Source organism: Neopelma chrysocephalum, unplaced genomic scaffold (genome assembly GCF_003984885.1).
Source record: "Neopelma chrysocephalum unplaced genomic scaffold, ASM398488v2 Primary Assembly neopelma1_119, whole genome shotgun sequence".
NCBI classification, from domain to species: domain Eukaryota; kingdom Metazoa; phylum Chordata; class Aves; order Passeriformes; family Pipridae; genus Neopelma; species Neopelma chrysocephalum.
The window spans coordinates 6,152,914-6,225,002 of NW_020897781.1; the positions used below are offsets into that span (position 1 = coordinate 6,152,914).

The 72,089-nt window shown below is 44.0% G+C and overlaps 1 protein-coding gene across 3 annotated transcripts; it reads right to left on the bottom strand.

Annotated features, from left to right (window-relative positions):
* Positions 1 to 14,132: 14,132 nt before the first annotated feature.
* DOK5 (docking protein 5) lies at positions 14,133 to 56,912 on the bottom strand. Of its 3 annotated transcripts, none has more exons than XM_027697443.1 (9): positions 56,786 to 56,912; positions 36,949 to 37,056; positions 26,889 to 27,003; positions 26,669 to 26,788; positions 25,770 to 25,920; positions 24,280 to 24,415; positions 18,460 to 18,522; positions 18,117 to 18,237; positions 14,133 to 14,780 (listed from the first exon to the last, which is right to left on the bottom strand). In XM_027697443.1, exons 1-9 carry the CDS (start codon positions 56,849 to 56,851, stop codon positions 14,713 to 14,715), a joined length of 948 nt encoding a protein of 315 aa, XP_027553244.1. In that variant the 5' UTR covers positions 56,852 to 56,912; the 3' UTR covers positions 14,133 to 14,712. The 3 variants fall into 3 exon arrangements, with proteins under 3 accessions (XP_027553244.1, XP_027553243.1, XP_027553245.1); XM_027697442.1 differs by having other exon boundaries at positions 25,770 to 25,959; XM_027697444.1 differs by lacking the exon at positions 18,460 to 18,522 and having other exon boundaries at positions 25,770 to 25,959.
* Positions 56,913 to 72,089: the final 15,177 nt, after the last annotated feature.

The window sequence follows — 72,089 nt, forward strand, 5'->3', positions numbered from 1 at the left end:
GAGCCCTCGGTCACTGCAGCAAAGCTCAGGAAGAGGAGCAGCCCTGCTGTGCCAGAGATGCCCACGGATGCTCTGGGGGTGCAGGGACCTTCCTCCCCCCAGGGACTTTTTGGGTGAGCAGCACCCAAACAGCAGGACTGGCAATGTATCTCTGTGTCAGTACATTGTCTGTACAAATGGAACAGAGGGGAGAGGAAACTGGTTTCCTGTGCTGAACTATCACAGCCCATTGGAATTGTCAAGGGATAATCCCTTTTTTGGGCTGCAATTTCTCCATTCATCTTTGGGGGAGGATACTGCCCTGCCTTTGATTGTATCATCTCTCTGTATTGTAATCCAAATGGAAAACAGTTAAGAAAGATCTGAACAACCAATACAACCTATTAATTTTTCATATTTGTCCCCCTTCAGGATATGTTCGTGGAACTCTTGAATTCCGTCTATGCATGAAGCAGAGTATTCCCAGGATTTAATGTGCTGGCATGAAATACAGCATATCTGCTGCTCCAGGTTTATTTTCCCCTTAAATACCTCACAGCCTCCTTTCTCCTCACGGACTCAGACACCTGGTATCAACCAGCACCACTGTTCCTGCCCTCCCAAACCGTGAGGGGCTTCAAACCCCCCTGCAGATCCCCCCACACGCCCCAGCGCTGGCCCCGGGTTCTCTGCAGGAGCTGGGAACACCCTGGGGCTGGAAATGGAGCTGGTTTTCTTTCCTAAGACTGTTCTCACATCCCATACAACTGTTTCTGTGCGTGTGACTACACAAGTGATTTCTAGAAGGGATACATTACAAGAAGCAAACCCGGCAAAAAACCAACCTGAGCTTTACATCGGAGCCAAACCATCAAATCTGAGCTGTAGCCAAGCTGTTGGGGGAACCTTTTTTAATAAACAGCAATATTGGAATGTTTAATTCATCACTGTTTCCATTAAATTGGCTATATTATTCATTATTAGCACATTACATTCCTTGAACTAATGGGTTTTAATTCCTACTGTATCCTGGGAGTCTGCTTAGTCTCAAGCTCAAGCAGAAGACTGGCAGGCCCTCGGTTTGACACAGAGAAAGAGAGAGTTTGTCCTTAAATATCACCTCCTTAAGGCAAGGTGCAGCATGCAGCACCATTAACAGCTGTTGAAGATTCTCTGTCCCATTTCCCCACAAGTTTCCATCTTTTCTATGCTAAAAATCTTTTTCTAGTGGCTCAGAGGATAAGTGAATTTAGCATGGTAGCACCTTCCTCTTCCTGGTGCACGTGATAATCTCCAGGATCTCTTACAGGGCAGAGCACAGCAATGAGCTCAGCATGAAAAATCTTCTGTTCAAACCTCAGCCTTCCTACAGACTTCAGATAAATTCAGATGACATTGAGGTACCCAGCTCCTGCTGGATTCAGGAGGAAATATTTCCATATCTGAGCTAAAGTTTAATTAATTCAACTCTACGTTTTTTAAAAAAAAATAGAGTTTACCTCCATCCCGGAGCAGCACAAGTGGAACAGCTCTGCAGAGGATGATGGGGTGGGAGCCCAAAGGGACAACACAGGAGCATCTTCACCAGCACAGTGGGACCCAAAGGTCCAGCAGAGACACAAAGTGAGGGGCAGATCCAGGAGCAACCTGGAAGGGCTTCAGCAAATGGGATCCAGGGCAGACAAGGCTGAGCAAAGAGCTGCCCACAACAGGCAAAACAACCTTGTGCACAGACCAGGGTGTGCCCTAAATATGGGTGGGGAACCCGGTGATCCTGGTCAGGGCAATAAAGGCTTCAGGTGCAGAGGATTAGTGTTGGGCTGTCTGTGGAAGTTTTGACCTTTAACTTGAGAAAAAAAGAAAACAAATTTTGAAAGAAAGCTCCTTTTTTTTTTTTATGATGAAGTGGAGCATTTCAATATCCTCAAATATTTACTCTCTTTATTGTCTTTCAAATAATTTCTTTTTCATACTGGATAGTTCTCTTAAAAATATATCCATTTCCACAAAATATCCTGACAACACTCATTTTACAAGGCTGTAGAAAGCTTTCTTTTTAGCAAAAGAAAACAGCCACTCCATTAATCCAAATAAGTAATTTCTTAGTCCCATCTGTCTGCCACTGCTAAGAGATGCCATAAATACCCAGCATATTTCTTAGGACAGCCAGGACAGTTTTGTTACCTGGCAAGTCTCCAGAAGTCATCCTCCCCAACCCACCTCACTGAGGCCACCAGGGTTTTTTCATTAGGGTTGAACAGGGGCAGGAGGGACTTCCTGGGAGCAACAGTTTCAAAATGTCATGGGAAGCTTAGGCTGGACTTGTTAGAAACAAATCACCAGTTCTCAAGACGCTTCACCAAAGCAGGTGTGTACCAGGAGGACAAGTGACCATCCTTCCCAGACTTATCCCACACAGAAAGGAACAGGATACCCTGAAACCAAGGCTGCAAATTCAGAGGAAAAAAGGGCAAAATCCTCCTCGTGGGAATGACAAAGATCCCTGTAATGAATGGGCTCTGCCTGGGCTCCATCCCTGCCCTCAGGGTCACACGTGGTTCTCGTGCAAGGATGGAAGAGTCAGCACCTTCTCTGAGATGATACAGTAAATTTAACCATCTGCTACCTTTTGTAGCAAGGCCAAGGTTTCACTCAAAGTTCTCCAGGTGCCAGGAAGGAGGGAAGCAGGATATTGCTGCCTGAGCATGGCACCTGCACCATAATGGGGATTTAAATTTGGAAGGACTTGTTCTGCAACCAATATACATCAATATTGGGGGAAACATCATTTGAGAAGTGTTGGTATCACATCCTGACTTAATGTACCATTTACTCCCTGTGGGAAGGCTTCTACTGATGTATATAATGCATATGTACAACACACATCTATATTTGTTGTGCTCCAGCCATTTACCTGTAATCAGGCTCCAGCCCCAGCACTGCCACCAGCAAGGCCAGTTCTTTGCATCCTCCTTCCATTGTACATTTAAACCCTCACATTCATAGTTTTAAACAGTTGTCTCACATTAGTTACAAATCATCTGCTTTTATTTTTCTGTTCCAGCATGTTGGGGATTTTTAATTTTCATTTCCCGTTTACAGTCAAAACCTTAACATCAATTTTAAACACAGCTCCATCCTGCTACCAGGAATAATTGAAGTAGCTGATGATTTCAGGTACTCAGCAATTTACTGACTCGAGAGCACAGTATCTCAGCACACCTTCTGCTTGGATCTCATGGTTTCACTGCAGAGCACAGAGAGTTGGGAGTGTTTGATCCAGTCAGCATATGTGTTATTAAATTATTGGCATTCTGCAGATTTCCATGGGGTAGCCATTGCTTACATTGCTTATCATTCCTTTGGCTAAATTGCTTCATTCCATGTTTGCCCATGTACAAAAACAAAGTGCATCCTATGTTTGCAGCAGAGCCCAGTGGCATTTAATTCAAATACATTACATTTCCTGTACAACCCTTATTCCATTTCTTTTCTCTGAGTCCCCCTCAGCTCCCTCAGTCACTCCTCCCAGGACTTACAAATCTCTTTATTTAAAATAGTGAACAAAAATGCAAACCCCAGATATCTGCAAAGTTCATTCGGGAAAGAAAATACAGTGAATTCCTATGTGCCCTGAGTCAGGTGGGGATGATTAAAGACTCTCATCAGGAATGGCACAAATACTTACAGAGCCAGAGATGGTTTAGATGGTTTATATACAGCCCTGCCTGGGCTGACAGCTCAGAATTTCCTTAGGGTGCCTCCCTGATGGAATGAATCCTATCTGCAATCTATACTGTGAGGGGAGGAAATGGATATTTAAGTTATCAGTGTGTTGCTGTGGACTTTTATACTTCCTACCAGTAAAATAATAGAAGGAGCTCGATGTTCTTGTTGCAGCAGTTTTCAGTGCCTGTGCCAGGGCAATAAAGCCAATTCTCTGTAATTTAGACCCTGCCACCACCACCTGCATTATAGTGTTGGTCTGTCTTTGGAAGTTTTGATCTTTGAGACAAAAAGAAAAAAAAATGGAAAAAAGCCCCTTTTTATGATGGAGTATTTCAATATCACCAAACATTCAATGTCTTTATAATCTTTAAAACAATTTGGTTTTTTTTCTATACATTTTCACACTTGATAGTTCTAGAGTTCTCACAGGACCAGGGAATTGGGAGTGGGCCTGGGCAAGTCTGGGTGTTTATCTGTGATGGAATTGTACAAGGTCACCACTGAGCAAGAAGCCTCTGGCTGAAAATCCCATCACCAGGAGGCTGCACTGAGTTTTTAAATGATTAATCTCTGCAAAATGTAGGAGTGTTGGGGAAGGGGGATAAAATACACCCATTAAATCGCAGCCTTTCAAAATATGATGTCACAAGAAGTCACATCCTATTACAGGAATCGGAAGATAAATGATTGCTGTGGGCTGCTGGAAGAAGCCAGGAGGATATAAAGCTTTCCACCCTGGGTGTAAATTGTAAAAGATGACTTCTTGTGTTGCCTTGCTTCTGCCAGAGAAAAAAATTCTTTGCTAACAAGGAGAAATAACAAGCAGAAGACAAATATCACAAAGATAGAGATAGCAACTAAGGCTTTCCACCAGAGAACATCAGTAATTTCCAAAAGCAACAGTGTTTGGAGTTGGTTCCGTGCCACACAGTCTGTGGGGCTTTGCTTTAATCCAAGTGATTCATCCAAACCTGGGGTAAAAGGTTTAGATCTCAGGCTCTGGTTTCAAACACCACAGAGATAAGAAACTGTTGTTTAAGAAAGGGAGAATTTGGGCTCTGAGATAAAATTAATGAAGACCCCTGTTCACAGCGTTATGTGTTGCTCAAGCAGTACCAGGAAGGGGAGGACAAGGCCAAGGTTTCTCTCCAAAGTTCTCCAGGTGCCAGGAAGGAGGGAAGCAGGATATTGCTGCCTGAGCATGGCACCTGCACCAGCAGCTTGGGAAATGGATGTTTTTTGACCTTGTGACCTTCTGCACACCTCAGTATAAAAGATGTGTCGGGTAGAACCAATTTATTGTGACAGAGCTCTTTTCCTTCTTCCACATCCCACTAAAAGATGCATTGCAGAAATTACACATTTCTGTCATCTCTGTGCTGCTCCTGCTTTCCATGATTTATCCTGCTCAGAGAAGAGTGGCAGCTGTAATTCTGCCCTCCTGGCAGCCACTGACAAGGACAATGGAAGCACTCTGGGCTCTAAAGAAAATGGTTATTTAATTAAGGCAACAGAAAAACATCCTTACTTGCAGCAGCCAGATGGGTTCCAGCATCGTATTTCTCTTCATTCCTTAAATCATCTTCTGGAGAGGTTGTGAGGAAGGTTGAACACAGTTTTATACACCACATAAATAGCAGGGAGCAGCTTCCCAGGGGTCTGTGTCCTGCAGGTGAATTATTGACAGGAGATTCCCAGAACCTACCTTTGCCTACATGGATCTCTTGGGTGTCCAGTAAAATGTAATTCATGTCTCAGTCCTTCCCTCTGCAGGAAACCTCCACTCCTCTGGAAGTTTGTGGAAGTTGATCTCTGAATCCATGGCCACGATGTGAACTCAAGTGCAGATCACAGTCAGTATGTTGGAACAGAGCTGTCCTGGAAAATCTTTTATTTTGATATAAAGAGTGCTGAGATCTGTTTAAACTCTGTATTCCAAGCTGGGAGTCAATCAGATGAGTCCTTAGAAGCTGGTTCCCAGAGCCTTTGCTGCATAACCCAATGTGAGGCTTTGCTGGAGGCATTTATTAATGGCTTTCAAATGAACTTTCAGCAAACAGCACCTTGGGAGCACCCCTTTAGCCTGGACTTCAGAAACATTTTGAAATTAAATATAAGGAAACAGACAGCTAGAAAAATAGACCATATTAATACTAATAAAACGCCTAATAGACAACAGACTGCAAGGCCATTAAAATTCCAGTCATGGCTGGGAGAGCAGAATGCAAACTTTGAAGACAACAAGGGAGAAAAAGCAACTAAGAGCAATTTTGAAGAGAATCTGATGTGATTGTAGGAGCATCAGCTGGTTCTGCCTTGGTTGTTTTTAACTCTACTCTGTTGTGACCCCCTGAACAGCAGAAATAGAATATCATGAAAGACAAGGCATATAAATCAGCAATCAACTCTGCCTTCACTCTGCATCACTACCAGCCAAATGAAATGAAGATCTGGGGTGCTCCCCTGAGCTACTTCTCCACCACTTAAACTGCACTTTAATCTGCTGTATTTATAATGTAAGAACTTCAATAGGTTCTTGGAGATTCAGTGTAACTTGTAAAACAAAGTTATTATGAAAACAGCACTCTCCAAAGGGTTAAGGTCCCAGCTACAGTGACAAAAGTGTCTGATTCCATGGAATTTTGAATCTCTGAGTCAGTATCAACACATCAAATACTTTTTTCCTTCACTCGGTGGGCACCAACACATTGCTTTGTGATCTAAAATTTCTTTTAATATATGCATCTATCACCGTGTTCTGTAGAAAATATACAGAAAAACTGGAAAGACTGATGAAAATTATGGTATTTCAGGTGGGAATACCCATCCTGATGCCTTTGTGTATTGTTTATCTCATTATTCACTTCAGATACCTCCGTGGCCGTTCATTACTGATTGATCACCAACAGACAGCTATAAACAGCATTTCAGCAGGACCCTGCCAGGTACCAATAAGACCCAGTTCAGCTGGTGTCAGTAGACCAAGTGGTGGATTTCAGTGTCAAAAATCATAGTTCTTTAGTAAACCTGATTTCAACCCTTGAAAACATCGACTGAATGAGGACATAACACCTGGATCTATGTAAACTCATCTATGTAAACTAATTTTTTAGGTACCATTTCTAAGGAACAGGCCCACGTTGGCAGGTGTATTGTACTTACTAACAGGTCAGTGGGATAAATAAACAGGAGACTGAAGAGAAAATCTGTTCTCACAGGCTGGTTCAGCCTGTGCACCTGGTTCTGCTGCAAATGAGGACACACTTCAAAAGAGACCACTGAGCAAGCAAAGAAATAAAACAAAAGCAATCAGAGTGTATCAAACCTTCCCAGATAATTAAACTCTAATTAAGCATTCTGTTCTCACTTTGAACCATAGATCACACAGTTTAAGCAATTTTCCACCAGGATTTGACAGTCATGTGTGGCAAAGGAAAAGCAACTTCCAATCGATTTTGTTTCACTCTGTAAGTAAGCAAATTGAATAATACATGTGATAAACAAATGCTAGAAAAAACAGACCCTTCCCAAACAAAGATAAATGGAATTCTTATTTTATATATGCTGCTCCAGGTGGACCCTGGCCTTGGATTGATCCTTTCTGGCTCGCTGCAAAAGGTCAGCAAAGGTCTGCCACACAAACATTTTTCTTGCAAATATTTGCTACCTTTCTGGAGTAGAGAACAGGACAGACTGTGCTAGAGACCCACCACGGCTTCCAGGAGGGAAAATTACTCAAGGCCTCTCAAGGTTTGGTTTGATACTGGAAATGCCTTTGGTGAAACTCCAAATGCCTCAAGAAGAAAGGGAAGAAAACAGTAAGAATGTGCAGTTAGCCTGGGTCAAGACAGGTCACCTCATATATTTATCATAGAGCATCTGTGCCTGGGTACTGCACCAAAGCAGCCTTCCTTCCCAAACCTGGGAATGTCTTGGAGGGACCACCCATGAGTGTGAACCACCCTCTGATGGGTGACTTTGGATAAAACAGAAGTTTTGTCTCGAGAATTTCCACGGACAGCCTGTATTCAAAGAGGAATCAGGTACTCCAGTGGCTTTCCAACCCCACATCAGTGACCTGGTTCTCTCTTGGGAAGGATCAGGCTCTGCTGGGATCCTTTCCACTTGTGGTGGGAGCTGCAGGGTCTGGACAGGAGAGCTGACAAGTGGGGCTGTGAGCAGTGATGGGGGAGCCTGGACAGTCACTGCAGCTCCTCTCACAGGGCAGGGCTGGGTCACATCCTCCTTTTTGGGGGCTGCCACGGCTCCAAGGTGTGGTGGCACCTGGAGAGACCACAGATTTGTTTTTCCAATCCATTTCTTCATTTGGCTTAAGGAAGGACATCATTTTGCTGGAGCTTTCCGTGGACATCCCTCCATCAGAGCCACTCTGGCTCCTCCTTGCTGCCTGTATCCAGGGGCATTCCAATGTCCCAATACATGGAGTTGCTGTAAGTCTACACCCACTACAATTAAAAGGCCCGTGAAAATCTGGCCTGGTCTTCATTTTGAGACAAACACATGAAGAAAAGGGCAGGTTACTCATGAGTAACCCTGGGGACTTCAGAGCAGAGCTCCTGAGCAGCTTCAGCTGTGACAAGTCCCTCCAATACCTTATCTTTCACAGCTGGCAGAGGAGCTATAAATCTAATTTTACCACCTTTTTCCTTCCTACACTGCAGAACAGCATTTATGTGTTTCATTTATGAATGTAGGTACACTTTCATTTTACTGAATGTGCCAAAAACAGAGATCACACCTCATTAATATTGTCTGGCTCTCAGCTGAGTCATTCCACCTTATGGAGAAATAAGTATTTAAGCAACTATTTACTTCGGTTTTATGGACAATATATTCCAAAAGGGTGCACTGCCTTCAGCACCACAGGTTTTCTCTATAATTTATCCTCTCATTATGTAAAATAATCTTGATTCAGTCAAAAAGATACAATAAATTATATTAGCAAGTGAATTTCTCTTAGTCATTTTGTAACAGCTTTTACCCAGTGGTCTCAAAGTACAGACAATATCTGATTAGAAGCTATAGTTTGATAAAGGCATGATTTCATATACTACACAAAGAGTGTGTCCACCTCTGTGGTGGAGATGCCACACTTGGGAAGTTCACAGCAGAATATAAAAGTATAGGACAGAAGGTTAGGGAAAGTCAGCCTGGAAATCTGAGAGACAAAATTCAGGCAGTTGCCAGGGTTTAACTGTGGCTGGGGTGCAATTCCACACACAAAAACCCAAACCAAGAGCATCTTAACGAGCACAGGTAATTAGAGTCTCGTTTTTATGTGTCCTTTAAAAGATAATTTGTCCAGTAGGATTAGAGGTCTTCTCCACACTGTTTTATGTGGTCTTTATCCCATTGTTTCTGACAATGGCAGCACTGTTACTGCACAATTATCCTGGGAACTTCTGCCTGCAAATGTGCCATTCTCATTGTTAGGATGTGGAAAATCAAGTGTCACAGCATCCCAGAACGATTTGGGTTGGAAGGGACCTCAAAGATCATCTTATTCCAACCCCTGCCATGGGCAGGGACACCTTCCACTACCCCAGGCTGCCCCACCCCACCTGGCCTTAGACACTTGCGGGGATGGGGCAGCCACAGCTTCTCTGGGCAAACAGTGCTGTAGGAAACCAAGCCTGGACTGGAAATAGAGCCTGGGCCAAACAATGGGCCCACGTAGGCATTGCCAGTTCCCTCACCTGAGCACATAAACCCCTTCTTTTTGCAGAGATCCCTTTTGGAATAACCCACACGTTTCCCTTGTTCCCAGTGATACAAAAGCGAGGGAAGGCACCACAACGCAGACAAAAACCAGTGTGAGATATTTTGAGGTTATCAGCTCTAACCCCAGTTTCAGAGGGTCGGGAGCACCGAGCAGATACAGGTAAAGGAGCAGCTGCTGTTCCCATCCCCAGGCCAAGCCTGGCATTCCCATTCCCAGGCCAAGGCTGGCATCCCGTGGCAGGGACTGGCATCGCGCCGCTCCAGCGGCTCCGGGAGCCAAACACACTCCCAGCTACTTGTGTTAATCCTTTCTATATTTTCCCACCTTCTGTGGCTAGAAAGCCAGGAATTCATTTCATCATAGAGACTATAACTTTTTTTTTTTTTGATGGCTTGGAGCAAATCAACACCCCACTGCTTTTATCTCTCAGATTTCCTGAGTGTTTAAAAAAGGGATGGCTGGGAAAACACTCCTAAACAAACCCAACCAGGCTGATTGTCTCAGCACCCAATTCCGTGGGTTTGGTTTGTCAGAGGGTAGAACAATCCAAAGGCTAAATACTACAGAGAAAGCCCCTAAATAAACTTTTTCCTGGCAAGTTTATTTGCTGGCGTTTGTAAATCCATGGAGGAAGTGTCGAGCAATGAAGAGAGCCCAGGCCCAGGTTCTAATTAGAGCCTTCTATTTGAAAACAGCCTTTCTTTAAACACTACGGGACTACTGGTAGTGATGGAATATTCCCTAAAAATAAGAAAATGGTTCATTAGCCTTCATGGAAAGAGAAGATCAATCTGCCCTTGTGAAAGTTAATGAATACACAGAAATATCACATCCTGACCCCCTATCCCGATGCCTGAGGCATCAGGATTATTATGTACTCACTGGAATTGCTCAGCAACAGGACTCAGATACAACTCTGATTGAATTAATTCTATCTGTGTGATTACTTAAATTAATGGCATTCTGGCTGCAAGTCACAAACTTCAAGAGATGTTCGTCTGCTTAAATATTAAAGATGCTTTTCTGCTGTAAGGTGTGAGAAGGGAAAGGAAAACTAAACACTAACAATTTTAGGAATAAGCATGAACAGCACTACAAGCATGAAAAATAAAAACTGTTTCGCTCAGACAAATGCTGAAACAACCCACCTAAATCACTGCCCTCCCTCAAGGAGGCAAAAAACTGTGTTGTTAGATCTTGGTCCAGCGAAAGATGGAAGATCTCCTTTATTGAAGAAAAAAAGATTTAAAAAGTTTTGAACTGTGATGAAAATACCTTGAGGTCTTGAGTGACTTTTGGCAAGTCCTTGTACGATTCCATGGGAATATAAAATGGAAACAGAGAGGATGTGCCCCGTGCTATTCCTTGCAGCAGCACCATAATTTACAGAAGTTCCATTCCCCTCGGTGCTATTTTAGATAAAGACATTTACATTCTGTTGCCTGTAATAAAAACAACTACAAAAAAGAAACATAATTTGAAGTCTTCATATTAGATTTTTTTTTTCCTGTAACACACTTGATTGCAAGATTAGCCTTTTAGGATCATTATCCAGAGTTCTGCTGGACCCTCTCCCCACTGTGCTGGTTCATTCCTGCTCAAAAGACAGAATAACTTTTCTTAGCATGGATTTGAAAGCAGCTTAAGCAGCCCCATGCTTTCTATCTGATCCTTTCTTCTCTTTAACCCTAAAATATATCCTTCCATCTCCACTATTATGAGCTGTAGGTTGGCCACTGGTCTTCTGTGGGATGAAAGGGAGCAGGGGTCTGGCATTCCTGTTGGATCATGTGCCTGAGGAACAGCCCAGTGCTACCAAGAGCTGTGTGAATGGGAGAGGTTACCCAGAGCCAAGGGGATGGTTACCCAGAGCTCGTTGGGATGACTCTGCACAACACTTCCGTGCCTTTGAAAAAGTTATCTGGGAAGCTCTGTGGATGTTCAAGGAAGAACAAGGTTGAAGGATATAAAAGGCCGCGCTGGAATTACATGGAGCAAATGAAACCAGGCTGCAAAATTGTTATTGTCCTTTTCACACACAGCACAAGCTCAAAAAACCCTTTGTGAAGGTCTGTTAACGTGGAGGGGCTGCCTGCAGGGCAGACACCGAGGAGAATTAGCTCTCAAGGATTTGTCACACACTGGTCCTTGAATCCCTGGGAACCCTGAACCCCCCAGCCCTACAAATGGGTTTGCAGCAACCTTTCTGAAGTGCATCTCTTCAGACAGAGCACAGCTCAGGTACCTGAGGGATCTCCACTCTGGTTCAGCAACTCTTTTCACTGGTGTATCAGGTACCACAGTCAATCAACTGGCACAAACAGCATCATCATCATCTATCCACAGTCTGCTGTGCAGTCTGAACACTCTGGCTCCAAACTGGGGAAGCCCTTTCCTTTGCCCTAAATCCATTAACTACAGGAGTAGCAAACTCTCTCACTTCCTTCAGCCAGTGACCTCGCTGAATGAGCCAGCAGTGACGCAAAGAGAACATAAACCTGTTAGTACCAAAAATCAAAACAAAGCAACTTCTTGATATTGTGTCATACACAAAGTAATTCAAAGCAAAGTTACTTTTAGGCTGTTTTTCCATCTTTCACTGACAGTTTCACTAGAAAGAATAATATCAGAGCTAGTTGATTTAATGAGCCTTCATTTAAAGGCCAAGGTTGGAGTGGCTTTTTTTGTCCTCTTTGTAATTGAACTGTTCAAGCACAGATAGTCCTGCTATATCAATCAGTGCATGAGTGAAAGGTGAATAAAAGCATTTACTGAACTGTCATATCCATGATAAAACAGCAGATGCTGCCAGCTCCAAAGGGAACACATTAGCAGAAGTAAGCCTGAAAGATAAAGGCCTATTAGTCATAACATGTCTTTCAATCACTTATTTATGTTAGCAGTTCAGCTTGGAAATAAATTGAACATAGTGCTTATTTACAATAAATTAAGCTTAACTTTGCACTATGGTGTTCCTTAAACAATAATGGCATATTGATTTTTTTCCTTCAGAAACACATTTACCTTTACCACACTCAGGGTTTGCTTCCCTGAGAGCCTCCCTCACCTCTAGTTCTGTTACTACAACCCCCCTGGATGTAGAAACCCAACATCTTACCTTTTTTCCAGTGTTTTACTCCACAACTGATAATATGTTTATTAAACTTATAGATCCTAAGCCTAAAACCAGATCTTGCTGGAGTGACTGGTTACTTCAGGACGCTGTAACAAACAGAAAGGCTGAATTGGCTTGGAAACATCTGCTTCTTCCCTATTCCTGGAGAGGAATTCTGTTTAGTAGAGGAAGGTAAAGACATGAGAGAGCACTTCACAGGGCACTTCAGGAGCTGGAGTATCCCACGGTGTCAGCTGTGACCAGGCACAGCTCCGAGCACATCCTGACTCCAGCCCAGACCTTGCCAGCCTAAAGCAGAGCAGAATTATATCAGCTGCCTTGAAAGCCAAACCCTTTTACCTTCCCTTATGACACTTAGTTGTTCAGCAGCAACACAGCCTCGTTGCCTCATGTTCCACTTGGAAACTGCTACAGCCTCTACATCCCTTCCAAAGGGCTGCTCTCTTGTTCCCCTTCCCATCAGCTATTTGGGTAGTCAGTTAAGCCTTGCTTAGAACCACTTGTCCCTACTGAATTTCTTTGAATTTACCCAGTTAATTCTGTATTCTAATCTTGTGATCCCGTGTCTTTCCTTCCCATGTTATAGATCTGCAGTTTTAATAAGCACACTGCCCACTGCTCCATCCCACATTAACCACAGCTGGGAGCAGACACTGGTTACCCTAATCCAGCAGGAACACTGACATCACCTCTGAGCACAGCTCACTGGGGAAGCAGAGTTTGGAAATCTGCTTTTAGTCATCATGTGGGTCACGATCAACACCACGTCCTCCCAGTCTGCTCTAAAACTTCATATTCATATTAAAAGCCAAGATGTTTGTTATTTTCACTCCAAGACCGTTACCTCTGTCCTCTAAGAAAATCAGCCTGTGCCAACTCATTCTCCATAAACATGAACAAATGAGGCTCATTCTCTACAAACCTACTCTGGCCATTGCGTTCTTTTACTTCTCTTCTGGGATATCTGCTGAAAAATGAGCTGCTGACATTATACACACCTGGATAAATGCAATTACCATTAGGTTTTTTGATATCCCGTATTTTAACAATTAAAAATATGCAGAGCCCATACTTCCCCTTAGTCCTTAAGCTTGCTAGGTGAGCAGGGTTAGAGATGATCAGTCTGATCTAACCTGATCAGGCCTTCTTACCCAGAGCTTGTTAACAAGCTGATTTACCTACACCTCACTCATTCACTGGCATTTAGGATCATCACAATTTTCTGTCCACAGCTGTTCTCCAATTCTGACCGTTTGGCACAGCAACAGCAGTCAAATGTGCTATTTCTGAAAGTCTGTTTGCTGTTAAATTGAGATGAAGCTATGAAAGCAGTGTCTAACATGGATGCTGTCACGAAACAGAAAAAATCATCCTTCTGCCACAAAACGTTTGTGGCATTGTGAGATTCCTGTTGAATCTCCTACTCTGCTTCCCCAGAACTCCCAACAAGTGGGCTTTGGATATCAAGGAAGCCACTGTCCTTCCTTCTAGTGCCCTAATGCCTCCACAAGAGGCCAGTGATGACAAAAAGCACTGCGCCACAAATTCAGTGGGACTTTTTTATTTTAAACGTTTACAGAGATGGAAATAAATACAGGAAAGAGAAGATAGAGAGGGTGCTTTTAAAAGAAATCAATCAAGTCTTCATCAGGCTTCAAACAGGAAAAAATTGTATCCAAGAGCTGCTTAAAACTGGCCACCATTCCAAAGGGCAAGGATTAGGTTAACAATAATGTCAATAACTAAAGATAAGCATTGCCACAAACAAGGGTGACACAGCAGTGAACACACAGCTGTAAGAGACAAAATGGAACCACACTACCACAGGAGAGTCTCATATATTTACAACATACCTATCATACAAAATCATTTGGGAGTATTTAGGGAGTGGTTTCTTCTCTGTCCAACTGTAAGATATAAAAGATACACCAGAGGGTTTGTTGGGTTTGTTCCTCTCCCCAATAATAGTTTCCGCTTTTGTCAAAGTTTAGAAAATCCTTGGTATTGCAAGAATCTCTCATCCATCCTGAACTTCTCCACGTTTCCATCCTTATCATCATCATCACTGTCATCCACTGGGGCAGTTGGTCAGGAGACAAGAGTTTGTGAAGTTCTTTACAGTCTTTTATCGATGGTCTGACCTGTAGGTTGGAAAAGTGTCCGTGCGATGAAGCTTCACTGGGCTGGAAACATCTTCACCAAGTCAGATGTGAAAAAACAGAACAACCCTCAGTAAGACACAAGCACCTCAGTCAGTGTTTTACACAGGACTATGTAAACTTCACAGAATTTTAATTAAACCTATCCCTGCTTCATCTGCTGCTCCGTCTCAGAAACATCTGCACTCAGATTTTCTTTACCATTTCCTTCAGAACAGAAATTTGTACAAAGCAAATTAAGTTTTTTAAAGCTCTGAATTTGCATTTTAAATGAAAAATGCACTTTAGCTCCCAATATTAGCAGCAGATCTTTCCTGTACATTAGAAAAGAGGACAAGAACCAATTCAGAAATCACTAGACCAGGTTGCTCAGAGCCACATCCAACCTGGCCTTGGACACTTCCAGGGATGGGGCAGCCACAGCTTCTCTGGGAAACCTGTGCCAGGGCCTCCCCACCCTCACAGGGAAGAATTGCTTCCCAATATCCCATCTAACCCTGCTCTGTCCCTCCAGGTCTCCATCTTTCTTGTAGCTCCTTCAGGCACTCGAAGGCCACAATTAGGTCACCCCAGAGCCTTCTCTTCTGTAGGCTGAACAATCCCAATTCCCTCAGCCTTTCCCCATAGCAGAGGTGCTCCATCCCTCTGATCACCTTGGTGGCCCAGAATTTGAGAACCTGATCTAATTAGATACCACTGAAGAAGGAGCCCTGACTGCTGAGTAACATGAGGCCTTTAGTGTCTCTCCTAATTCCAACATCAGCTGCCTGACTGACTTATTCCACAAAGACTTCAACCCCCTTCTCATGACAACAGTCTCTCCTAAGGATCCTTTTTTCCCAGTTTAGCAAGCAAGCTATTTTTCTAAATATAAACCACGTGGTTTGTGCCCATACAGTCTATTTGTCTTGTGTCAACTCTGAATTACTGTTTTAATAAAGGGCTCCACAGTAAGGCACAGCAAGCCCAGTGCACTGCCTGTGTCACAGGGCTGGAGCAGCCCTGTCCCCCTGTGCCACAGGCTGCCACCAGCAGCTCATCTTCCCATGCCCTAATTTATTGAACAAATCTGAACAGCCACGTAAATGCTGCTTTTTTATTCCTCCCTCCTCTGGTTAACTGAGGCTTTCCACGTGCTGCCTGCCCCCTCTAGTGTTGGAAAAAAGGAACAAGGAAAAATATCACCTTTTAGGGTTTTTTTGTTTGTTTGTTGTTTTGGTTTTTTGGTTTCTTTTTAGTTTTTTTTCCTGAAAGCCAGAGGACCAGACTAGAATATGGCTACATGTGTCAGGGCCGTAATTTTTAATCACAGATGGTGACATTCCATGTCGTGGAGGTGTTAAACTCCACTGATTTATTTAAAAAAATAAAATAAGTATCTATCACCCATTATTCCTTGAGAAATTCCTGGAATATGAGAGGAGGGGAAAAAAGAAACGGAAAAAAGGACACGACTCCAAATGTTTTCCAAACCAGGGGGTTCAAAACTGTGATTTCTGAATGCTTGATGCTGGTAAATGTTGTCTCCATGTTAGTGCCAGAAAGCCCTGCCAGCTCCTGAGGTTTTCTGCTAAGCACAGGTTTACCTGTGGGGATTTTTGCAACAGGAATGGTCCTGGGTGCAGCACACACCAGCCCTGAAGGTCAGGGATGACAGAGAAATATCTCATATCTGATGGCCAAGCTGGGCTTCACTTTCTAATGGCCCAATGGTGAAGGGAAACTGCTTCAGTTCATCAATCCACCACGAGAAGCTGTGGCTGTCCCATCCCTGGAAGTGTCCAAGGCCAGGTTGGACGGGGCTTGGAGCAACCTGGGCTAGTGGAAGGTGTCCCTGCCCATGGCAGGGGGCAGAACGAGATTATCTTTAAGGTCCCTTCCAATCCAGGCCATTTCATGATTCTAAGACTGTTATCATCCAAATGTTTAATCCAGCTCAGCCTCTATTCCATCCATTATGGAAACAAGTTCTGGCAGGTTCTGGCTCCCTCCACTCAATACTTCAGGCTGCTACATTTTATTAAGGGTTTTGCCTGTTTTCTGTTGGCTTTTCCAACACCCTGATCCTGACCCACAACTCACTGATACCAACTGCTGCACCAACACGAACTCAGCCAATCCATGGAGCTGACAGTGGAAGAGTGTGCTTGAAATACAAATGGGGTTTTGGTTGGGGTTTTTAATTCTGAAAACACACAGAACCACACAATGCTGACTTTGGTCTGAGCACCAGCAGCTCCTACTCCAGGTGCCTCTGGGGAAACCAGCACAAAGCATCAGTTACACACATGAGGTGCTGTGGTTTTCACTCTCTCAGGAGACTGAAGGTCAGATTTTAAACACTCTCTGAAACACCTGGAGGGCAGAGAGGCTTCCCTGACAGCCTTCCTGCCTGCAGGAGCAGTGGGGTCCCTCCCACCCCATCCAGGCACTCAGGAACCACTAGATGTCCCTTGGTGACAGCAGAGGGACCACTGGGAGCATCCCTCCCTCTCTGCAGACCCGGGAGGTGCTCAGGCATGAGGGGACTGAACTGTGCTGCCCCTTGGACTGGCAGCAAGGAGGGGATTTGGAGAAGTCACCTGCCCACCCCTGCAGCTGCTCAAAAAACAGTTTTCTAGAATTACTTATCATGGTCATTTCCTTTTACTTTCCCTGTTGGTTGTTTTGCTTGAATGTTAGCAAGTACACAAAATGAACAATGAAGGCTGCATCACTCTTAGCACAAGGTAGCCACCTAAAGGGGAGGGGAGCCACCCGAAGGGGAGGGGAGCCAAATGGATTTAAGTCTGGCAAAAAATCAGGTGCTGTTAAAATCAAGTAGCAGAAAGGACTGGGCACATTTGGGAACTGGCCATCCTGTAGAAATGGTCAGAAAACCTGCCAAATGAAGGATCCCACTCTCACAGGAAGTCAGAAGAGGAGAACCTACTGATGACAACCATATATGTTTGGCACCATATGTGCCAAACTGTCCATCCCAACAAGGTTCTGTGAGTTCTCTGTATATGTAAAACTCTCACATCAGCCTGGCTGTTGGTATTTCTCTGTTTGAGGGGAAAAGGGGAGCACTTGCAGGGGGACAGGGTGGGGGGCACAGTGTGACTTCCCACAGCACTGAGCCTCGTGCCCCAGCTCAGAGCAGCATCACAGAGCCCCTGAGCACAATCCCTTGGGTTTGCACCCCCTGTCTGCCCTGTCCTGTCCTGCCCAGGCTTCAGCAGAGCCTTCCTGCCCTACAGCTGAGGGAACATGCCTTCTCTCCCCCAGCCCGACGGCAGCGGCTCAGCCTGGATGGACCCTGTGGTGGGATGGACAGACAGGGCAGTGCCCCAGCAGTGCCAGGGGCTGTGCCCTGAGCCCCCCTTACCTTGCAGGCCGTAGAGCTGCCCCGTGCTGTGCTGCCGGGTGATGTGGTGCCAGTAGGCGCTGCGGGGCAGGGGCACCATGGCACTGAGGGACACGGCGCGCTCGCTCAGCTTCAGCTGCAGCTGCAAAGGGACACCAAGGACACGGGCTGAGACAGCACAACCTCTGCCTGCAGGAAGTTCTAACAAAACAACCAGCACAGTCTCTCCCTCCCTCCCTCCCTCTGCCCCCTGCACAGCAGCAATGACTCACTGGTTAGTGTCCACAGCAGCAAGGACTAATTGGTTAGTCTCTAACACACCGTGGGTTAGGAGGCCACGCTGCTGTTTCACACCACAGCTCACCTTGGTGCTCCCCTGGTCCTGGGCAAGCCCTGCTTCCCCCGAGGGGAGTCCTAAGCCAAGCAGCTGAAACAGAAACTGGGGATCAGCAGCAGGCAGGGCAGTGCTGGTGTGTTCCCCCTTTGGCAGCACAGCCAGCAGAGGGTCTTCCCAGCTACACAAGCAACTTCCCGAAGCTAAATACAGCCCCAGCACACTGAGAACCTGACAGATACGGCCCATGTGTGAGGACAAGTTGTTCTCATTCGTTTTGAGGCATTTCCTATTCATCTCCCCTCTCCTACAGCCGAGGAACTTGCCAGCTGGATGGCACAGGAGTCCAACAGGAGATGGATAACTGCATCCTTCACCAAGATTCCTCGAATGAACAGCACATCCAAGTGTGCTCAGGAGAGCACGTGGGCTGCAGTGCATTGCTGGGAGCCCCATCCCACACTTCCCCCTCCATACAGGGCCTTCAGCTACATTTTCTTACATAATCACAGCCCCTTGATATTTATACTGGATTTAACACAAAAATACATGAGAACTGACTACTTCAAGGCATTCTTACATGAATTCAATAAGATTTATGTGGCAAGCTGATAAAAATATTTGGATTTTATCATAAGCTTCAGAATAATCCTGAGATAAGCTCAGTTAAAGCCTGGTGCTAATAAAGCCAAGGCTGTGGGTTTGATCCCTGTGTGAGCTATTCACTTAAGAGTTGGACTTGATGATCCTCGTGGGCCCCTTCCAACTCAGAAAATCTGTGAACTCTCTGAGAATACAGGTAAAATTCTCCTCCCAAAGCTCAGGGAAACACCATTCAAACATACCAAGGCTCAACTAGACTTCTCTAATTTATGAAGACAGTTTTTTACAAAAGAGTAAGTTTTACATTTTAGTTTCACAAAACCAGAGGTGACAGAACCTTTTACAAGAAAATCAGTACATTTTGGAGCAAAAGCAAACAGGCAAAGCAAGCACAGAAAAGGGGTGAGGGCTGGGTGTATCCAAAGAGACCCATTTCCAAGTTATTCAGAGGTGCCTTCTACCTTCAACCTCCTCTCTGTGCAGTGGACACCTGTGATGTGAAGGTAAAACTAAACCAAATCAAGCCCAGCTCAAGTCCTGCTCTTAAAACACCCACCTCCACATCAGCTGGATGTGAGTCACTGCACCAGGACCCACCTACACCACGTTTATCACAGTTCCTTTGCAGTGTCACCACACACACACACCTTGGCACCATGGAAACAAACAACCAGGGATCTTGGACAGGGAATACCAATCAGAGATGGCATTTCTCAGCTGTAGGTATCTCTTGTGGAGGTTTCATCTACTGGTGAGTTGGACAGTGAGCTAAGGCAGTTCAAGCAATAGTTCAGCTGTCGGCAGGAGTGCAAAAACCCACAGGCTGGCTTGGGAGACAAAAAACCAGAGACACAGCCAGAGAAAGACTAAATAATGACACAGAAAAGGGCCTGAACTCAATCAGCAGGGGAAGAAGTTAAAAAGTCCAGAGCTGAGATAAGAATTAGTGTGTTCTGTGCTGAATACACAGCGTCTCATCAAACCACCTCGGCCTGCGAGCACGGGCGGCTTTAATGGTGACTGATTCCATTCCCACAATTAACCTACTGCATCTCTGTGGCAACACAACCAGGAGGAATAAGTTGCTAATGCCCTGGCTCTGTGCCACAGGAGCACCCAGAGCTGGGAGCAGGTCCCACAGCCAGCATTGACATGCTGGAGCACGTCTGGGCACGGGCTGGAGCCAGGCGGGACGTGCGGCTCCACACATCATTAACACAGCTAATAAACTGATAACCAGAGGGCACCAAATCTCCACCCTCACCCACTTCTGCTCAGAGGAGGAGGAGGAGGAGAACGAAGCTGAGCAGGGATCAGGATCCCCAGAGAGACTCAAACACAGCACCCTGCACATAAAACAGGCAGCAAGTGATGCTCGGTCACACTCAAACCCACCCAGCGAAGATGGGAGGAGCTGTGAGGGACAACCAAAAGCCACCCCACAGCTCTGGATGCTACAAGAGACCCATGGAGGAAGGGGATGGAGCAGCTCCCAGCCACTGTCAGGAGCAGCTGGGGAGCTGCTGTGCCACCTCTTGACTTCTTGTCACCTGGATGGTGACACCAGCTCTGGGCCAAACGCAGGGTGTTGGGTCTCAGAAGTCCTGGGGCTCGCAGAGGAAAGATTAAGTATTTTCTTTCTTGGATCCCACCTTAACAAATTGGCAGAATTGCATTAAAAATTACAAAAATTAAGGAAAAGTACTGGAAAAAAAACCAAAAAACACAAAATCAGAAAAACCCCCCAAACGAACAAAAAACCCCAAAAGCAAACAAAGAAAAAAAAGCTAATAAAAAGCCCCTGCACACCAGTGTTCTCTCAGGTTAGCCATAAACATGGCTCCAAAAGGAAAGAAAAGAAAAATGATTTAAGATTTGTTAGGTTTGGTTGGTTTCCTCAGGCTGGACAACCTAATTTTCAAAGATTTTGCAAGACTTGAGGCAAACCTACCTCTTGAAACCTCCCCCTTGGAGAAGATTGCACTCGCTGTGATTTTGGGGGGGATTTTCTTCCCAGCAAATCAATCAAAATCAATTTGAACAATAACTGTTTAAGAAACATTTGCAAGTTCATTATAGGAAAACTACAGACTGGTCAAGTAATAGCAACAACTTCAGGCATTAAGGGGCATCAACATATTGCTGCTGTTTTGGCTACTCTCTGTCTTGCACTAATGGTAAATATTCTAGAAGTTAACTCTGAGTTAATTCTGAGTTAATTCTCAATCTCTGTGGAAGTGGCCAGAGCTAACAGAGGCTCCAGCCTGGACAGGGATACATCAGATGGAACAAGTGCAAAGTGCCCACTTCAAGAGGGAAGAAGAGTCAGGGAAGGCTGCAGGAAACTGGCTGATGATGCGTTTCCATGACACACTGAGCTTTAGCTGCCAAGACTGGGAGCTTCACAGTTATTATTTCTTAGTGAGGTATCAGGTTGAAATGTCTTTTTTAAAGCAACCTGAAGAGAGAGCAGTGAAGTCACAGCACTGCTCCCATCAGTCTTCATGGCAACCAAATCCTCATGAAAACATAACACGAAGAGGTATTTTCCTTCCATTGCCTGGCAAGGTAAAAGTGAAAGGAAAGAAACACTTGGATGGGATGGGTTACCAAATGACCAGAATGGCTTCATGCATCACTAAGCAAAGCCAGCTCATTCTTGCCTTTAAAGGAGAAAAGGGAGAGAGCTGTGGATACACCCAGAAGGAAAACAAGCGACCTCCAGTTGTGGAAGTGTCCCAGGTTGGAGAGCACGTGCTCAGATCTGGGCACGAAGCAGCAGCAGCACGTGTGAGGGTGAGGTTCTATCCCAGGAACTGCTTTGCACCCACTTCCCATCTCAGGAGCCAGAGCCAGCTCCAGTCACGCTCTGAACCACGTACTGGATGTGCAGGAGTGACTGCCAGGGAGGTGACAGACACATCAGAGCCCACGTTCTCAGCAGAACTTGGCAGCTTTATTTCACTCTGTCAGCATGGGATATTCAACTCTCTTTTCTCCCTTTTCTTGCACAGGCTGCAGGAACCCTCAGGTAGATTAATAAAGCCTTCCCCTCAGCCTTGGATAATCACTCCAGTGATATGGCAGTGATCAGGATTCCAGGAGCAAACAGAAGACACTGAGTATAGACTTCATTTCTCACCACATCTCCTCTTTTCTTCTTTTACTTACTCTTTCTGTAAATAACAACTCAAGCTTCACTAATACAAAGAATCCACACAGAGTAAGTAAGTCTTGGAGACAGAAACAATACAGAAAGCTGAGGATGAGGTGCAAGCCTCTGAAATAAACTCCTCGTTGAGGTGTTCAAAAGCAGAAGAAAAATACAGGGGAAATCAATCAATTTGAACAAAGAGGTACTTTACAAATATTTTGTAATTGGCAAAATAAGCCACAGGAGTTCTACACTGATATAACAGCCCTCTGCCTAAACTTTTAAATCTGAATTCCAGACTTAGAATCTTGAACCCGAGAGAAGCCACCGAGACTCAGTGAGTTATTTTGGAACCAGGCAACATTCCTATGGCAGGCTTGGGAAACTCATATTCAGGGGCACATGGACTCCTCTGAAACAATTGTATTCTGCTACTAAATTACAAGACTTTCAGCTCATCAGGAATATGTTGTTATTCCCTACTTAGCATTCTAGGATCTATAAAATTAGAAAAAGCTTTGGGAGGTTGTGCAGCTGCTGCCTATTGAAATCTACAGCAGCTCTGCATCTGTGCAGTCTGTTGGCATTTGTAAGATGGGAACTTTACAGTGCAGCATCAGACATCATCTATTAAAGATGCTATTTCATAAATGCAAAGCCAACAAACATGAAATTGCCTGTAAACCTATTCACTGTTGCTTCAGAACTGATCCCTGCTGCTTGAAAATGAAGTTGTGCTCTCAACTTGATCACTTCTGATCCTGGGGGATACAAATGTTAGTTAGTTATGCTGACCTACCCTAGGTTAATTTTAATCTGCTTAATTTAGTCACTGTTGAGCACTTATATCATCTAACAATCTCAGTTTTGGATATTTTTGAACTAGAACTCCTTTCATTAATTAGAACTAAAAGGTTCTTGGTTTTAAACAAAAGCCAAACCCAGCAAAGACTGTGGAAGAACAAAAGGACACCAAGTACTTAAGACAATTTGTTCCCTTCTCCATCCCCTCAACATCCACTCTCATCTTTACTAAAATCTTCACAGTAATAATGGCATTTTCTGTTTCATCCCAGCTGGTTCATCCAGTTAATACTGGGATAATTCATTACTACAACTTATCCCTGAAACTAAGACAGTAGAATTACTGAAAGGATTAGACATGGATAACAGCAGTGCTTATGTTTACAGCAAAAGAAAGAAGAAAGACTTGTTGCAGATTACTACTGCTTGGAATAGAGATGTTGTTTATAGCCAAGTTCTTCCACAGTTGTCCATTCTGTGCATTCTATATATTCCAGAAAACCTCTTATCTTCAGGATACTAATTTTGCTGCCAGAGTCACCCTGTGAGTCCTGGAGTGCAGAGACCAATTGAGAAATGAGATAAACCAAACACTCCTTCTCACTCTACAGGCTTCATAAGCAAACAAAAAATTAAATTAGAAGTTAATAAGACCCTGAAACACATTAGGTGCAAGTGCCACAAAACTGCCTTCCTTAGACATAAAGCTTTTACAGATACCTCACTATCTTTTTTGTTAGTTTTGCACCTTCCACTTCCATATTTCCTACCAGTCACGTGTGTCATAAACCAAGTTTTAGATACAAAAAGCACTTATGGAAAACAGATATCCACTGAGAGATCAGGCAAACACCTAGTCCTCCCCCGTGGTTTAATGTGAACCATATGACTCTTCCCAAATCTTCAGAGTGTAGACACCAATTAGCAAATGGAAAACTGAGCACGAGCCACAACATTTTGCAAATAGACTGATGAGAAATGCTTCCAACCAAACTCATGATGCTGATTCACCAAAGGAAACTAATGAGAATGTGCACTTATCTCTGTATCAATTCACACTTATTGACAGCTTTGCAAACACAAAAATCAAGGACTGTTAAGTTTCCCTCTTGTTTTGATTCTTGGAAAGGAATTGCAGTTATACATATTACCCTAAAGTTTATAATCAAGCAGAATTTAATAAGAGCAATAATCAGAATCTTTAAATCAAAACTTAAAATCCCACTGAAGACACATATTGGTGGTTGGATATTCCAACCTGGAATACCAGGCCTGACAAGCAGCCGTACCATGGAATTTTTCACACTCTGCAGCAAACGCTCGTGTTGTTCTGCTATGGCCAAAGCAGCTGAGTGAACCTTCTGATAGATTGCTTCCCCATCCCTGGTCTGAAAGATGAACAGTCCTTCTCCTGTGTCACACATCCTGCCAAAGCAAGAGCAGAAGGGATCCAGGTGTGAGGTGGAGGTTTACAGGTCACCACGAACAAGCAAAACTTTCCCGTGCTGCTCTACAAGTGTCACTGCACAGGCAGCGAGAAACAACGGTGGTTAAAATAATGAACAAAGTTATTTGAAAGTCTTTGCCCCTGGTTCTTAGCAGCCCTGGTCCAATCTCACTGTTTCAGGCCATATTTGTGTTGTCCCAGCCGGGGACTCAGCTCAGCACTGCTGATCCATCACAAGCTCTGGAGAGTTCACACACCAGACCCAGATTTTTTATATTTAGACTCCATCTAGAATCTGTGCCAGGTAAGATTAATTTGTCTTTCCCCTTCAGACTTTTAACACTGCCAGTAATGAGTTTTGCACAGTTTTATCTTCCACTTGAAACAATAAATACAAATCCTCTGCGTCCCAATTGCATTGTCCTGATGCATTATCAGCTAAATGAAAATGTATTCCTTCCCCTCCCCGAGAGGGCTAAATCCTGCATAATATGGAGGATGGAAATCCAAATGCCTTTTCCCTGCCCAGATAAGTTAATTGTATGATCTGTTTCTCTTTTAGTATTGTAATTCTTTAATGTGCTTATCTAAAATAAAGCATCCATATCCCCTGAGAATTATCTGATAGTTTAGTCCAATAACCCCAGTGCTCCAGCTCCAGCCAAAGTCTTCAGCTCATTACAACAGAGCTGCAGGAGCAATACAGAACATCTCTAAAACAAGAAATTGCATTTCACATTTCTTATAAATCCATTTGTTGAAAAACAAACAAACAAACAAACAAAAATCAGTGGAAAACAGGAGTCCCTTCTCCTTTAGTTTGCTTCTGGGAAACAACGTGGCACTCACTGCCCTTAAGACCAAACTCCACTTCTCCTGGTACAGACCCCATAACTCTGTGCCCTCACCTGGTACAGACCCCATAACTCTCTGCCCAAAGGTCCACATTGTACAAATCCTGGAATGATGTTCACCTCTTCTTCCCAGACCTGTCCATCCAGTTCTCTGGCTCATACACCGCTTTATTTAATTATAACTCTATACAGTAACATCCAACACTGTCCCCCTCCACCCTGCCATCCCCTGGGACACCTCAGCTCTCCCACACCCACCCTCAAGCACATTTATTTGGCAGCTGCTTCCATCCAACTGGGATTAAGATGTTTTTTGTTTGGTTTTATATTTGTTTCAATATTTTTTTTACTTTTTTAGGAGCGGGTCCAGACTGGCCTCTGGCTGAAGGTCAACACCTTTCAGAAGTGGTCCAGAGCACCACCCAGCAGCATCAGGAAATAAAAGCAATATATAAAAATAAAATAAACCCAGACCTACCTCCCTGCTTCAAAGGTGAACCACGAGGGGTCCCGCCCGTAGCGTCGGAGGGCACTTAATGGCCAAGAGACGAGTTTAACTCTGGGATTCTGGATGTCCCAAAGACAGATATTCTCAAATGTTATCTGCAAGGTACATTCCCCATGCACATCTAAATTAGGGGATGGCATCAAATACACATTGAATCTCTCTGGGAGAAAAACAAAAGGTTAGTCTAAAATCCCTGCCCGTTACATGTGCAAGTCATTCAAGGAATTTCCTATTTTCCAGCTCTAATACATGATCTTATTTCCACTTAGAACAACTAATTCAGAAACAAAGACTCAGTTCCTTCCAGTACTCAATGAACTCCAGGTTTGGGGCAGTCAGAATGCTGCACTCAAACATTTGTGCTTTCAGAGCCTGAAGAGAACTACACCAGCACAATCCTGACATTTGCAAACAACTACTAAAATTGTGTGCAATAATAAATACATTGCTTGTGCAGGTAATTAGTTAATTTGCATAGGAAAGTGAAGTAGCCATGGGCTCAAGTTTTGCATGCAATTATTATTATTTATTATTTGCTTTACAATGCTGCCAAAGTGCCTCCATCACTGATATCATACAAGAAAACACACAACAAACAACAGTTCCCATCTCCAAGAGCAACTAACTTGTCTGAGAAAGAAAAGTGCTGCTCCAAAATAATTCTAGTTACCTTACTTATTATCTCTGGCAGCAATTAAAAACAGTAATCAAAAACAACCCCTCAAACAAACAAAACCAACCCCCACAGAACCGGAAGGAGGGCTTGGAAAAGCAATTTGTTCCTATTCGTTTCTAATATCCATATGTACAGTTCAAAACTTTAAAATAATGCCATTAAAAGGTGAAAAGGTCAACATTTATGTACCTACCACTCTGCTCCCTCTCTACTCCAGATGCCAACAAGTCAGGCTCTCCAAGGCTAATGTCATTAATCCGTGTTCCAAGACACTCCATCTGCAGCACCTTGCACCACTCATCTGCCTCAAGTTCTGTATAAATGCCCAAAAATCTGTGTGTAGGTATATAATAATTTATAATTCCACAATTAATGCTCTTATGTTTTCTAATGTGTGTTACCATTTCACCCACCTGACTCACAAGCAAAGGTTTTGGAGGTGTCATCACTGAAATAAATCCCCACAGCGTGTTTCTTTGTGCTTTTTGGCATCCTTAATATATTCTTCACATTGTTGAGCTCCGTGACCTGAAAAAGCACGATTTGGAATTTTAATTAGGAGCTTGAAAAGAGATATATCCATTATTGACTGGGCAAGGAGAGGAGAGAATTATATCATGATGCAAAGGAGAGAGAAAAGGTGAGACAGCACGAACAGGCCTGTGATTGCTCTTAAAAAAAGGCAGCCTTGGCAGGAATCACCTCAGACATTCCCCCTCAAGATCCTGGAATATGAAGCAGCCACATCCTGCAGCCTCTCCTGTCTGTAGGAGCTTCAGTGTGACACCATCCCAGCAGAATTTTAGCCAAGAGGTGGAATCAAAGCTCACTCTAGTCTGAGAAATATTGACATGAAGGGCATGAGAAAGACCAACCTGATGCAGCAGAAGCAAAGAGAGGTGAAGATGAAAATCTAAAGGATTCACCCATTTGGAGGAGCAAGCTCTAGTACAGTTTTCACTGTGGAGGACAAAGCTGTAGAACGGTGAAAGCTGCTCTCTAAATTATTGTTTGATGGAAAGTTGAGGAGTTGTTAGAATGGCCCATTTAAAACAAAAAAAAATATCAGTTTTATTTATTAGAAAATGGTTTAGATGTAAAGATTCGGACTTGTAAACAAAGATTTCTGTTGCCAAATACTGATTGGCAAAACAGCTTTCATACCTCAAATAAATAAACATGGATCTGTTACCTTGTATGCAGCTTTGGTAAATACACACCAGGTGGCTTTATATTTGTAACATGCACTTTTCACCCTCCCAACCCACAAACAATGCTCTTAAATTTGACTGAGGAGGAATTCCTCATTATTTAAAATAATTTTAATGTAAAGGCTAACACTCAACAAGGGAATCAGGAAGTTTCATTTAAATAGTCATTATCAGAAAATATTTCTCTGAATTCTTTTACACAGTAGGGGTTGGGGAGACAGAGAAAGGGGGATAATTTAGCAGAGCTGTGCAACCCAACAACTTCACTCCTTTGGTTTGTTGGTTCTGTGGACTAGTTTCATATCCAGCTGTAACTCTAAACAAAGAAACCACAGCAATTGTCTTATATAAATAAGACACAGGAATTATAAAGAGTTATCAGTGCTGAAGGTTTCAGCAACAAAAAAACCTCCTCTAAGACATCCTGGGGTCAACCAGCATTTCATCCTAAGGCACTTTCTTCTTGGAGTCAATTTATATACCCAGCCCCTTTGAGCAGCAGAGAACTGACAGCCAAAAATCACACTTCCAAGCCAGACCCCTGAAAAAGGTGTTCTTACTGGGAATGGAAGGAACAAAGAGCAGCTCATGGGCAACATTTCTCCAAAACAAAAATAAATGACAGATCCAATGGCAGAAAACGCATTTTATGGGCAGAAGCAGAAGGACATAATGGAAGGAACAGCCCATGGGGAACACACCAAACCTTCTGCAGAGCTGCCAAATTTAGAACTCAGGTTTTTATAGCCCCCAGGTTGAAGATTTTGAGAAGTGTCAAAACTGAGACTTCCTAATTGTGCTTAATTTTGCAAGAGGATTTTTTGCTCTTCCAGGAAATCCTGTGATGGGAGCACATCCCTCAGTGCTAACCAGACACCAACAAACTCCTGGCTAAATATGACAAATCTGTCATAACCTATTCCCACCGTGCTCAGTACATGGCAGGTCAAGCACAAATTGCCAGCTGCCAAGCTCCAATATATTTTTCTCAGATGCCAAGAAAGGATTCAAATGCAAGAGGAAATAAAGAGCCAGACTTTTTCATTCAGGACAGCAACTACCTTGACATTTAGACTGAGCACATTTACATTTCCTGCAAGGGAATGTGCTAATGAAGCTTTGTACCTTCCAAAGTCAGCAGAATGTAGTCTTACATTTTGGAAATGAATCATTTACCTACCTTGGATTTTTGCTAATGGAAAGCTCCATTCTGAACATTAGGCACATCACACTCCTACTGCTGGATATCCCACTGTCTCCAGCATGATGAATCCTGAGGATGCTGACAGGGCTCAGTGTGATCAGGAAAGGTTTGCAGTGGTCAGGGAATAGGGAATTGCCTCTCTGGGCTGGCTCAGGAGCCAGAGGCACTTTCAGCAGTGTCAGAGGTACCAAGTGAACCCCATCAGCCCTGGGCTGGGAGATATCCCACATCCCCAGTGAGGGAGCTGGGATAATGAAGGGACTTAGGACAGAGCTTTAAAAACACATTAAACAAAATAATTCACAAAGAGGCTCCTGGCTCCTGCACAGGGGTGGGAAAGGAAAATAACCCACCCAAACAGCATCACTGTGTGCAGCCTGAGTCAGGCACCTCCAGGCCACATGGGAGCACGTTCATCCCACTGGGAGGGAGAGAAGGACAAGATTAAAGCATTTGCTTTGTCTGCCCTGCACTACAGACACTCCTGATCACTGTTTCTCCTACTGTGATTCCAGCCTTGTACCTTTTCCCTTCACCACTCCCAGCATCCCTAAGATCACAACCCCTAAGGTGACATGTTTTATTCTCCCTAGGGCTGTGAGCTGCAATTCCTGCTCTATCTCCCTACATGAGCCCTGGTACAGAGCATCCACCACCCATTTCCTCTCATTCCTGTACCACTGGAGACATTCTGGACTTTCCAGTCTCTGCCCTCCAACCTCCAGCTCACCCCTGCCCACCCAGAGGCTCCCAGCCTTGCACTGTACATGTCACATCCACCCTGCAGCTCTCCCAGGACCGTGTCAGCTCTGAATCCAGCCATGGGGAATGAGATTTGCTCTTGCCATACCTCAGACACCAGGATCTCCCTCCAGGAGAGCAAAAGCCCTGGCTTACAGCCTGGTCAAAGGAAAGGGCACATGATTTCACCCCTTGGGTGATGTCTGAAATCAACAGCATTATGTCATTAATGCCACCAAGCATCAAATCCTTTGCAATTCATGTTTCAGCTGTGAACTGGGGGAGAAAAAGAAAGGGTATTTATATTTGGAGAAATCTTGCTACACCATTTGGCAGCTCCTGAGTTATTTTGTGCTGCACTGACTGCCTGAGAGCTCTTGTATAATGGCATTTCACAGGGCACAGCCTCAAAGTCTTCACATGCATCTCAAGGCTTCCTGGTGGCTTCTGCTGAGCTGCACAAGATGCCACCAAAGCATCTCCCTTTGGAGGGTGACAGCCAGGCAGCCCCTGTTCTGACCCCTGACCCAGGTCCAAATGTCTGCAGCAAAATGCACACACTCTGGGCTCTTCCCAGAGAGCTCCAGACTAAGGCTTCCTTCAGCACCAGGCACAGATGGACAAAATCTGGCACTCTGGGGATCTCTCTGAGGCCAGTGGCACAAGTGGTACCCTGCACAAGAGTCCTTTGAACCCAGCTTTCATTCCTTCTGTCCTGGGCACAACCTTGTGGCACCTGATTTTTATGTTTGGCAAAACAACACTCAATAAGCACCTGCCCTCTCTTCCTTTGGGGGCTGAAGTTGCCCTCGCCTCTCAGAGGCCCAGAGATGCTCTCCACTTTGGTAATGGCTCCTCTGGCAAGATCCAGCTTTAGCCAAGAAGCAATTCCTGCAGGAAGGCTCCACGTCACACCCTGCACCCCTGAGGGAGATGTCACCCAAAGATCACGATATTTGACCTGCTGTGTCACCCAAAAAGGGCTCCAAAACACCCTTGTTATCCCAGATGACTAAACAGCCTCCCTGTTGCTCACCCTTGAGCAACAGATGGTTCCAATTGTCTGGCACATTCGCACCCAATTCACACCGAGGAAGTGACAGGCTGCAAACACCCCCTCACCAGCTCTTGGAAAGGAGTCAGGAGCAGGCATCAAACACCTGCAAATATCTCAGGCTCGAGTTTTCTTCTTCTTTTTTTTTTTTTTTTGCATTTTTAAATAACTCTCATCCTGCCAGGCTCTCGCAAAAGAAGTGTTTTCATGATTAGTTCAATTCATGTAGGTTTTATTTATCTGAGATTAGCAAATAATGTACATTTATCAACATAATTCTAAAATTCTAAAACACAAATATCAAATCTAAGACTGTTAACAGAGAAATCACAAGAAGAATGTTTTGTAAGGGGTTAAAGATCTCCCTTTGCATACTTGTCCCCTCCTCTTTACTCTCAAGCCTTCCTTACATTAGGATGACAATCCATATAATTGAAATACATTTCATTAGATTAAAAACTAAAACTCTTGCAGAGATGTGTGGTAAGAGAGTTCTGAACCAGGAACAGGGATTCATCATTCTCTTCCCAGCTGACAGAACAAGCAGACAGAGCTTCACCCTGACAGATGCACTCAGACAAAATTCTTCCATCTCTTCCATTCCCTTCAAAAACATGCCAAACACACAGTTTACTAAAAACGATCTTTAGCATTCAAGCTATTGTTTGAGTTAGTGCATAATTCTCAAATATGGGGAGCCTTTCAGAACACAACACAGGGGAGCATATTTATTGCTTACACACCTGTCACACTCACTGGTTCTCAAGTACCCTGAGTTTTAATCTTAATTAGGGACTCTGGTTCTGCCTTGGCTTACTGAAAATTGCCCCCATGATGAGCATACATCTAACATTTCCCAGGACACCCCAGGGGAACATTTAATGCAAAATGCTACTGCTTAGCTCTGCTTAGAAGATTTGCCTGCACATATCTAACTTACTAATATAAATACCATGCTAAAATTTTATATTGAATCACAGAATGGTTTGTGGAAGTGATCTTAAAGATCATCTCATTCCACCCCCTGCCATGGGCAGGGACACCTTCCACTAGCCCAGGTTGCTCCAAGCCCCGTCCAACCTGGCCTTGGACACTTCCAGGGATGGGGCAGCCACAGCTTCTCTGCCCAACCTGTGCCAGGGCCTCCCCACCCTCACAGCCAAGAATTCCTCCCCAATATCCCATCTAACCCTACTCTCTGTCAGTTTGAAGCCATTCCCTCTTGTCCTGTCCTTCCAGGCCCTCGGAAATAGTCTCTCTCCACCTTTCCTGTACCTCCCTCAGGCACTGGAAGGCCACCATTAAGTCACCCCAGAGACTTCTCCTCTCCAGGCTGAACAATCCCAATTCTCTCAGCCCTTCCTCATAGCAGAGCTGCTCCATCCCTCTGATTATCTTGGTGCCTCCTCTCAACTCGCTCCAACAGCCCCATGTCCTTTCCCAGAGCTGGAGGCAGCTCTGCAGGAGGGGTCTCACCTTCGCAAGGCAGAAGGGCTCAATCACCTCCCTTGACCTGCTGGCTATAATATATTCATTAAAACATATACATGTGTGTGTATTTGTGTATATATATATATATATAAATAAAATGTACAGCCATACCTATATCTCCATTTCTTCAGTGGGAAAAACCATCAGCTGCGAGTTCTCCCTTGCTCACACACACAGAACTGCAAACACTGCCCAGAACCCCAACACTGGCTTGGAAATGAAAGAAAACTCCAAGAAATCAATGCCAGGAACAAGCACCAGATTTAGAGATTCAGTTTTTCCACCACCCTCAGAGGCTGCTCCTTCCCTCACAGGCACAAGGTTTGTCCTTCCATATGGAAGGACATGAACCTGCCCCACAGCCTTGCCATGAACCTCATGGCATTAGAGTAAAGACACCAAAATATCCTGACAAGTTACTTTAATTCTTCTAAAGCCTTGAACTTCCAACTTCATTCATAGCTAAGCTGTGGTATTCATTAAAAGAAATGTTTAACAGCCAGTTATTAGCAGAGTGGTCATACTTTAAACACTTCATTTGCTACTGATACAGTTTTGCCTGGAAAACAATTACAAATTAAGAGAATTCAATTTTCCAAATGGATTATTCCATAACTAGACAGAAAGGCTGGTTAAATTACTTCTGCTGTTTCAAGGCAAGATTAATACAACCGGATTAAAACTTAGATCCCCTCAAGGAACTGGTGTATTCCTGTCAGCACTACACAATTAGTTGGGTTTGTATTGGAATATTAAGGATTCTTGTGGCACATTGCAAAGTCAAAAAAGTAAACTGGAGACATCAGAATTTTTTCCTTCCTCCAGTATTGTTAAAGCATGTGGCAATTTGTGGTTGCTTATTTACATTTAACAAGTGAAAATTAGACAGTTACCTGAAAGGCAACTCTCTGCATAGATTTTGTAGCCTGGGTTCTAATTATTTTCCCTCCCTTGTGGGACCCAATGAATTAAGTGGGCAATTTGCTTTGTGTATGCAAATTCCCAGTTCTCCTCATAAGCTACAGATGACTGTTCTCAGACAATCTGTATTTTAGGACACGCCAATCTTTCCACTTTAAAAAAAAAAACAGAACAAAATTAGAAAGTATTTAAAGGTCAATATTACATTAAAAAAAAAAAGGTACTTTTTTTCTGGTTTTGTTTTAACTCCTCCAGTGGTGAGGATGTCCAAGTTCAGGCCCTGCAGACAAGGATACATCCATCATGCATTCAAATGCAAACCAATTGGACTTTCCAAAATACCACTGAGATGCCTCAGAAACACTCCTGGGGATCCAGAATTCAGATGGATAAAGGCGAGACCTTGATGGATCGAGGTGCCAAGGAGCTGCTGGATGATCTCAGCCCAGTGACTGGTACCACCACAGTGCCACCAGCCCCAGTGCTCCAGTCAGCCTCTTTCCACTGATACATCAAAGGAACATTTGCACTTTAATCCATCATAGGAAAAAAAAAATAGTAACAGAACGAAACACTTCAGTGAAGGAGGCAGGTGCTACTGAAAAATTAGCTCCATTCATCATTTTCCTTTTTCTACCCTTTACAGTTTTATGATGGATTAAACCTCTCCCCAGATCGATGGGGTGAGCAGGGGCTCCTCAGTTTTCCAGATTTGATGCTGCTTTCAACAGCATTTTAGAATCACTTCAGAACCCAGGCAGGAAGTTAATGACCATTATTTCTGAAACACTGGTAATCTGTAGGTGAGGTTTTCCTCCTACAGCATCATCTTTCAGAACTGAACCACGTTTGCCCTCAGATTCATTAGCACAAGTTTATGGCACAGTGACACTTGACACGTTAACAGGACTGGCTGGGCTTCTCATTTGTAGGATTAACTTCATTGTCACAGACAGTGACAGCAGCCTCTGTCCAGGAGTGACAGAATGAGAGTTGTCACAGCAAAGCCCCTCCACACCATGGAGCTGTTATCACAACAGCTGCTCTTGCTGGCTAAACGTGTATCAAAAGAGCAGTGACTATCCCAGACCTGTGGATGATGCCTTGATACCATCAAAAGCGGGTGACAAATAGTGATAGTTGAAGGCTCTGCCATATTCAGTTATTTGTTGGAGGTTTTATTAATAATTAACTATGGTTTTTATTAGGATCAGTTCATCCACAGAGGGGTACAGAGCAGCACTGACATGTTCTCTTTTTTCAGCAGCTCATATTTAATACTGTTAGAAGCTGCATCATTCACCACCTTAGAATTTCACACGTTTACAAGGCTTATTTAAAAAAGAAACTCATTTTTATCCACCTGTGCTCTTTACAAGTGAACACATTTTGCCCAGAAAATGCTGTTTAATATTCATTAGCTCCCTTTCAGCGAGGTTTGTTAAAAATAAACGGGGACCTGTCGGTTGGAGAGCTGATGATTTTACAACCAGAAAGCAGCCATCAGAGGGAACAAATGGGGCCACTGCAGAGCCCCAGAGTCACTGCAGAAGGGACACCCCACTGCCCTGGGCAACCTCATCTCAACCTCCCCACAGCACTGAGGCATCATTCCAGTGTGGCCAAGAGGGGTAATAAACGTGGAGAACAAACGCCAATGGCAACATTCCCAGGGCAGAGATCACTGTCCAGCCTCTCAGCAAGCACATCCACAGCATCCAGGCTGCCTGGAGGCTGGGAAGAGAGATCCCTCTGGATTACACAGTAGGATTACAGCTCCCCTGGCAGAAACCTCAGCAATTACCCTGTAATTTGGGTCTATGTATCTGGGCCCTGAAGCAGAGTGAGGTTCAGGGGAAGGGGTGATTGGATTTGGCAGCTCAGCCAGACACCAAAAAAACATCAAAGCTCAAACTGATCATCTGGGGTATATCCAGCTTTAGACTCAGACCCCAGTTGCCTCACATGAGCCCCCAAAGGAGTTTTAGGATATAATCTACCAGTTCTACCAGTGCTGTCAGGAACACTCGCTCCATGCTGTGCTTTTCTCCTCCAAAAGGTAAACATTTCTCTGCCCACTTCCCCTCGAGACATTTGGGTTCAGATCTTCTTCCTGCCTGAAACAACCCCCAGATTTTGGTGAGTCACTGCCACAGGTTGCCCAGAGAAGCTGTGGCTGTCCCATCCCTGGAAGTGTCCAAGGCCAGGTTGGATGGGGCTTGGAGCAACCTGGGCTAGTGGAAGGTGTTCCTGCCCATGGCAGGGGGTGGGACTGCATGATCTGGGTATTCGGGCTTAATTAGATGCTGCTATTTTTTGGTCTGTGTTTGGCACAGCCACTTGTGAGAATCTGTTCTTTTCCTGCCAAGTTATGAGGAAACAAGTACTGAAAAATAAGAACTTAGTCCTTGAAGGAAGCATTTTGTGTAACTATAATTAATTAGTACCTCGCTATTGGCTGATGGCCCTTTAAGGGCATTTGAAGAAGAAAGTGAAGAGGAGGAGGATGAAGTAAGCAGCCACTAAGGCAAAGAGTTGATTCACAGTGACTGACTGTGGAGTTTGACCATCATTTACTCCTGTCAAATAAGCTACTTGAGAAATCCAGAAACTAAATTCATAGAAGAAGCAATAGTCTCAAATTAAATAACTGTTAAATATAGACTAAACTTGACTTATAACTGAAAATCCCTCTAAGTCAATGAGACTTTCCATGGTGCTTTAGTCTGCAGATCTAATGTGCAAATATGTGCTAACCTATAGAATTCCTTGAAAGAAGAGAAGAAAGTTCAGCCTCTTTTAGATTCCTCTTGGATTTCATATCCATTACCCAGTGTGAACTCCAAGTCAGTGTGTGCTGCTAAAATATTGCATTAATACAATGGAAGAAACAGAGATTTGCAGCAATAATTGACAGAGTCATACTCATATAAATGCTGGAAATTCTCTCACACACTGTGCAGCCCTCACACACATCAAGTGGAAAATCACCACTCATTACTTCTGAAAGTTGCTTAATATAAATGTGAATGAACTATTTCTGGGCCTGACTTATTAGAAATAGCCACAGGTTTTATGAACAATCAATTACACATTCCATGGCATGTAGACAGAGGAGTCTGAATTCAGATTCAATATTCCCTCAAGATTTCCTCTTGAATGTATGTCAAAGTGAAGTGCAGATCACCTTCAAGCTGAGTTTGCACATAATTCCTAATCTTCCAATATATTAAACTTTTGCCAGCAATGATTATAAATTAAAGCCTTTCTTATTTTTATCTCCATGCCCAGGAGAGTTACACGTGTAAATTCTCAGGTGAATATGAAATATGAAAGGTGCACAAAATTCTAGATAAGTGACTGGAGGGAAAAACTTCATTCTTTTAACAGCAATTAATTTAATAAAGGTTTTCACACCATTATTACAAGAAAAATGTGCGTGTTGTCCTTCATGTCTGTAGCTGGTACTGTCTTCCAACAGATGCAAAATCCTGTAAAATGGGAACCTTAAAGTGCCCAGCTTTTTGAATTCACATGTTCCTTTGGATGATTGTTACTGCAAACATCAAGAGCAGCAGCCATTGCAAAGTATTTCAGATCTGGGTTTAAAGGCCTGAGGAAAGGACAGCTGCTTTAAAAATACAGGTATTTTCCACTTAGCAAGATGTTTGTACAAAGCAGAAAATAGAATACTTACTCTGCCTCTGAGTGAAAGAACATACAAATGGGTTTAGGACCTTGAGAGTAAAAGAAGTTCCAATTTTCAGCCCAATTAATGCACGTAAACTTGAGGGTTTCCTCTTGATATTACATCAAATAACAAACATTTGAGAAACAACTTTGTGTCTTACCTTGTGGTAGCATCTGAAGTAAGCAGCTCGTTCATCTGAGAACTTCTCCAGCCTCTTTGGCCCTTTGCTTGAAGCTTTTTTGAATACTAACCAGCATCTCTGGTAAATCTGGAAACACAAGAGAGTACATTTGGCACCTGCAATGGCTTGAATATCACCAGTATTCATACAGAAGCTAAACTCATAAATCAGCTGTTGCTCTGGAGCTACAATTAATAACTCAGTAGCTTAGAGCAAACATAAAACTAAGCTAATGGGGAGTTACATCCTATTTCTTTGGAATTATAATGCAACCAGAAATTCTTAGGAAGGTGCGTGGAAGGAAGAGCTGTAATTGTGCTTGCAAATGAATGCAGGGCTTTCTAGGAAACAGTGGCACACTTTTCCATATGGATTTGCTCCTGCTTCCTGTCTTGCATGCCTAAGGGAGATGTGAGGAAAGCCTGAGCAGACAGGTAGGAATGGACCTTCCATCACACAGGCAGGGGAGGTGACACTGTAAGTGTGCATTCTGTGTATAAGGGGAACTGAGGGTACAAAAGGGAGAAGGAACTGAATTACTGGTGATGAAGAAGCAGATCATTTATCTGCAGAACCAAGGATCATTCTGACACCTGGAATTTTGCTTCCAGGGTCTGGCTGAATTTATGTTCAAGCCATTTGGGGCAGACTCTGTGCAGAGTGGTTGAAAAAACACCTTTCCATCTACAGCATTAAGTCACTTCATCTCCCCAACTTCTGTCACCATTTCTTGCAATCTTCCCACCCATTCTTTAACTGTGGTGCACTTTCTACCATCCTCTTACATTCAAACCATGGCTCTCAGCTCTGCTAACATGCTGCCTGTATAGAAGGAAAGAATTATAAGCCTTGCCAACTGTTCACAGCCCACACTTAATCAGTAATTCCAAAGTAACACCTGGTAAGTTAGAAATAAATCAAAACTGCCACCAAAAATCAGTGTGATTTCAAAGAAAAAAATCAGACCAACCATTATCAAGTAGTTCACAGCACAAATCCACTGCAGTGATAAGTGATGAAGACCCATCAACACATCTCACTGCCCCAGCTAAGCCAGCACCTGACAGGTAACTCACAGACAAGGCAGCTCATCCTCTGCACCCCTGATGGGTTCTAATCCACGTATTCAGTGCAATTATGTTCACAAAAAGTAGCCATAACTTCATCTCTGTGCCCAAAAAGCTGACTGGCTGTGCTTCTCTCCCCAGTTTTTAGCTGTTTTTCCCAGCTGTGTCATTCTCCCCCAGCTTTTCCATCCTGCCTCACACGTGGGCACTCACACTCCTGGCCCACTTGGCTGCACCAGCATTTAACATATGGACAGGCTGCTCCCCTGCCAGGCACCAGCTGAACCTATCAAGCTTTTCTTCCAGTTTTCCAGCTTATTTGGCCACTCAGCCTGTTCTGTTTCATGCAAGGGTCTGAATTGAATTGTTCAAAAATTACTAGACACTGACCACAGTGACAGCTTACACCAAAAGCACAATTTAGAAATGCACCTACTTCTCCTTGAAAGAGTCTTTCTGCATTTGCCTTCAGAGGATTTTGTTCCCCACAGCTGAGGGGAAAAAAAAAAAAAGTAAAACAAAGCACCCTCAAAAAAACCCTGGCACATGTAAGTATTTCCAAGGATGCAAAAGTCAAATCAGTCCACAACAGAAACAGCAGTCTTTGAGTTTTGGTTCCAATCCCACACTGCAACAATTCTCTAAGAAAAGAATCCCAGGGTTCAAATATTACGTCAGAGCCTGAGGAAAACATCATCACAACCCAAGTAACTAAACCTGTAAAGGACAAATGGCATTTGTGATGCCAGTGAGCAAACTGGAGGAAAGGCAGGTCAGGGAGGTCCCTCCCCTGAGCTTCCTCTTCCCTCTGTAAGAGCTGGTCAGCTCTCTCCTCTTAGGGAATCTCTGGGCAGAGAGATCCTACCACAACAGCAGTTTAAAGTAGAACAAAGTGTTTTGATTTGAGATAATTAACGATTTTTTTGTCTGAACACACAGTTAGGAATCCCATTAATGTTTGTGATGTGATGTTAACTCCTCTCTGCCGAGCTTCTATAAACAAACTTAAAAGAATATAAACCCCCTCACTGGAAACCCACTTGGCACCCTCAAAAATGAAGCAGTGGAGCCCTCCAGAATGGGTGCTATCAGCACAGTCCCATTTCTGTGCTCCCACAGGTGAACACCCAGCACCATCTCAACAGAGCATAAACTATGTGATGCTTTAAACCTCCAGAAATAAAACAGTGAAAAAGGGGATTGGACTAAGTGGCCTTTAACGGTCCCTTCCAATCCAAACCAATCCATGATTGTGTGAATAACCAATTTGGCAGCATCTACCCAGAAGCCCTGAAAGCCCTCCAGTCAATGCACAGGAGAGATGATGCTGTGCCCAAGACGGGGAGCTCATCATGACCCTGTTGCGAGCTACAAAACAGAGCCAATAATTAGGTCCTTGATGCCTCCACGGTCTAGCACGTGCCTGAGACTTGTCAGTGTTTCCTCAAATTGAAGGCAGCACGTGAACTGTTTATGTTGCTAATGCTGTTTTGACAGCAGCAACAAGAACCAGCCCCAAATGCTCTTAGGTGCCTTTTCCATCATGAATACGGAGCTCACTTATCCCTCAAATCAACACTTTCACTACTACTCCATGAATAGGAATTAGTTGAAAGTACTGCTGTAATTGCCTCCACTGCAAGCACTCGGGCTGACAGTGATTAGATAATTCAAACAGCAACTCAGGATCTGATGTGCTGAGAGAGAACAGTAATAGCTGTCATTTACGTAACACCTAAAACTTACCAAGTTTTCCCCTTGAGATCTTCTGAAAAAGTCTAACTCGGGATTTGAGGATCAAAAATTAGCACCTACTCCTTGTGGTCTCTCCCGAAAATTCCAGATTCTTACAGAGCAGGCGACAAAGTAAAACTCTAGGGAAATAATGTGACTGTTTATGAAGTGCATCACCCCAAATCCAGGGAGGTGATCCAATATCCATGTCCGAGGTCAGGCCAAGACAGTTCTATTTTTGGCTCTAAAGATCATCTGCTATAAATCACTACCACAACTGAAGTCAAAGGAGTGACTTCAAAGGAATGATGCAATCTGAGTATCTGGATTCCTGCCCCTCATTCCCAGGTTCCTTCTAGTGCTGGAAAGGAGCAGCAAAGGAGCTACTGACCTCAGCTGGAACTGGTCAGCATGGAATCATGGAATGGTTTGGGTTGGAAAGAGCCTTAAAGACCATCCAGTTCCACCCCCACCATGGGCAGGGACACCTTCCACTAGCCCAGGTTGATCAGAGCTCTGTCCAGCCTGGCCTTGGACACTTCCAGGGGTGGCATCTGGCTGAGTAAAGTGGAAAAATTTCTTCTGGCTTTCTGGGCTTCATGGTTCAGTTGGGGTTTGAGAATATTCTCATGCAAAGAGGGAAACTGAAACCAGAGTCTTGCTGTCCTACGTGATGACCCAAACCCTGGAGTGTCCTGGAAACTGGGCTGGGGAGGGAGACCTGTCAGTCCTCACCACCTCCCATCTGAGCAAGATCAAGAGCTGGATTTCTGAGCACCTAAAATGTCCTTCTTTATACATGAAGCATAAATTATTCCAGCCAAGAAACAAAACATTTGAATTTAGAGACTAAAATCTAGATTTCAGCCCAAAGCAAGTTTACCCCACCCCTCAGTACTTTTGTTCAGGAGCCAATCTAAAAAAGTATCTGGAAATAGTCAAATATTTAGAAATTGGATGGGGGGAGGCTATTTTTCAGATTTTGAGGCAGGGGGTTTAAAACTGGCTGTTTTTAAAAACTAAGGTATGTGGCTTCCACCACATTAGGGCAAAGCAAACCAATTTTACTTCAGAACCAAACAATCCCTTTTATTTGTTTTTTAAGAGGGATCTAGAGGTCAGAAACAGCAGCACAAAGTCTCATCTGGCAAATTTGTCCTCTGTGAACAAGTGAACCTTCAGGGAAAGCTGCCCTGCTTTATTCCTGTGTTATGTTTTTCTGCACTTTGCCCTAAAACAAAGAATTCCAATGAGCTGCATTCACAGGGACACTGAACTTGCTGTCAAATAAAAACAAACTTTGCTTTTTTAAAAGCAGTCGCTGCAAGTTCTCTCATGCAGCTCGGGATGCCTTCCAGAAACACTGGGCTATTGCCAGGAACCTTTTTGTGACTCTGATGAGTTCTGGAAACAGATAATCCAGTAAAGGCACAGCACAACAGCTTAAGAAATTTCTCAGTCTCTTCTGAACTTGGGGGTTTTTTTGTAGTAAAAGAATACTGCACTTTACCCAAGGCTGGTAGGGAGCTCATACACTGAAGGACTTCAGTTGCACATGCAAAATTATTTGAGTGTTTTGTTGGACTTTCAGGGAGTCTCCAGTGGGCTGGAGCTCCAGGTACAAGGTCCTTCCAACAGGGAGTTGTCCACGCAGGCAACCAGCCAACATATGCCAAAGGTTTGGGTCTTAATTCTTCTATTTTAAAAATGCCTTAATATCTCACTTCTGAGTCAAAAGTTAAAAGAGCCCTGAAATAGAATTTTCAATTCAAAGGAAATCTGTGAGGAGACTGGATCTGGAATTTTGGTTTGCTTCTAGAAAAATGAAAGAGTGCCAACAAAGGCAGATTGCAGCTCATATATTTAATTATATCCCCCCCTCTCAGACACATCTGAAGCAGCAGATCTCCATCAGGGAGCTCTTTCCTCACAAAAAGCTGGAGTACTGCTTTCTAGTAAAGAGGGCTGGGCATCAACAGGTATGATGCTGAATGGGACTGTGTGGCCCTAGGGAAGACCCCACAATCTTTCCACGAGTTCACAAACTAGAGCTACTTAATCTGAATCTATTTCTTCCATAAGATGATGACTTGCCTCTGTTTTTCCAGCCCAGTTTTGCTCCATACCCACTTCATCCCCATTCTGACAGCAGAGTTCAGTTCTATTTCATTCTGAAAAAAACACAATGTAAATCTAAAACTATAACAAGTAGACAGATGACTAGAAAGAATCACATCCCTACCTTGGGCTGAGCTGTGTTCAGCAGGACTTACACAATGCATGGAGACTGGATCACTGGCTTTGTAAAATCAGCAGCAAAGTTGTCCACGTGTTTTCTGTGAAGATATCTCTGCACTTGGTAACAAGACAATTTCCCTTTCCCTGAATACCCATTTAATGTGTGTTATGAGTAAGCAATATTGCATTATTCATTGTGATCAGCTTATAATGACTACATAAATCAAGGTTGGTTTACATCAAGCTATTCTCTTCTCCAAGGCACTAAAGAAAATCATCTAGATTTCTCCTTCCCCCAAGAAACACATTTGTGGAGAGATAAAGCTCACTCCTTCCCCTCATTCAGTCTTCACAAACAATATTTTCCACTAGGAAGTCATCCACAGCTGTTAATAGGGAATGGGGCTGTAATCTTTTCTCTCTGATTACATTCAGAATGTTCACAATGCACAATATTGCTCAGTATTGCAAAGTTTTCTCATCAAGTTATAAAATCCAGCTTTGGGACTGGCCAGAACTTGCTATAAGGTCAGAGCACACACACAAAAAAAATGCCTGGCAGATCTTTATGAATCTATACACCTTTCACTCTTGTTAATGCAAGTCACAACAGATGCCTGCTGCTCTCAAATATGAGGCATTTTAATCAGCCTTTCTTCTTCAAAAACTCTTCCCTCCCACCTGGAATTGCATCAACCAGAAGTGGGATTTTTGTTAAAGCTTAAGGCTTAGAACTCAAAGCCATTCCACCAACCTTGATTCAAAACACCAAACAGCTGGATGGGAGCCTACAGATGCATTCCCACTTGGCACACTGCTTAGAAGGCAACTTTGTTCTAAATCTTCACTTATTTATTTTTTTTTTTGGTCCTCCATGATTACATGAGATTCACTCCACAGACAAGATTTACTGCCAAAATGTCCTCAAGAGAGGAAAGTCTGTGTGCTGTGACCTGAGGCACATTGTCCAAGCCACGCAGGGAGCTGAGGAGCAGCTTCTCAGCACAGCGAGCAGAACAGCTCACCCAGGATTATCTGACAGCTCAGTAATGGAGCCTGGGCTTTATTTCATGTCCATGCTGTGCCCTGTGACAAGGGCCAGTGGCAAGGAAACACAAGCAGCATTGTACAGGTTTTGCTTGTAACTGGTACACTTTAGTCACTGGTTCAGACAAAAGGGGGAAAAACGCTCAACAAAACTGCTGCTGGCACCTCGGGCAGACTTGAGGAGGGAAAAGAAAGACAAGAAGGAATTTGCTGATATATTCCAGCCTGCTGGAGGATTATTCACTAAAAAAAATAATTTTAAAGGGAGCTTATGAGAGCCCTTTACAGTGAATCAGTGCAACTGTCAATACTGCAGGAAGCAATGCACCCCTTCAAATTGGTGATGCACTCGGCAGCTGGAGGGCTGGAGTTCAGAGACATCTTAATTACAGATCCTGGCCAGGTGAGGAATCACTTTACCAGTGAAATACAATCTTTTTTGGAGTGCTTTGGAAGGACTCTGGTTCAGTCCAGACAGGGGAGACAACTGAAAACAGCCCTGTGGACTTCCAGGGGCAGGGAACGGGCTCCAGGAACACAGGACACCTGAGAGGTTGGTACCTGGAACTGGACACTGAGAGCTGCTAAAGAAATATGTCTTTAGGACAACAGGGCTTGGATTTAGACCTGGCTTATCCCCCAAGTATCACAAGTGTTCTGCACAGGAGTATTTCTTTCCCTTCTCTGCTCAGAGCCTTGAATCTGCACTGGCAGGTGCTCCTCACATGCAACTCACTTGTTGATAAACTAATGTGTAAATAAATGACACTGTGCAATAAACTAGACAGGAGATGAAAAGGATAAGCAGTTGTGCTGTTTGATGTGGGCAACACAGAACCCGACTCCATTTTTCAGTTTCTCTAATGTCTGTCTAGAATTTCAGGACCTAAAAGACATTAAAAGTGAGACTTCAACCTCCATCTGCTCTCCCTGCAAAAATGATGAGTTGTGTGCAGTATCATTAGAGAAAGCATTAGCTGAAGTATCCTTCCACTTCCAGGCCCTTTTTGATGGACCTATAGCCTTTAAAGTACAGGACTGCCAGTCTGTTGGGATTTTTTTTTAAATCATACACAGAAAAGATTATAATTCTGGGCTGTGTAAGGCCATTAGAGAAGAGCCATTCCAAAAGAAGAGCCAAGAAGCATTTACAGCAGAAACCTTCTCTTGCCAGTGACAGCTTAAAAAAAAGCCAGGCTGGAGCTAAGTATCCGATTTGGTTCCTTGAACATCTGCTAAGCTTTATATGGGCACAGTTAATTCTAGGCATGAAACTGGATAGGAGAAAATCAGCCTAGGACTGTAACTAGGAAGAAAAAAAATAGTAAAGGCTTCACTGCAGGCGAAAGGCTGACTCTGTGCAGCCAGCTCATGCTGGCAGCAGCTGGATGTGCAGCTGGATGTGTCCTGCTGGGCCAGGCCATCAGCACAAATCCTGGGAATTAACACCATTAATATCCTGTCCGAATTAGGGAACTGCAGAATAACTTACAATGACCACGATGAATTATGGTTTGGGATTCTTCCTTTTTTTGTCACTAACATCTGACTTGGTTACTTTAATTACACGGGCTATAGGGGGAAAATGGCATTGATGCAGCTCATTAACACTTCCAGAGCTCGCTAATTAGCCCATCAGATGGAAGAGGCTGCAGAGCACACACGGTAACCCTGGGTAACAGCAGCTCACAGCTCTGACAAGGACACAGCTCACCTGCTAAAGCCATGGCAGTGGGATGTCTCCTCAGAAGGCACAGATGGGACTTGGAAATGAACTGTACTTGCTCACAAACTCCCAGCTTTCACTGCACTCCAGAGCATACACTCATTTGTGGGAGCTGCATTCCAGACTTGGACTTGTATTTCAGAGTGGGACTTGTAACTTTACACATAAGCAGACCAAAAAAAGGCAGAAAATTCACATGAATTAAGCCTTTATCTCTGCAGAGTAATTCCTTCAGCAGCAAGCTGCCAACATCCAAAGCCAGACACGGGAAAAGGGCTTTAGTTTCTCCATCCTTGAACAGTTCAGCTGTACCTGTTGCCATTTGCCCACCTGCAAAACTGGGTTAATGATGCCTGTTATGTGCTGCTTGGAGAGCCAAGGGTGACAAATGCCCTGCAAGCCCCCGACCGACAGATGGGGAGAACTGCCCAGTTCTGGCCTGCTGTCGTTCTTTGCCACTCACCAATTCATTCACCTGTAAGCTTCAGAAAGCAGCACGGGTTTTTCTGTAACAAACAGAGTATCTGCCATCCCTCCAGACACCTCAAGTCTCAGGTATTGTCTCAGCACAAGGTAAACTCATCTCATTCCTTCCACGCTTTCCTTTCAATCCTGACATCAAAGCCATGCAGTCATAGGTCATTCCCCCAGCTGCTCGGGAGCTTGGATCAGCTTTAAAATCAAAGTGAATCTGCATGAGAGAGCAAATAATGCTCCCGTGTGAGTCACTTCGAGCTGGACTTCACCAAAACACGGCGCTTTGTTAAGAGTGACAGATTTACAGCCCATTAAATCATGGTAACAAGCACTTCAGCGCTGCCTTACAGGATTGCAGCGAATGATTGAAATCATTTGCCTAAACTGCTCACCGGGCTGATCCTGCGGCCAAAGCTGCTCCGGGGACAAGTTCCCGGCAGTCAAAATGTATTTCCTTTTACAAGCACTTCAGTGCTCTGGCTGCCAGCAGGTCAGGGAGGGCATCCTGACCCTCCGCTCAGCCCTGTGAGCCACATCTGGAGTGCTGTGTCCAGTCCTGGGCTCCTCAGGGTGAGAGATGTGGAGCTCCTGGATTCATCACCGAAGATGATGAAGGGACTGGAGCATCTCTGTGACCAGGGAAGGCTGAGGAGCTGGGGCTGTTCAGCTTCCAGAGGAGACACTGAGAGGGGGCCCCATCCACGTGTGTCAGGGGCTGCAAGGAGGGGGCAGAGCATGGACCAGGCTCTGCTCGGGGGGCCCAGCAATGGCACAAGAGGGACGGGCAGGAACTGATGCCCAGGAAGTTCCACCTGGACATGAGGAAGAATTTCTTCCCTGTGCAGTGACCGAGCACTGAACAGAGACCAGAGAGGGTGTGGAGTCTCCTCACTGGGGATGTTCCAGAACCATCTGGACACAATCCTGTGCCCTGTGCTCTGGGATGGCCCTGCTGGAGCAGGAGGTAGGACCAGGTGACCCACTATGGGCCCTTCCAGCCTGACCCATCCTGGGATTCTGTATCCTGAATTCCTGCTGGCAGGTGCACAGAGGGATCTAAGAGCAGATCCCACAGGGCCTGGCATCAGCAGCTGGAGTCCATCCTGGGCATGAACTGATGATCCTGCGGGATCTGCCACAAGTTTTAAAGCTACCAACCAGATGAAACATGTCACCAGTTTGCCCAATATTTTAAAACCAAAATTCAATCAGTTCTCTAGGAAAGGTGCAGCTGAGGGGAGGGGGTTGTTTGTTTATTGTTGGGGGTTTTTTCGTTTTGTTTTGAGTTTGAGAGGGACAGAATAACACTGACTTAAAAAATCCACAGATTAAAACGAGGATTCCAGAGCCAGTATTTCCCTGTAGACCTCAGCTTTCCACTGGCTCTTGCAGTCCTCTTGCATTTGCTCAGGCCAATCTCCACATCAGTTCAAAGGGACAAACCCAACTCGAATTAATTTCTCACGTCCCAGCTGTGCAGCACGAATTAAAGAAAGAGTTCAAGAGTTCACTCACATTTAGGCAGACACCATCCTCAAGAAAGCTACATCAAAAGTGCCTATAAAAGCACTGTCTTCATTTGCACTACTTCATTTAACAGAGAATAGCCACTTATATTTGACCATAAGCACCGTGCCAAGAGTCTGCCACTCAATGGGATGCATTAATTCAGAACAATCAGTTAACATCCATCCTCACCGTGTGGAGACATTAGTGAGAGCATTAAGAGGACATTTTCCTTTGCCAACCACAGGGCATTGATAGTTCCCCAGACAAACATTACTTGGCAAGTAAAGGGGCAGTTTAACCTCCTACATTATCTTTACTGGGGAAAAATACCGCTGATTTTACCCTATTGATCCTCTGAATTGAAACAAGTTACATTACTTTCAGTAAAGGAAAGAAAAGCACTACTCATTCCAACAGCTTGAACTTCCACTGGTATTTCTGACAGCACTTGATGAAGTCAGACGAAAAGATAATAGGAACAGTCCATCATTTTCCATGGTATACCTAAAACTACACAAACATCAAATTAAGATGTCAGTCTCGAATTAAGATGTCAGTCTCAGGAGCAGACCTTGCATCTGTTGCTTGCTTTCAAGTGTTTCCACAAACACTGCAAAATGTTAATTTATAACTGATGCAACTTCAGGGCAATGGCCACATGCACCAGCAGGAGAATTACCTTCACACTGTGAAATGAACTGATGATGAAAAGGCATCCAAATCACCAAAGACTAAATTTCACCTGTTTATAATTGGTTTTTCTTTTTCTTTCACTGCCTTTACAATCATTCCTGACATACCCTTCTCTGTGTGGAGCTGGTGCAGTCACCTCCAGGAACCACAGAGACTTTCATCTACCAAAGGAACAGCAAAGAGGGAAAAGGAGAACTGGGACCCACAACTGGCAGATCAGGGAAGCGTTTGAGATAAAAGCAGGAGAAAAAAGGGTGTTCTGATCAGGTTTGCGTTCAACTTCTTAAAATAAAACATCTTTAGAACAAGATAGCAAATGGATAAGAACCACTTGTTTACTAGTTAATTTAGTTTATGAAAAAAAAGGCAAATTTGGAATGTCATTGTTTTGCTTCACAAACTAAGCCCATCTTCCAAAGAAGAACATGGAAGGTAATTTATCAGAAAACACATGCTGGAAAGCCCCAGAAAAGCTGCTCCTGCTCCTTAAATGGGCCACCATCAAATCAGGAATTTCATATTCCAAATCATGATCTGCATAATCTCTTGTAGAAAAAGAGGAATAGTTCTTAGGTTTTTAGATTTTGGTGGGTTTTTTTGGAACCAAATCAGGACCCTTGCTTCTCCATCCTGCTTCCACAAGGCAAAAATCAGGATACCTTAGGAGAAAAACAAAATGTAATTGCACCATGTGAGCTGCAAAACCTCCTTGTAACTCATCCAGAACATGCTGAGCACCCTGGTCCTGCAACATACCCAAATGACAAGCACTGCTCTCCTTTCTCCAACCCAACCTCTTTGCTTCAATTCCAGAGGTAACCCCATAAATATCTCTGTTGCCTTGGACTCAAATCCCACTAACAGAGGGAATCCAGAGGGGACTTGCCCACAGACCCTGTGGCAGTAACCAGATGGAGCTGCATTAGGCTTGAATAACATTTACTGCTTATTCTTCCCCTTGTCAGCTCAAGGATAAAGCTCAAACTTTCTAAGCAATGTTCTGGATCCTTTCCCTGCTGCCTCTGACAAGTTCCAAGCAGTAAGAAATCTTAATATCTGTGAATATGTTCTAACACCTTATTTAACAGTTTGCTAAAACTATGAATTTCCAGTGGGTTTAATATCTTGCAGGTTCAAGTTGGTGCACGAGAAATCTGTTCAGTTTTTCCCTGTCTCGAGGCTTCCAGATTGAAAGGAGCTGCATAGGTGTTAATAAAACACCAGAGTTTTATTAATAAAGCTGCTTCAAATTGAGATACAGGCAGACAAGTTTTCCTTCTCCTCACCCCCTCCCCCAGCCTTACATCATTCTTCTTTCCAGTTTTCACAGCTCATGCTCCAAAATCCCCATATTAACTTCCTGGCACGCTTATTCAAGCACCAATCTCTCCAACCATATGGTTCTAGTCCTGCAGATTGTCTCTCCCCCACTTTACCTCTCCTCCCACAGGGTTTCACAGCAACAGTGCTATGCAGAACTTGTAAAAGTGTATGTCATTTGGAACGTTCCACACCAATCTTCTCAATGAAGTTTCCACAGAAGTCAGTTTAATTAAAACCAGGAATAGAAAACCATGAAAGCTTCATCTCTTTTCAGCTATTGACAGTCGACAGTTTCTGCTGAAGTGGACAAGTCCTAAACTTGACACAAAAGTTTTTCCAAACTTCTAAGCACGAAGCAGAGGTTTTCCCCATCTAGTCCTAAAACAAATATATGCAATAAGATTAAATTATGTGCTTCCTGAGGAACAGTCCATAGCACAAAACTCTTGGATTTTCCCACTTCAATCTTTTGTGTGGCCACTGTCCAACATGTAACTTCTCACCCCATACTCAAATACATAAAGATTAACATCCTCCTCATTTGGAGTGGAAGTTTAATATTGCCAGTAAAGCATTAATCAAAGCAAGAAGCAGGCAGTCTAGAAACCTAAGAAGCTTTTATTTCCTGAGCTTTTTAATCAATCCAGTAATATTTGAGCACTGCTCACATTACTCCACTTGAACATTTCCTAGGAACATGCCATGGGCTACAAAGCTGTGGCAGCATCAGCTCCCTCCTGTCACAAGCTGAAGACTAAACCCTTACAAATTCCTACCAGGGATTGGCCAGAGTGCCCTATTTCTGTGTTGGAGGACACCTCTAACACCACATTCCTTCCCTCTGATGTGATTAAGACATTTTGGGCCAGTCAGACCCATCGAGCAAAGAAACTGGACACGCACAGATCCAGTTTCTGTCCTCACGAAGGTTCATCCTAAAGAGGGAACAATTCCACTGATGCAGTTCCAGCAGCCACATCTTTCACCAGAGACCCAATCACTATTAATTTTGACTTCCCAAACTTCTCTAGGCTCAGGACATACCTGAATTTGGTTCAGGTGGTTCAGATCAGTGTTAAACTGTGTCCAGAACACAGGCACCCACACAAACTGTATCTACTGTATGTTAAAGTGATCCTTGTACTACTGAGATCAACAACACCAATGCAGTTGCTCCCAGAAGCACAACTGCTGATCTCTCTCCTTCCCTCCACCTGGAGATTGGTTGGAGAGCTGCAAAAAACCAACTGATGCTGCCCCATCAGTGAGGGTGAGGCCACTGAGGACAGGCTGGATCCCTGTCCCACAGGGCCCCAGCACAGGCAGGAAAGGGCCCTGCAGAAGGAGCAGTTGGAAGGAGGAGGGTCTGGGCTGAGCTCAGCTTATCTTCAGCTCTCCAAACAGCCCTGCTGCCAGATGTCTGGGCAGAAGTTTCTCCACCTTTAGCAAAGGTGGTGAAAGCCATCATTTCAAACTCTCTTCTACTTATGTGATGCCAGGAAATCTGGCCCCATCAGAGGATTATGACAGAATCCCCCCCAGGCAGGACTGCAGGGACACACCAAAGGCTGGACAACCTGGTGTGTGCCATGACTGACACCCTGGAGGACAATGGCTGATCTCCATGTCCTCAGGAAACACCCATGGACAAACACCAGCCGTGGCAGAACTGCACTTTTGGGCTTCAGCTGCTCAAACCCCACTAACCCTCACGTGGGGTGCTCATATCCCTTTTCCTGGATCCGGCCCAAATTCCCGAGGAGGACCCTCTCCAACAGACAGATGAGGCTGATCATTCCTTGCATAACAAGGAGGTGCCTCCAGCAGATGGGGTTCCAGCCAACCCCAGCACAGGCTGTGGATTTAATTAGAAGTGTTGTTAAACAGATAGGGCTGCGAGAACAGCTCTGTGCCTCATCCCCCAAGTGCAAAGTGGAAGGTGCCCCATGGGACGGGATTCTGCAAAAAATCTATTACAGCACTTCCTTCTCCAGACAGAGGTACAAGAAGCAGATTGCTAGGTGTAAAAAAAATCCCACTTTACCCCTCTGTCCCTCTTCATTCTCTGACAAACAGATCAAGGAACCTCTGCAGACCTGCATTTTTAGGAACAGACATTTAGCTCTTTGCACAGCTCCATAAAAGTCAATGGATCCTCCCAAATGAGTCGTTTTAATAGCCTGCAATAACTTGATAGTAATGCAAACTTGTGGAGCACATTCCCAGAACTCCACGTGCAGGAAATACTTTCATAAAATCATGGCAGTAATGTAATAAATCAGGCTGCCTGTTAATAATGTCCAATTTTGAGAGTTCTGCACATTAGTCTTAGTGTTCAGATTGTTTCTCTGGGCTGTAAACATCCAGTGTGTCTAGTTAGTGACAGTATATGTTTTAGAGAGATAAATATTTTGTAAGGCTTTTCTAACCAACAACAAATTGCCAGGACTGTTTGTTTTAAGCACTTCTGTCAGGCAGCAGCACTAATCTATGTTTATTGATGCAGCAGCACATGTTGTCCTGTACTTTTCTAATTTTAATAACTCTGCTTTCTGTAAAGGGAAAAACTTTTGCCCTCTTCCAGAATACAGGTCACCTTAATTTTCAAATTATTTCAGCATTTCCTATTCTGCTTTTATAGACCTGTGAGGCTTGGGAAGGCTCCTGCTACATCTGTGAGAGCCAAAGTTGTTTTACAGCCCCAATTCTTGCAATTCCACCATGAAATGAAGAGAAAGACAAGCTGAAGAAACGTGTTAAAAATAGCCAGGGAGTAGAAATAGTTTCAGTGTTAAAGAGAAGGGCAGAAAGCATCAAAACTGTTGCACTGTTTTGTTTTATAATGAAATAAATATACAAACAACTGCACATTCAAATTTTTAACCATAATTCATTCCTTATTTCAACCTGGATTTATATTGGATCATGGCACAGATCTCTTATATGAAAAGTCTTCCAGAATATATCAAAAGCCTTCCAAAATAAAGATATTTTAAGAGTTATTAGCAAGACAGATAAAGATTGCTTCAGCACTGAGAAGTTTGTGACAAGAGGGAAGAGCACAAGAGCACAAACTACTGTAGATGGCTCCACAACTATTTTTAAACCTCAAAAATTTAAAAGATGCTGCCCATCCTGGCAATGGGATTTCTTCTGGCAGATTGTTCAGTAAAGCAGTGCACACACAGAGAGCTCTGAGCCACCCTGTACCACGTCAGCTCAAACACCACAGCACACAGAACAAAGATCCCATTCTGATAAACTGGTTATACTGATGGGTTTAAAAGTGATGCTCTCTGAGAAATGGGGACACAATGGAAATACTTGCACATAAGCTTGGGAGACAAAAGTTTGGGAGAAAAAAATGCTGTCACATTGGTCTCATCTTAAGGAATGCTCAGAAAGGTGCTCTCTCCCACCTGGAAAGCAGCAACATGTAGCCACCACAGCCAAACTCTTATAAAGACACCTATTTTCCAAGCAAGCCAGAGAGAACGTTCCTGGAAGCCAATATTTTCTAGTCAGTTGAGAATTGTGCAGAGCCCAACCAGACTCTACAAGGCTTGGCATAGCTGTGAACATGCACAGCTCCTTAACAGAGACATCTCTGCTGGCCACCAGCCCATCTCAGCTGGTTCTGAGGCCCTTCTGTTTGATCAGCACTATTTTGCTCTCAGCTGCAAACACAGCTCAGGGCAGTTGCTGCTCCTCCAGGAGATTGTTTCCCTCTGACACCAACAGAACCTCATCACTTAATGCAACGAGACACTCGGGGTGTGCTGCTGGCATTCCAGAAACTCGGAGCTGACAGCCAAGCCCACGGCATCTTGCTCCAGCAGTGCCCCATACATCAAGAGGCAGGGACAGGCCAAATGCCTGCAAACTCCACAGGGTCTTCCAAGGGGAATGGCACCATTTTCAAATGCCCTGCAGGCAGAACAGCCAGCACCCTCCTGGTACTGGATGCCTGTGCTATGAGGGAGAGGTGACCTGTTCAAATCCTGCTCCATTTCTTTGGAAATAAATCGTTGGATAATGCTTTTCTCTCCTGGTAGTTTCCAGCCTGGAGTGTTGGCCCATGGATCAAGAAAAGACGGTTGAAGTGTGGGTGCAGATTTCTTCCTGTAGCATTTTCTGTGAGCTGCTTAAAAGCCCAGTGCCCTGATTTACAATGCAGTGCTGCCTGCATCCCGAGGAACAGGCTTTGGGAATGTCACCCGCCGTCCCTTGGAGCCTCCAGCCCTTCCTCCTGCCCACACCTCGACAGCAGCAGCAGAGGGTCCCCTCAGAGCAGTTTCTGTGCTCCACAGTCTTGCTCCAGTTGACAGGTGGCTTCCAGCAAAGCTGGGTTTAGGTGTGGACACAGGAAGTAAAACTAAGCCTTAACCACAGGGAGTTCAGTGAAAGTGTGGGACTGGAACCAGCACACACCAGTGGGACCCTCCCATGGTGGTCCATATGGAAAGATGTATCATAGTTTAACCTTACTCATCATTTATGCTGGAGCAAACTGAACACTGATATATATCCAGTAATGAAAAGGTAGTCATGATACACTAATTCTGCCAAATTTACTACAAGTCCTCTCCTAATGACTTGTCCTCCATGAGGGAGGTGGGCTGGTGGCATCTCCATGAAGACTATCAAGTGCATTTTTCCTTGTAAAGCTCTTCAGGCTCACCAGTGTTACAAAGAGCATCTATTTCACAGATTTGTTCCTCTTCTGATTTTTAATTGTTATTTGTGCACTTTGTTGAGCCAGTCCAACCGAAAATGAAAGCTCAAGCATGTTAACAAGCAGTGCACATCCACCCACTCTAAAAATGGAAAGACAAGAACTACTTTTTTCATTAAGGAAACATCTCCATAACTTACTCCCTCTCAGAAAGGTCACATCTGTACCACAGAGAGAGACATGATTTGAAAATCATAAGCTAAAAAAAAAAGCCTTTTTAGATCCAGAAGCCACAAAACAAAGCCCCTGCTTCATATATAGATATAAAGCACTTAATCAGCTGAGATGTGACTGCAAAAGCACAAGTGTCTTCTTTCCCAAAACACAGGTCTGGTGGCTGCTGGTCACTGACAGAAGCACTTCTCACAAAGCAAAGCTGATTTTTTCTGTTTTAAAGAACTCTGGAAGGTTGTGCTTTTCCACTGTCAGCAGTTTTCCAGCACACAACCTCCTCTGTGTCACTGCTAATGACATAACACACAGAGACCATTGGCTGAGGGAATTATTTTTCTCCCTATAAGGATGGAAAGAATCAGAAAGAGTGAGCTTTCTCCTGAATATATTTGGCTCTGCAGAAGACACATGTGATACAAATGTTGCTATGGAAACTATTCTATTAAATAATATTAAATTAAATTTACATATTTAAAGTGCGCAGAAAGAGTTCAGGTACAAAACTAATTAGCCTAATTTCAATCTTGCAATTACAAAGTAGGGCCTGCCAGAATTGTCATGTTTCTTTTAAAAGAGCTTTGGATTTGAACAAGCTGCTTCTCGGCACCCCTTCCTTTCCAAATGAAGCACCTGCACCCCAGTTATTCAGAAAAGTCATTTCTTGAGATAATTTCCAGACACAAGCTCTGCTCCCAGTTCCCTTGGTGATGGAATTACATAGTATTACAGAGACTAACCCAGAGCTGGATTCAGTCTGAACAGACAATGCACTGATTACAGCTCTGCCACCACAAAATGGGAATGTATTTTAACAACTCCCACTTACACCTCACCACACATGGTGTGCTGAAATCCTCCTCAATTAAACACGAGTCCTGCATGAGGCTGGAGGAGATTGTTCTTCCTAATGTTTTCACAGCATGGGGAAGTTTTTTTGAAAGTTGGTATTTTAATGTCTGAACTATTTTTCTTGGGTTAATCACAACTCCCCGTTTCTAACTGGGCATTGTAAATCAGGGCACTGGGCTTTTAAGCAGCTCACAGAAAATGCTACAGGAAGAAATCTGCACCCACATTTCAACCGTCTGTTCTTGATCCATGGGCCAACACTCCAGGCTGGAAACTACCAGGAGAGAAAAGCATTTTATTGAGATAAAACGATTTATTTCCAAAGAAATGGAGCAGGATTTGAACAGGTCACCTCTCCCTCATAGCACAGGCATCCAGTACCAGATCTAAAGCAGTGACAGCACCAACCACCTGCCCTCCTAAGGTCCTCCACAGCACGGGAAAGCTGTCAGGACACAACACCCAGAGCCAAAGGCTCTTCATTTTAACACACCCACAGTCAAAGGAACTCTCCGGGATTTCTCTTGGATTCCTTCACAAAACCACTTTTCATCACACCTTTTGCACTTTCCAGCCACTGATAAAGACACAGACCTTTGGAGTGAGAAGGAACGAGATGAAATAAAGAAATTATCTTTTCAAAGGAAACATTTAACATTTGTTCCATTTCCATGCACTCTCTGTCATTATCCGTTTCTCCCCTATTTTTGCGTTCAGCTGTTACATGCACATCTACTAAGAGGGCACTGAACCACCTCCACCCTCAGAGTGGTCTGAAAAGCCTTAAAAAAGGAAAGGCACAGACATTAACAGAATTTACAACTGTCTCTGAGTTCGATGCACCTTATTCACATGTCCATTGAGTTTCTCTGTTACAATATGGAAAGATGTATCATAGTTTAACCTTACTCATCATTTATGCTGGAGCAAACTGAACACTGATATATATCCAGTAATGAAAAGGTAGTCATGATACACTAATTCTGCCAAATTTACTACAAGTCCTCTCCTAATGACTTGTCCTCCATCTGCCACAGAATCACACAGTTCCTACAGAATGAACTGTGCCTGCAAGTCCACATATGAGAAAACCAGCCTGATGGGATACTTTTAAATGCCTTCCTGTTTCAAAAAAAGCCAGGGAGACACAAGTTAGCAAAACTGTAGAGAAGTCACTGACCGTGGATACAGCAAGAGAATGGAACTGTAATTGCAATGAGCCAGCAAAAGCTTTCAGAGGATGACACACTTCTCCATAACAAACCCTGATGCAAAACTCACACTATGGACAATTCGGAATTGCCACCCCATCAGTTCTCAGCAAACACAAGAAATTAATTCCTTGCCAGTTCTCAGAGGCAGATATACTAATTAAAAGATTTTTGTATACGCAAAACCTCCCTCCAGGTGCATCCTTTTAAGCCCCTCTGGCTCCCGAAGGGAGACAGGAGGTGTGGAGCCAGTCCCATCACCTGAGCGGCTCCGGTAGCTCGCTCAGGGAGCAGCAGCTCATGGACCGGAGGAACAGAGCAGGATTTTAGAGCACATCCCATCCCAGATACAGTAGGGAACTGCCCTGCCACTACCGACATACCCAGTACCTACAACCCAAACTAGGGCCACGCCGTGAAAATCAAAGAACAACCTTAAAATAAGTTTAAATTTAAATACGGAGCTAAAGCGGGCTTCGTGGATTTCCATTTTGCGCAACTCGAACGAACTTAAAAGCCTCGAAGACATCGCAAGGTCTTCACCGTCTCACGCAAGACCTTAAAGCCCTAATTTGCAGCAGGAGCAGCAGCACCTGAGCAGCTCTGAGCCCTCACCCCTGCCCAGAGCTGCCCCGCAGCCTCTGTCCCGGCGGCACAGCCACCCCAGCCCCGTGTGCCCCCCGGACACCCCCAGCCCCGCACGGCCCCCGCACCCCGGGGCGCTCGGAGCGAAGGGAGCGCCGGGAGGCGGAGGCAGCGCAGCCCAGCCTTGCGGGCAGGCAGCATCCCCGACTCCCGACGGGAGAGACGGGGGAAAAAAATATATCTACACACATATAATAATCTATATTATATCTTATGATACATTTAGGTGCCTTTATTCTCCCCCACCCACCCCGATCTTTTTGTTTCCTCTCTCCGCGCTGAGCTCAGTTTGCAAAAGGAGGACAAAGGAGTGGCAGGGGATAAAAAAAATAAAAAAAATAAATAAAAGAACCACGCGCAAAGCCCCGAGGCAGGTGGCGGCACTCACCCCGAGCCGCCGGCTCCGGATGCGGACGTAGCCCTGCTTCACGATGTCGTTGAAATTGGAGGCCATCCTTCCCCGGGACAGCGGCGGCCGCGCCGCTCAGCCCCTCAGCCCGCCCGCATGGCGAGAGCAGCCGCCGGAGCCGCGCCCCGCACCGCCCCCCGAGCACCGCACCGCCTCCCGGAGAGCTTCGCACCGCCCCGCACCGCCCCCCGGACAGACCCGCACCGCCCCCGGAGTGACCCGCACCGGCCCGCGCCCCTTCCTAGAGAGCCCCGCACCGTCCCTGCAGCGACCCGCCCCGCCCCGCACGCCCCTCGGAGCGCTCCGCACCGCTCCACCCCGCACCTCGGACCGACCCGCACCGCTCCACCCCGCTCCACCCCGCACCACCCCCGGAGCGACCGCACCGCTCAGCGGAGCGCCCCGCACGCCCCTGGAGCGCCCCGCGCTGCTCCACCCCGGAGCGCTCCGCTCCGCCCCGCCCGTCCCCTCGGAGCGCACCGCACAGCACCAGCGCTGAGCACACCCCGCATCCACCCCGCACCAGCGCTGAGCACACCCCGCATCCGCTCCGCACCGCCCAGGAGCGCCCCGGGCTGCGGGAAGCGCTGTGGCAGCGCCCGCCCGCCCTCCTCACCCACACCCCGGCACCCCGCGGTGTCCCCCCCAGCCGCAGGTGGCTCAGCACAGAATAACCCGACCTGCCCCACCGTGACTCAGCCCCCTGGTTTTCCCCGGGAAAGCGGGTTTCCCAGAAAGTCTTTCAGGTGCTTGAAATTCTGCCAAGACTCTCCAGAATCCACTCCTGAAGACGGGCAACCTGAGCTGCTGCCCCGTGGCCGTGCCTCGTGTCATGGGAATGTCACACCAGCCTGTTTTCTAGGCAATGTGCAGTTGCAGTGAGGGCTGACTTTGCCTGGCACTGGGCCCTGGGGTTGCCTTCGGCAGCTCCCAAGTTCTCCTTTTCCAGGAACGTGCCAATATTGCCAAGTACACCAGCAATCCAGCAGAGAGGGGCTCTGGTGACCCTACACGGGTTACCTGTTAGTGGCATGCTATAAATACTGTGTCCTGGAAAGAGGGACTGCTCATCTCTTCATAACATCTTTTAATAGCATCACAAATATAGGCCCTCCGAGGAGGTCAGCTAGATGGATGACTTTGACTTTGGGAATTATCCTGCCATGGAAACTACAAACAGGGCAGCGAGGAGGAAAGCAGAGCAGAAAAGCACCACGGAGCACACAAGGAGCACAGGGCCATGGGGAAGTGATGCCCATGTTTATTTAGTGTCCACAAGAGTCACCTCTGATAAAACTGGCCCCTTTCTGGTTTAAATATGTAGCTCCTCTGATTTAGGAGCAGCCAGAAATAATGGTGGTTGCTCTGCTGCAGTAACAGTGTGCTGCTCTCAGTTCGTGCTTGAAGAGGTGATTATTTTGCAAGGCTTTGCGAAATATTAATTGATGGAGTGGATTACGGAGCGTGGGACTCTCCAGCTGAAGGGCTAATTCACTCAGGATAAAGGAGACAAGCCTGCAGTCCTTACTTTGGTATTTTACACTTCCTGTTCCTTTTCACTGAGCTGTTTTACAGAATGTGTAAAATGGAACAGCTTCAGCCATGTGGAACCTTCCACACCCATGAACGAAAATACACCAGAAATGAGAATATTCTGAGGCACGTCTGTGTGTTGGGTAATATGATCTTAAGGCCACCAAGGTGATCAGAGGGATGGAGCAGCTCTGCTGGGAGGAAAGGCTGAGACAATTGGGATTGTTCAGCCTGGAGAAAGAAGTTTCAGGGTGACCTAACTGTGGCCTTCCAGGACCTGAAGGAGCTACAAGAAAGATGGAGAGGGACTATTTCCAAGGGCCTGGAGTGACAGGACAAAGGGGGAATGGCTTCAGACTGACAGAAAATTGGGTTAGATTGGATATTAGGAAGAAATTGTTCCCTGTGAGGGTGGGGAGGCCCTGGCACAGGTTGCCCAGAGAAGCTGTGGCTGCCCCATCCCTGGAAGTGTCCAAGGCCACGTTGGATGGGGCTTGGAGCAACCTGGGCTGGTGGAAGGTGTCCCTGCCCATGGCAGGGGGTGGAATGAGATGATCTTTAAGGTCCCTTCCAACCCAAGCATTCCATGATTCTATGAAATCAACACACAAGTTGCATAGGACAAAACCCCCAATAACAAAAATGTACTTTTGTTGAATATATTGTAGAGCCCCAAGAACAGTGGCAGTGCCAGTTCCACGGTGCCACGTGTTAGTTTTCATTGCTGGTCCAAAGCTAGAAAAGTTCAGCCCCCCAACCTGCTTCATCTCTTATGGAAGCGTGTGTTCAGTGCAGAGACGTGTTTCACTGTCTCAAGCAGCATAAAACTACTAATGCTGGAAGCATCAAGTATGTTCTAAACTCAGGATTATTTAAAAAAAAAAAACAAAACAAAACTAAAAAACCCAGAGAGGCTTATTTTGGTTTCAAAGACATTTGTAGCAGGAAAGAAATTACAGAGCCACTTTAGATGTCTTTTCAACAAGTTTAGACGGTTCTTCTAATCCCTTCCAGTACCTAAACACACACTGCTGGTTTCATTAGTCACTGGCATATTACTGCAGGTAAACACATTCCTAAGAGCTTTGCTAAGTAAAGGTGGATTTAAGCCTGTGCTTATTCTTTGATGAATTAGGATATTAGTGTCCACTTACATTTTCACTTTGAACAACATAAATCCCTTACAAATGCCGTGGTTCAAAGACAAAATGCATTTTAATTCCCATGTGTGCAATATGTTCCAAGAATGTGCCAGAAAATCTCATTGTTCAGGTTTTCAACTCAATGCTATTGCTAGAAAAAAACTTGTTCACCACTTTTTTAATATGCAAATGTGTGCTCTGGTTGTTTTGACAGAGTCCTTCTTTCAGCTCATTTCTATTGACCATTAGCCCTCACTACCAGGATATGCTTTATTAGATCCATGTTTATCTATATTCAAAACTGTCTGCAACCTTTTTAATAAGCTTTCATTGAAATTCTTTTCCTTTTTAATGACAATGGTATTATAATTATTTCTTAGGCAGATAAGAGTCAAAGGTCACTTTGAAGTACCAGCCTGCTGTTAATAATTTAAGTGGATTATTGTTATATTCTAATCTCATAATAACTATCATTGTGCTGCCCTACAACGAGCTCGTTTGCTTTTAGCCCTGTGCAAACAGAAATCACTGTTGCAGATTTTAACTGGAAATGAAGGGAGAGCTCAGATTTTCCCAAAATGCCATCCTGACATTTTAAAAACAAGTTACATTCACCTTATTATATCTGCAGCACATCATCCCCTGTGTCCGTGGTATTATTTCATCACAGTCCACGGGTGGAATTTGACAAACGTCCCTGAGACTTCCCGAGTTAAGGGATAAGAAACTGCCGAGGCCATTTTGAGGAAGCAATATTATCTGTGGAAGTTATTTCCTTGAACAGATGGAGCTGGGACTAGTCAAGCATTTCCTGACAAAAAAAAAAAAAAAAGTTTCTTATTTGATCACCCTGAAATGATTTGCTGGAAATCTATAACACACGTCAATACTTTTTTATGAAAAGCTCCCATAAATGTTTTGTCTCCATAAGGTCAAGATGCCAACATTTCTCCGCTATAGTTTGGATTTTTCAAAGTAGTTTAGAGCTGATAACATCACCAGGAATTGTCCTGACCTTTTCAAGTGCTTTGAGGTTTCTGGAATGCAATATTTCAAACACAGTATCTCCATGAAAAGCTTTTGGGCATTCCTATGTCTAATTTTGTTTTGGTGTGAGATACATTTTCGACATTTCCTTCTGATTTTTGCAATGGAAATTCTGAATTTGGATTAGTTCTAGCTGCAAGGGAATGCAACAGATAAGGAGCAACAGTAAGTGACTGAAATTCTTTTTGAAAATTGATGATTTTTCCTGTGTAACTGCGACTTGGAAATTCCTTATTCTCCTTTTTGTAAAGACAGACCTGCAGTGCTGCTTTGGATCATTTAGTATTGGAAAAAAAAGAAGAAAACTCAAAGTTTATTCTGAATTTATTTCTTTCACAATGCAGAGATTTGATTAGTTTTACCTTATAACTGTGGCTTGTTCTGCCACTGGTGCAAACACAAACCAAACACTGGACACACAGTAAAAAAGTGCTCAGAAATTCACCATTTATGTGTCATTGGGCTACTTAATTTTGAGTGAATGAATTCTGCTGAAATGAAGATTTTCTCTGCTGTTACATCTTCTTTTGTACATCTGTGTTTGTACATCATCTAAGTCTCTGTTCCTAAGATGCCAGTCAGGCAGCTCATGCAATGTCCAGCTCTCAGGCTGAGGAATAGTGTGTTGGGTCACAGAATTTAGGAAACCTCCATAAAATTTGTGCTTTTCGAGGCAACCTGCCTGCTGAAGTGAGGGCAGGACCCTGGGTTAAAACATCCTCATTCGCTCCAGGGATTTTTGAATATATTAGTTCTAAAACTGCATTAGTGAAATGCACACATAACTCACTGGCAGAATTACTATGCAGATGTCAGTCAGTGCCAAAACATGAAAATTCATGAGACTGAACAGTTAACTTAAAAAAACCCTCTCCCATAACAGAATGGAGGCATTGAGCTGCTTGTGCAGTAAACAGGAAAGTGCCTGCCAGCATAAGCCACAGATAATCAATATTTAATGAAAATAAATAATCTATTAACCAGGCTAACATGGCATTTTGCACAGTGCTATCCCAGTATCAGGCACTGAAATTACCTTCCCTCTGCATGATTCATTCAAATCATTCTGCTTCATGTAGAACAAGGTGGTGAAAGGCAAAGATAGTGGAGGGGGGTTGGGCAGCAAATAAAATACACCCTTTTACTGGGAACTCTGGTTCTGATTGTAATATTTTGTCCCTAACGAAATTACTGTCAACACAGCGAATGTTAAGATAGGAATAAATATCTGCTGACTGAGTCTGCAAGCCAAGTGAATCCAGGGGAACATGAGCTATTGAAAACCCAACATTCATTTCGCTTGCTTTGTATTTCTGTGACAGTTACAAGCATTTAAGCACTTTTTCAGCCTCACTCTCCCAAAGACACACATCAAGGGACCTTCCTGCCTCTGCACAGCGTGGCTGGGGGGATTAAGCAGGACTGAGTGGTGGGTCACAAGGTCACCATCCATCCTCCCTGTTCCTATGGGTGATTTATCAGAGCCTGCAGCGTCTCTGGGACCAGCAGCTCGCTCTAATCTGTGCTGTGGCAGAGCTGGAGTGACACAGCCCATGCTGGTACAGCCTGTACTGACACAACCTGTGCTGATACAGCCTGTGCTGATACAACCATGTGCTGGTAAAACTCTGTACTGATACAACCCTGTGCTGATACACCCTGTGCTGATACAACCCTGTGCTGGTGCAGCCTGTGCTGATACAACCCTTACTGATACAGTCTGTGCTGATACAACCCTGTACTGACACGGGCTGTGCAATTGCATTTTCCCTGCCTGCCTCTTTGATATTTCCTGTCTGAGCCAGCACAGGAACATCAATCCCAGAGCAGGTCCCCAGATATGTGCCTGTGGTCTTCACGAAGCCGTGAGCAGGCAAAGCAGTGGGCTCTGCTCAACTCAGACTTAAGCAAGGGCTGAATTTGGATTGCACATGAAAGACTCAGCCCCGTTTATCTGGAGGGGTTGGGTTTAGCTGTGCTGCTTGTGGAGGTGGATTTCACTCCACAGCACACATGGTTGGCGCTGGGGCTGCTCCAGCTACACCCCACAGCACACGGAATAATTCCTCCAAGAGATCCTTCCAAACGCGACCTACCACCACTGATGGCAACATCAATGCCTCTGGAATGAGGCAGCATTTTCCAAGATGTGAAGGTTTCTGCTAAAGGGCATCTCAGGACTCGAATTGCCAATGCCAGCCTGTGAGATTTAGCAGCCAAAGGTGTAGAAATCAGACCATAAATTAGTGTTTTGCCAACTGTATGTTCACAAGGCAACTTGATTGTGAAACTATTAATGGTGCCCAGGGAAATATTTAAGCCAGGACCTGTATTTAATGATATCTGACATTTTTAAGGACATTCTCTAGGAATCTAAACCTTCTAGAGAGAGAGGGTTTGGGGTTACTACCAGCACAGGCTGTGGTGTGCCTTGGCAGTGCTGGAAGAGGATGCTGGTTGTTATTACACTAGATTTAAATAAAGAATTTACTATTATCACACTACAAGAAAAGCATCAGTTAAGTTTCAGTCGAAACCCAAATGTTAAGGATTTTGCTTGAAAATTCAAATGGAAACTTCTTTGCATTACATCACAATTTTAAATGTGAGAAACTGCTTCTAAATCAGACTTCAATGTGTACATTTATAGATATTCCAGTACCCACTGATTCCATTGAAATTTATTTTCTATCGCTTTGTCCTAAATACTCATTCCTGAGCCAATGTCAAGCTAATTTGAAGTCTGTGTTAACAATAATGGCTACAAGGCAAATCCTTATCTTGACTCAGCGCAGCTTTTGGCATTTATTGCCGTGTCTTCTGAAAATTTATGCCTAGAAGTTTTTTTGTTGCTGTTAAATGAGTTAGGAAAAAAGTTTACATTCTAATTATAGTCTTTGCAGATGGCATTTGGAAAAGATATCAAATAGTGTCAGTTTACAATGCAGTTTGTTATTATGTGCTGCTGTAGATTTGGGGGCTGGATTTTACCATTTCCTTGTGCAGTTTCAAGACGAAATTTCCAGGAGAATTTACCAGAACTGGGCACCTGAATAAAATGAATGAATATGAAAACAAACACCCCTTCCCACTGCAGCAGGACCTGCAGGTAGGAAAAGCCAAAGGTCTCCCAGTGCCCTGGAGCTGTTGGACAGGGAAGGTGTGAAGGGTGGATTTTGTACTCCGTATTATTCTCCCGATGTACCCTTTGCATGGAGGTGGTTCAGGAAGAGCTGTGCTTTGTAGTGCACTAAAAGGCTAAAGTAAATTATTTCCCTTTAGGAAAAAGAGAAATTACCAGGAAAGAATGATGACTGATCTCAGTCCCTTCCCATCAAAGCATTAGGAAAGATGCCTGGCTAAGGTGTAATTTCTGACTCTCCTGAACTGAAGCTGAGACAAACAACTGCATCAATCACCCTCCTGAACACTGGAAATGTGTGGTTCCTATGTGGAAACCTGCAGGTCCCTTTTTTTTTTAAAAAGGCACCCCAAATTCACAGATGTTCTTTGCTAACTTTGAAGGTGGAAATTGAAAATAACCATTATAAAACAAAAACTAACTCAAATAAGACAGTCACCAGCAAGTCGTTCTCTTTATGGCATGCAAGCAAACATGGAATTTTTCTTTCAGTATGGAACTAAAAATATTAAGAGTTTCAGAGTGGTAAAGGCAAATGACAGGCTCTCTGCTCAAGAACCATCAGAGCTATTGGAAGGACACGGTAACACCACGTAGGAAAAGCTCTGTGTAGAATAGAGGTTGTGTAAACTCCTGCTAAGTGCCCAGCAATGTCAGGCTCTTTAAACTGAGTCACCTGTGACCTTTCCTTGTGAGATGCTGTTTATTAATTGCATTTGCACTGATGAGGAACTTAAAGTCTTACTGAAGATGTCGGGGGACTTGCCAGGGTTCAGTCACGGTGCTCCCTCATCTCTTGCTAAACTGAACCAGCAAGTCTGGCAAAAAATGGGAAAGGATTCTCAGAGGCTAAAGGATTTCTCAGGGAAATAGCATGAGAATTCACCTCCTCAGGGCTGGGAATATTGTTGCTGTTCAATATTTTCAGGAGCAGAGTCCAGCATAGGTATAGGTTGTCTAAAACAGGAAAACTTTGCCAAAGGGTTGATTTCAACCTAATGTCAGGTCACTCAGAAGCAATGCAAAAAAAGCCAAGGGTGTTGACTGTGGAATATCTCAGTAAAAGTGTTTGTTTACTGTTACCCACAGTTTAACAAGTTTTCTAACAAAGCTGCCACAAATTGAACATCTGGCTCTTATGGGATGGAACTTACAGACCTTCCTCATGCAGCTCCTTCCCCCGGGAACTGAGGAGAATGACTTAACTCCCAATTATCCTGCAATTTACACGGAAAATATTGTAAATTGCATCTCTCATGTAAATTATTTCAAATGAGGATTCATTAACACAGGTGACTTTGCTTGCCAAGGCTCAGCTGGCTCTGGGGACTCATCAGTTGTCCTAAGTGGGGGATACACACACAGATCAGCAGGAACAGAGAGGGGGAGAAAGGCACAGGCATAAATATACAAAGAGCACTCATCCATAAACTAGAACAACAAAGACAACCTGAGAAGTTGCACTGCCCAACATTAACAAGCCTTGTCAGCAGTGCCTCTGCTTCCTCACTGATATTTAAATGTTAGATTTATTCAAATTTCACTTTGTCACTGTTTGTGGCCAGACACATCTCTCTCGCTTTATGTTTGCGTCCTCTCAATAAGTAATTTGCAACATATTAAAAATGTTAAATTAATATTAATAATGTGAATTTGGGTAGCAAAAAGCACTGAGCTGAAAGGCAAGAAGTTATTATAAAGTGCAGTGCTGCAGAATTCCTAACACGCTGCACAACCTGTGTGCTCTGTAACCCATAAAGCATTTGCTGAAACTTCCAGCACTGTGTTAAAATGTCAGAATATCTTTATTATGGGACTCTGCAGGGTTATTTCAGCTAAGTCAGCTCATTCTGAGCCACACTTCCAGCTCCCACCTGTCAGGACAGGAACCTTTGGTGGAGGGAAGGTGAGGAGCAGCAGCCTGGACTGAATCCAACCCAGTTCTTTGCAAAACAAGTATCTGAAGGCTGAGGATGAGCATTTCCTCTGTGTACCCTGCACTGTTTTATAGTTTTGCTTAATCTTTGACACAGGTACAAACCAAAACCACAGCTCATTTTCCTTTAAATAGATTATTCTGATTTTCCCTTTGAATGATTAACTGATGTGAATTGATGGCCAGCACAGGTCAGTGGGATGTGGGCAGTTCTCTGCTGTTTGCTACCTCAGCCCATCCTGAGGATTATCTGCTCAGCTTTGCCTTGATCTTTTTCCATACATTCGAGTAAACAACAGGAAATTGGATAGAAGAATTCCATGAACAGTTTATAAACAAGTTAAACCTGCCATTTGTCTTCAAGTATTGAAATTCAATTTGTGGTCATACAGGGTGAGTCCTAGTGAAATTATACACTCAAGGAGCCTTTGCTCTCAAAACAAACCACAGCTAAAAAAAAAAGGCAGAAGTAATTTTTTAATTGTAACTAATTTTGCTGTAACAATATTCCTGTTCCTTCAGAGTGCCAGAGCTTGAAGCAGGAGTGAAAAACTGGCAGCATTTCTGCTCTTGGCACTGTTGCAGGACTTCTGGGCATCGCTTTCCTGCTGCAGAAATCACCTGTGTGCATTGGGCTTTTCGGAAGAGCTTAAGGAAGCCCAGCTCTTAATGAATTTTCAGTGGGGTTTGGATGCCTACCTCTGTCAGAGTCCTTGGAGAGATGCTTTATTACATTTTGAAGGAGGCTTTGCAATGGGCAGGAGGAGCATCCGAGTTTATCACTTTGCTGTGAACTGTGAAGGTTTTAGGCAGGGGCAGAAGGTGCAATGAAGAGGGCAAAGAGCAAAGCTGCTGCAGAGCTCTGGGGCTCCTGGCAGCAGGGAAAGCAGATGCTTGCCCAGGGGGTTTCAGTGTCCTTAAAGCAGGTGCCACACTCCCCTCACCCTTCCCCTGCCTCAGCTCAGGTCAGATTAGGGGAAGGATTTGTTCCTTTCCTTCAATTCTTGGTAATTTTTGACCACAAGCACTAAAAGGCTACAGCCCTGACTCATCAGAGCCTTAACTGTTAACCTAAATTAAAGCACTTCCCTAGTGATGTTATAAATTAATGGTCTTACTCATGTAATAATGTTTGTGAAGTGCTCAGGCAATGGCTGTTCCAGAGCCTCATTTCTTGAATGATGGATCAGTAATTCTGAGGCCAGTTTTACTCTCTTTCGATAACAGTGGTTATGAGGGTTTTTTTCTGGAGAAACTGGTGTCTGCTCCTTGTAACTTTATTATGAGCCTTTGGTTGGAGTCTCAGTAAATCTAAACTGACAGGATTTCATTGTCTTCAGCTGAATAATACCAATTTGCACAGTGGACACATCGGTCTATCCTTTGCCTTGGGAATTTTCCTCATGGTCTCCAAACCCCACACATCCTGCAAACTTTAGATGTCATAAAATCATGGAATGGCTGGGGTTGGAAGGGACCTTAAAGACCATCTCATTCCACCCCCTGCCATGGGCAGGGACACCTTCCACTAGCCCAGGTTGCTCCAAGCCCATCCAACCTGGCCTTGGACACTTCCAGGGATGGGGCAGCCACAGCTTCTCTGGGCAACCTGTGCCAGGGCTTCCCCCCCTTATAGGGAACAATTTCTTCCTAATATCCAATCTAAACCTCCTGTCTGTCAGTTTGAAGCCATTCCCCCTTGTCCTGTCACTCCAGGCCTTTGTAAATAGTCTCTCTCCATCTTTCCTGTAGCACCTTGAGGTCTACAATTACGTCACCCTGAATCTTCTCTTCTCCAGGCTGAACAATCCCAATTCTCTCAGCCTTGAACAATCCCAACCGTCTCAGCCTTTCCTCCCAGCAGAGCTGCTCCATCCCTCTGATCACCTTGATGCTTCCTCTGGACTCACTCCAACAGCTCCATGTGCTTCCTGTGCTGGGACCCCAGAGCTGGAGGCAGCTCTGCAGGAGGGGTCCCACTATGTCAAGTACTTGTCCACAATTAATCTTTTACTGCAGGAGTTCACATAGGATCTAAAACATCCACACAGAAGGTGGGGGCAGCAATAATGACATCCAGGCTGTCAGGGCAACTCGTTTGGCCATCAGCAGGTTTTCTGACAGTTTCCTTGTCAAGCAATCCCTTAATCTGGAGAGATGCCACCAACTAATACATTTTTTTCTGGCAGCTTGTTCCCTCTTTTCTGAACATCCTGCACCTACTACATGAGGCCAGTAAGTACATTTGTCACTTGATGAAAATACAGGCAATTTATCTCATATAGAACACATGGACCTGTTTGTGGCTCCTGGGGGCAGTTTGTGTCCCCGGGGCACGGCCGGGCTGAGCTGATCAAACAGAGCTCCTTAGTTAATTGGAAAACCTACCTGTGAGAGTAATGGATCACTGAGATTGATTATTGAAAGAAAACTCTAATTCCCAGCTGCGGTTCAGTTTGGGATAGCAAAAGGAATGCTTATATTTAGTCCTGGAAATAAATAATGGATGAGTGTTACCATGGCAGTTCAGCAGTGTTTGGGTCTGAAACAGGCGTTGCTGTCACCCCTCCTCAGTCTGCTCAGCCCTTACACTTTGTGACAGTTCATTTCCTCAACATTCAACTTGAACCAAATGTGATTTCCTCTTATGAAAATCACCACTTTCCATTGGTCTGACTTCAGGGAGATTTGCTAAAAAGCATTCCTCTGTAATATTTAGTGTCACCTGAAAGCAACTCATCACATTTTCTTCTTTGTTTCCAACTGGAGAAGGAATGTTTGCCAATAAACAAAGTGTATAGTTGCAAACCTAATTGTCTTTATAAACGTGCTTCACAATTGGGTATTTTCACGAGCAAAACACACAACTACTACTTTTAAAGGTCCAGTTGTGAGATCTCTACCTTTAAAAATGTAAGCAATTGGTGATTTTGATTTAAAAAGTCCTTCAGGAGCTTTTCTCCAGAAGCTTTTTTTCCTGCATGTATCCAACTTAAATTAAGGAGCTTGACTACACTGCATTGTTAACAGATCCCTGAATACAGTGACAGGATAAAATAAAATATATATCTAGTGGAATCTTTAATCCGTTTTTAGATATGCTCAGGTGATGGTGCCACCTCTCAAAACTAGATTACAAATGTGAAAATGTTAAGCTTTTTAAAGCCTCAGCCCCTTGTTTAATATCACTACTAATTTTTTTTTAATTTTGTAAATTTTAATTTCATGGTAACAACATGATCCTGAATAATGGTTTGATTTGAACCATCTTTTAGTTCTCAGAGTCAGAATCTGTATGACTGGAGTTTTGATTTAGTTCTGCACATTTCTTAATGGCCATCTCAGCCCAGACAACCTCAAGAATCCCAGAAAACATTTTGTAACTGAGTCACTGTCATCCCTGGGCACTTTTTTTGCTTGTACCTTCATTTCTGGAAGAAAGGCAGAAAACTTATTTATTATATTTATTTATTGACTTCACTTACTGACTTTAAGGCCTTGGAATTAATGCTGCCAGCTAAGCAGGATGAAAAACTGATCCAGGCTGTACTTAGTAACCTCAGTGAACTTCAGCAGAAACACCACAAGCAACAATAAAATGTGGACTTTCTGGTCTAAAATTCCCAAACTAATCCAAAAGGAAGATTATCCTTTCATTCAACAAGTTGCAGTGGGGAAGATAAGCAATCATGCAAGAAGATTAGAAAGCCTCCAAAATATCCTTGTAAAATAAACTATTAAGGCTTTGATGTTCCCTTATCTTCCAGTGAAAGATTCCCCAAACATTACAGAACATAAACAATTGCACTTCAGAACTGAAAGGCACTTTTTTAAATGCCTGTGTGCACTTTTTTAGCCTTTAATAACTGAGCCAGTGTAAAGTACAGTCCAGTTTTGAAGGAAGCACAAACCACACAGTTGCATTCAAACCGCATCTACATTAAAAAAAATAAATCAATATTAAACAAAAAATTTGTCTCTCAGAATGTTTATCAGAAACAAGAGGGATTTTTTACATTTAACAAATACAAAAACCATATACATTAAATCAGCCCATGTGAAGTTTGCAATATTTCTGAGGCTATTTGGCCAAAAAGGTTGCTCAAAACTAATGAACTAGTATCCAAAATCCAGTGTGATGAAGCTCAAAGGCAGGTCTTGAAACAATGAATAAGATCAAAAGAGGGTTTCAGGTTTATTGAAAAGATCTGCTTAAATGAAATGGAATAACTGCAAATGGCCACATTGGCAGTGCACTTCTTTTAGAGAAGATTTCATATGGTTAATGGTAATTACAAATATGTGACAAATTAACTCAAAGCAAGTGAAAATATATATGACAGATAAGAGCAAATATTACACTACTGCTTCCAACTCCTAAGCCTTCCAATGACAAGAATTTTAGAATCAGTCAGAAATGACTTTTTTTAAAAAGAAGTGAGATAAAAGCAGTATTTTGGAAGATGGAGCCACTGTAGCTCCAAAGGAACCATCCGGTTTGATGTCCCCTGGCATTATGGATCTGTTCAATCTTCGTGGCTTTTGGTAAAATTAAGAATTACAAAAAAGCCAAACAATCAAGTAGAAAAAAAAAAATCCTATTTGTGCTTCACATTCCTTCCCTGTAAAACTTGTCATTGTTGCACCTGTCAGGTGTTGGGAAGAGCTGGGAGAAGGCCCATCACCATCTCCAGGGTTCCAGAGACAACAGGATTTGCAGGAGCTGAGCTGCCTGTGGCTCCATGTCCTTTCTTGGTAGATAAAACCCACTGCCTTTCCTTTAAACAGTCACCTTATGGCATTTTTTATCATTAAAGCTGTGGAATCTTGGCTCTTGTCCTGACCTCGACACGTTAAAACCGGCACAAATTCCAACAAAAAGTGGTGCTGCCCCTTTTGTGGTCTGCAAAAGGCAGTTCTGGTCTCAGCACAGCACATCACCTGAGAGCAAGACTCAGAAAGGGGCAACATTTGGGATCTGCCACCACAAACCCACAGAGCAAACAGGCTTCTCAGTGACCCAGAGACGGGGGGAACAGAACGTGCACTCCCTCCCTACAGCACCCTGAGAGGGCCTGGTGGCAACATCTCACAGGGGAGACGTGCCTGTTTTATGCTTCAGAGCATGTTTGATTGCAAGAAACATGTTGCCTGAATCATTGCCAAAATAAGGAGCACAAGACAGTTAAAAACACCATTTGCTTAAGCCCCATAATTGCATTAAGCCCCATAATTCCTCTGCCATGTAGGTAAATTGCTGGGAGGGTTTGATTTTTTTTTTTAGTTTGGGGCTATTTTTTTTCAATTTACACGTTCTGAAATGCAGGCAAAATGTTAAATCACTTTTTTTTTAAGCACAGTTTTACTCTTTTGGCATTATTTCAAATCTGCAAATGACGTTGGTGAGCAGATAAGGAGCATTAGGAGCATGACACCCAGTCCAGACAACAGCTGGTGGAGGCTCTCACCTCTCCCTAACAGCCAGCAGAAGGAAAAGCAGAGCAGCTTTGCAATAGGAAAATGATCCAGCACATCTTGGGAGTTTAATGGGATTTGCATCAAACCTGTAATTCGTATAATAAAAGAGAAAACAATAAGACAAAGAGCTCCATTTGCCTCCTGGCTGATAACTCTGGAAGTCAGGAAAAGCCCCATTCCCCAGGGGGAATTATCAAGATTCCACTGATCAACATCCCTAGTACTGAAGAGGGATCAAGAGGAAAAGATGTGGAGCAATCACAAAGAGGGCCATATTTTATTTAGCTATAAGGATATTTGCATTTCCCCTATGGGGAAGTAAAAGCTGAGTGTGGCAGACAATTTTTCCTCCATAAATGGACGTAAACACACACATGCATCAAGTGGATAAATCTGGCCTCTCACACCAGCCCTCTCTTACAATCACTCTTTCAAATGAGGCCATTACTGAATAAAAATGTTTCTTTAGTTTTGCTCCAGTTTTTCACCTGTGCCTGGAAAGACATTCCCAGCACCACAGTCAGAGGTGCCTCATGGAGCATCTGCTCTTCTGCACCACTGTCAGCCCACACTTTATATGAAAACAAGGACATCAGTGAGGGTGGGTGATGTGCAATGGGATGATTTAGCCCCAAAAGCTGGATTTTCCACAGGTATTTTAATACAGCACAATTATGGGCTGTCACAAAGTGATTAATGCCACAAGGTACCCACCATTTCTTTGAGTCACACCAGAGCAGCCCTTTAATTTGAAATCTGCATGGTCACAAGTGTCACTTGTTCCCACGTGGGGACCATGAAGATGGGTGACATGAAGGGGAGGGGGATTTCATTAAAATTAACAAATTATTGGTGTGGCACAACGGCAGGATGTTAAACAGATGTTACAGTGCAGACAGCTCATGTTTTAAAAAATACTCATTACATTTTACCCTGGAGTAATGACTTATGCAATTAGGATGTTTTCTTCATCTAACCTCTCTCCCTGTTTTCAGGTTTTCCAAC

Excerpts from the sequence above, each read along its gene's own strand:
- DOK5 (XM_027697442.1), bottom strand. The coding sequence starts at position 56,851 with ATGGCCTCCAATTTCAACGACATCGTGAAGCAGGGCTACGTCCGCATC. Across the intron at positions 37,057-56,785 it reads TCCGGAGCCGGCGGCTCGGG|ATTTACCAGAGATGCTGGTT; the intron begins GTGAGTGCCGCC and ends TTGTGTTTCCAG. Across the intron at positions 18,238-18,459 it reads AGGACCAGGGGAGCACCAAG|CTGCAGCTGAAGCTGAGCGA; the intron begins GTGAGCTGTGGT and ends GTCCCTTTGCAG.